This window comes from Hibiscus syriacus, unplaced genomic scaffold (genome assembly GCF_006381635.1).
Source record: "Hibiscus syriacus cultivar Baekdansim isolate YM2019G1 unplaced genomic scaffold, ASM638163v2 tig00110429_pilon, whole genome shotgun sequence".
NCBI lineage: Eukaryota > Viridiplantae > Streptophyta > Magnoliopsida > Malvales > Malvaceae > Hibiscus > Hibiscus syriacus.
This window is the reverse complement of record NW_024062733.1, coordinates 2,563,718-2,635,806: the sequence shown is the minus strand read 5'-3', so window position 1 is coordinate 2,635,806 and position 72,089 is coordinate 2,563,718. Positions and strand designations below refer to the sequence as shown.

Here is a 72,089-nt window from a genome sequence, read left to right as displayed (position 1 = left end):
AAATGGATGCCTAATTGGGAAGGGCCATACGTTGTAAAAAAAGCCTTTTCCGGAGGAGCGTTGATCTTGGAAGAAATGGATGGAAAAATTCTGAAAAATCCAATAAACTCGGATTCTATCAAGAAATATTATGCTTGAAGAAAAAAAATGAAAAAAAAGAAAAAAAAGAAGAAAGAAAAAAAAAGGGTTAAGATGAAAACTCAAAAAGGGCATCTTGTAACCAAAGGAAGGATTTGAGTTGAAAACCTGAATGGACAGCTCAAATGAATATTGATATTAGGCATCTGGCAATTGAACCCTCTTAAGATTTTGATAGTTTGGGAGAAACATCACATCTACAAGCATTTTGACAACGTTTGAGATCTTCCAGACAAAAGTTTACATCAGTACTCTAAATTGTGTCAATTTGATTAATTTAGAAATACTTATGCTAATAATTTGTTGAGTCACTTGAATTTTTATCATTCCTATGCTTGCCATAACTTTGAATACGATTCTATCTATTTATTAATAAATTCCAAGTTTATTTTCTTTAAATTCAATTTATTTGAGATTCAATTTATTTTCGAAAATTCAATTTATTCTTTTATTTTGTAAATGGATTAACATAATTTTGAAATAAGTTAAAGATTTCTGAATATCACTTTATGTTAATACTTTTAAAGGCATGGAATACAAAGTAAGCAAATTATCACCATCATAGAGTTATTTGGAAATGGAACAAGAAGAAATATGTTCTCAATTGGCAGATTATGAATACAGCCCCTTTTCAGTGTAGCAGCATGAAAATGCTTCGAATCTACAAATTCTGGCTCTACATCGAATAAGTATTGTGATATTCCAGTCCAAACATTAACTGGAGCAAGTACCACGTTATCATAGTAGAAATAAGAAGACTCAATAGCATCTTCTGGAAGTGTTCTTTGAGTTATCTGATCTGGTTTGGTATGAACCCCAAAAACCAATCATTGGATTTGAAAGATGAATTTGCTCATAGTAGAAATAAGAAGACCCAATAGCATCTTCTGGAAGTGTTCTTTGAGTTATCTGATCTGGTTTGGTATGAACCCCAAAAACCAATCATTGGATTTGAAAGATGAATTTGCTCATAGTAGAAATAAGAAGACCCAATAGCATCTTCTGGAAGTGTTCTTTGAGTTATCTGATCTGATTTGGTATGAACCCCAAAACCAATCATTGGATTTGAAAGATGAATTTGCTCATAGTAGAAATATGGAGACCCAATAGCATCTTCTGGAAATGTTCTTTGAGTTATCTGATCTGGTTCGGTAGGAACCACAGAACCAATCATTAGAATTGAAAGATGAACTGCATGATCGTCTTCATTAAGAAGCTTCTTTTCAAGCTTCCTCTGCTTCTTTTTTTAAGAAAATCATAGCCCAAGTTTCGCCTTTTCTTGTAATTGGGATCATTGTATAATGGCATCCTATCTTTTACCGGAAGAAGTGTATCAGCAGCCTTAGCAATTTGAGCAGCATATATAAAATTTGTCAACTCTGCAATTGATGAATCATGATTATATATCCATGGCTATTGAAGACATAGCATTTGAGTATCCCATTTTCGTCAAGTATAAACAGTTTACTCTCCTCATCAGAATCAGAATTCAAGATTTCCTCGGTATCAAAAGAACTATCAATATCTGTGAAATCATCTTGAAAGATCACTTCATAATCTAATGAGTTGTTATCAGAATCAACATGTTGCATGAGTGCGAGCTTTTCAAGAGCCTATACTATTGAGTTTTATTCTCAAGTGGCTTTTTGACATTATGCAAAAATTCAGGCATAACTACATCTACACTCTTCAAGGATGATAGATTTCTCCATTTGAAGAAGAAAGATTTATTGGATTTCTACACAACTGAAGAAATACTAAGTTTACCAATTTGAAATCAAATAAAAATAAACTTAACATTCATGCATCATATTTAGGCATTTGCAAAAATAAGTGCATTTTCATTCATTTTATCCATGTTGAATTTTGACAGGAATTTCAAAGATTTTAGCAAAGATTTAAATCCATCATTCAATGGATCATCAACATTTCCAGTTCGAGTTCATAATGAGAAGAACTCATCTGAAGAAAGAAGAATTTGTTCAACCTTTTGCTCAAATTCATCATTCAATGGATCAGCGTTGCCAGAAGGTTCATAATGAGAAGAACTTATCTGAAGAGAAAGAAGAAGTTCATAATGAGAAGAGCTTGTTCAAACTTTTTTTGCTTGACTCTATCACAGAAGAAGATAGATCAGCATTAACATTTCCAGTTCGAGTTCATAATGAGAAGAACTCATCTGAAGAAGGAAGAAAAAGTTCATAATGAGAAGAATTTGTTCAACCTTTTGTTTGAATTCATCATTTGATGGATCAACATTGCCAGGAAGAGTTCATAATGAGAAGAACTCGTCATCTGAAGAAGAAAGAAGAAATTCATAATGAGAAGAATTTGTGCAACCTTTTGCTAAATCCATCACTTGATGGATCAGCCTTTCCAGAGAAAGTTCATAATGAGAAGAACTCATCTGAAGAAGAAGAAGTTCATAATGAGAAGAGCTTGTTCAACCTTTTGCATAATTCTATCACATAAAGAAATATATTAGCATCAACCTTTCCAGAGAAAGTTCATAATGAGAAGAACTCATTTGAAGAAGAAAGAAGAAGTTCATAATGAGAAGAGCTTATTCAACCTTTTGAATGACTCTATCACAGAAGGAAATAGGTCAACATCATCCCCAGCGGAAAGTTCATAATGAGAAGAACTCATCTGAAGAAAGAGAAGAATTTATTCCACATCTCCATATTAATCAAGTAAATTCAAATGGATAAAAAATATTATTATCTTTTCGTCTTTGCTCTATTCTTGTTAACACGAGAATGAGCAAAGAGTGGCAGCTGAAGATACTATTTTTTTCTCCATTTTCTATTATTATTTATATTATTATTATTATTATTATTATTATTTTATTTTTATTAAAATTATTATTACAAACGAGCCAAGTCCGGCCCAACCCAGTAACCCAAATACAGTGGCCCAGACCTAAAGGCCCAAATGTGTAACCCTAAACTTATTTAGGGTTTATATCTAAGCCCCAGCCGACATCAGCTATCCACCGTTGGATCTGGCATGATCCAACGGTCCAAGGACCTCCAGATGCAAACCCTAGGGTATGATACCCTAGGGCCACGTCTCAGCCGTCACTTTTGTTGTCTCCACCACCACGTTCAACGCCGCTCAGCCGCTGCCACGAAGCCTCCAGAAGAATTGAAGAGAACCGTCCACGTTGAGGGCTACGTTGAGTCACCACCTACGGTTTGGTGACTCACCGAACTCCACCCTTAGGACCGGTCCGAGACAAGCGCCGGTGATGGCTATAAAGCCATCACCCAACCTGCAAAGAGAAAAAGGGCAACCAACAGAAAGAAAAAAAAACAACAAACAAGAAAAAAAACGAGCAAACCAACAACCACAAATACCAAAATAAGCAAAGAGAAGAGCGAGAGAAACTTACCGGGGAAGACAATGCCTTGATCGGAGTCACCACCGGCCTCCAAACGTCACCAAAAACCTTCGAAAACCGAACGTATTTTCCTAGATTTGCTCCGATCGGGAGCTATTTAAAAGAAATGAACACATGAACCGTCATTAGGACGGTCCGATTTACGTTGTGGAATAAAAATAATTTTTTCCGGCCACCGAATGCGGTGGCCGGTGGTGGGAATTACGGCGGTAGACGGCTGCCGTCCGGTAGCCGGCTTCCCTCTGATGAGGGAAGCTAGAGAGAGACGAGAGAGAGTTTTAACTCTCTCTGTTTAGAGAGAGGAGAGAAATTGAGAAATGAGAGCTGGCCCTTCGGGCCAGCCAATTATGGGACTTAAATAGCCCTTCCCAAACGACGTCGTTTTGGGGAGGGCTATTTGTGTAATTTTTAAATGTTAAACCCTGTCTGTAGTCCCTCTATTTTATATGTTTTACATTTTAGTCACTGAATCAAGTTTATGTTCCTTTTAATTTGGTCTATACATTTTATTTTTTTATATTTTAGCCCTTAACTGTAATTATAAATATTTTAGATAAAATACATATTTAGTCCATTAGTTTTAATAATTAATATTTTAATCCCGAAGTATATGTTTTTAAGTTATTTTAATTTGATATTCAAATTTTATATAATTTTATTTTAGTCACCAAATTAATAAATAAGGAAAATAGCATGTTTAATCCCTGTATTTTTAAATAATTAATTACAAATTAGGTATTTAATTTTATTAGATTATAATTTAGTCACTAATTTTAAATATTTTCATTTATTATAAAGTTTTACTGCTTTTAAATATATAGTTATAATTTTATTTTTATTATTGATTATATATGTTTTAATTTTACTTGTTTATATTTTTATAATTATATAGTCATATAAATATATATATAATAAATAATAATTTATATTTTTTACATAAATTATTTTTATCATATTTTAATATTTATTTATTTTTCAATATCGAAGAAAAGGGCAGTCTTAATACAACTGGATGTCCTATTCTGGTATTTTAAAATTAAATATTATAAAAAAATTATAATTTAATTTTATTTAAATTATTATATTGTTAATATTTATTAATATCGAAGGAAAGAGCTGTCTAAAGGTACTTAGAAGTCCTTTTCTGATATTTCTAAATAAATATTTTATTTATAAATATATATAAATTAATATTTTTTTTCTCATAATCATAATTTTGAAATAATAGGATTATAAATTAAATATATTTTGAATTTTTAAATTTCTAATAATAGAGACAATTTCTAATTAAAAAGTACCCAATTTGGGCATTGTATGGGTGCTAATCCTTCCCTAAACGTAACCGACCACGAATCCCTTTTTATTATCAAAAAGAACGGATTTTTGGTTAAAACACAGATCAGTTTATCTTTTAATCGATGTTTTCTTAAAAACTCTTTTAAAAGATGATTTTTAGGTATTCGACCTACCTAATCCAAAAGGCCGATGGCGACTCCTAAAATATTTTTTAAAAAAAAATCAAAATCATTAATTTATTCACATCACTTTTCCCGCCAAGTACAAATTCGTGCCCGGACGAAAACCGGTTACGACAGAGTGTTTATGGATGTTTATTGGTAGAATTGACTTGTCAAAGAGGTAAATGAAAGATTAGAAGCATTGGATAGGATTAATAACATACTATAAAAAGTGGTATAATTCTTAGAATTGAATGTTCTTGGAAGATTTTAGATGTTTTCAGAAACAAAATGAAAGAAAGTTAATATGGATAGGTAAATAAGAGCTTAATGGTTTTGTATGGTGTAAACATATCGAAATTTGACCCCATTTGGGTGATATTTGGGCTACAAACTGGAAATTATGGGCACGAGTATCGATATTATTCTATTAGTACCGATACTATAGTCTTAAAATCGATAGAATCTGTAGAGTAGTATCGATACCAAGAGGGGAGTATCGTTGCCATGATGATGATAGCGATACCATTTGATCACAGAATGCAAAAATGGTATCGATACCGTAATAGAGTATCGATACCGTAATAGAGTATCGATACCCTAGTATAGTAGTACCAATACCATGGTGGGGGTATCGATACTAGTGAGCCAAAATGTTAAAAATAGGCTGATATTGTATAGAAAGTTAATAATATGTACTCTTGAGTAATGTTTGAGTATACTTGTTAGAAAATATACTAACAATTGATATTGTATGTGTCTTTTTGGGATGCTTGAGTAGATCGAAATCAAGCTCCCGAGTCAAGCAAAACTAAAGGCAAAGGCAAAGTACCGGAGTAATAAACTTTACATTTTTGGGTATAATAACGAGACAATCCATGTGAGTAAAAGATAAATGGCCTAGCTGTGCATTTGGCAGAAAGGTGTTAGAAAGGTGTCAATTATGCCAGTTAGATGAACGATTAAAGACTGTTGAGTAAAAGATAAATGGTCTAGTTGTGTATTTGGAAGAAAGGTGTCAATTATGCCAGTTAGATGAACGGTTAAAGACCGTTGAGTAAAAGATAAATGGCCTAGTTGTGCATTTGGCAGAAAGGTGTCAATTATGCTAGTTAGATGAACGGCTAAAGACCGTTGAGTAAAAGATAAATGGCCTAGTTGTGCATTTGGAAAAAAGGTGTCAATTATGCCAGCTAGATGAACAGTTAAAGACCGTTGAGTAAAGGATAAATGGCCTAGCGATGCATTTGGCAGAAATGTGTCAATTATGCAGTTAGATGAACAGTTAAAGGGCGTTGAGTAAAAGATAAATGGCCTAGCTGTGCATTTGGTAGAAAGGTGTCAATTATGCCCGTTAGATGAACGATTAAAGACCGTTGAGTAAAAGATAAATGGCCTAGCTGTGCATTTGACAGAAATGTGTCAATTATTCCAGTTAGATGAACGATTAAAGACCGTTGAGTAAAAGATAAATGGCCTAGCTATGCATTTGGCAGAAATGTGCCAATTATGCCAGTTAGATGAACGGTTAAAGACCGTTGAGTAAAATATAAATGGCCTAGTTGTACATTTGGCAGAAAGGTGTCAATTATGCCAGTTAGATGAATGGTTAAAGACTGTTGAGTAAAAGATAAATGGCCTAGCTGTGCATTTGATAGAAATGTATCAATCATGCAAGTTAGATGAAAAGTAAACGCCTTTGGATAAAAGACTAAAGGAATTATAATGCATTTGGATATAAACGATGCATAAGTGGTATGAAAGGATGTCATATAGATATAAAATGTACAACAATGCATAATTGGTATGAATGGATGTCATAAAGGAAAAATGTAAACAATACATAATGGGTATGAAAGGATGCCCAAATGATAATACAAAATGGTGTATTAACAGTAGTTAAGGTGTTGTCCATAATGATTATAAAAGACACATGATTAATTGGCACTTGGGTGCAATACAAATATAGTATGTTCTAATTTAACGTACATCGTGCAAGTAAATAATAATTGTGGAAAAATATATAGAAAGATAAATAGGTTGGGCCTACTAAGAATAATTTAGATGACTTATTGAAAGAATTTTGGTGTAACTAAGAAGGGCTTATCGGGTCCTTAAGGATTTTCAATTTAAATTGTCATTCAGTATTCATAAGATATTTATATTTAAGTTTGATATTTTTGTGGTATGATGACTCACTAAGTAAATATTTAACGTGTGTTGATTTCACGCGTAGGTAAATGCAAATATTAATTGTGTAAGGAGTGTAGTGGTAGCATCATCGATCATCAATTAAGGTTGACCCGTCAATAACGTTAGGACAATCTTATTCCTTTTGAAAACTTAGTTGGCATTTAATGGAACTAAATTAAATATTTTGTAATGTATTTAAATTGATAGTTTTAGTATTTTACTTATATGAACATCTTACTTTGAAGTTGTTTAAAAATTGAAACAAAATTTTACGGTTTTTTAAATAACCAAATATTTTAAAAGTGATGTGACATCCGTATCTCGTGTACGGAAGGGTATACGGGAGATGAGTGTTACACAACACAGTTGACATAGCGACCGATATTGATTTATGAAATGTTGAATAAATTCATTGGTATATAAAAATGTATTTATTTAGCTGCTACACTAAATTCTGAAAAAAAAAAATTATACTAAACGATGTAAAAAATACCAATTTAAATTTTCAAAAACATTCTTTTATTTTCATCTCCAATTTTATGGTAAATAATAGGGGTAATGAATTAAGGAGTTTCCAAATTAATTTATCTTATTTTTAATTGCAAATATAACCATAGCTTGATAATTAATCCTCTTTAACTCAATTTCTTTTAATAGAAAATGTGTTTATTAAAAATGTAGTCAATAAATAGTATTTAAAGATAAATGAAATCAAATTGATTATGTACCGAAAAAATAAAATCAAATTGATAAGATTTTTTTTATACATTATTATCTCTTAAGTTCAAATATTTCCAACAACTCTTCATAATAAGAGGTTAAAAAGAGAAAAAAAAAATGTACTGAAAGGGAAAATGGTCGAAAGTTCCACTTTTTAAAGTAGCCTACATCCAATGTCATTTCTTTTTGATATGAAGATATATCAAAATATTATATCTTTATATCATCCATATAATTCCTTTGTTAATAATATTTCTATCTATAATATCATTTAAATGTTTGAAAATTTCCATGTAATCATATAAGCATTGCATTGGTGGTAGGTCACTTATATACAACCGAAAAAAGAATAAAAACATAGAAAATTAATATATATTGGGAAGAAAGGATTAACATTATGAAAATAAAGGAAATTTTGGTAACATGAAACTTATGTATATTTATAGTCTTTTTGTCTTATCTCTCTTATTCCATAATTTCCATTGTATGGTTTCAAAAATTAAAGGCCGAAAATATTATCTCTATATTGAAAGCTTTACAGTGACATAATGTATTTGTACTCTTCATGTTCTCTACATTTGTAATGGATTGTTGGTCATCTCGTTCGTGGATATAGGCATGATCGAACCACGTTAAATCTTGTTTCTTGTATGTATCTTATTTTATATTGATATCGTCTTGGTTATTTTTTCGCTAATAAATTCTCAACAAATTGGTATCAAAGCGTCTGGATTGTTTGACTTGATCACGACAATGACTTCTTCAGGTTATGAGAAGTCACTGTTGGATCACAACACCATATTCAAATTGTAGAAAGTAGAGGTACACAAATTTGCTAGAGCTATCTTATTTTGATGAAAGGGCAGAGGATGATTGTCAAGTTTTATATTCTGCATGGTTATTAAACATAAAAAATTAATTATTTTTTTCTTTCGTGGTAAAGGAGGATTTTGTGTTGAACAAAAAATAGTGAGCATAATGATTTTGGGAGCAAAAAAGTGTTTTATTCTGTGGCATAATGGATTTGAAAAAGAGAAAGAAAAAGAGAGTTCAATTCTATGGGCATAGCAAATTCGAGAATAAAATTTAGTTCTGTGAGTATAACGGAAAATATAGAATTGCCATTGATGATCGGGGTAGTGTTGTGCATGATATTATTTGTAGTGAACAAGTTATAAGCGAAGTTAGCATTTATGATTTCCTTATTGACCTGAAGACTAAATACAAGTTTTGATAAGCTTTAGGTTCAATTGGCAATTATTGTTGAAGAATATCCCTCTAAGGAGTTTCGTGAAAGAAGTGGAGAATATGTTCTCAAGTGGAGAATTTGTTCGTTAAAGTAAAGAATTGCTTTTGTTGAGTTGTAGCGCTCATCGAATTTGGGTGTTTTATCTCAAATCCTTTGCACTTTCAAAATTTGTGTCAAGTTAGAGATTTTTTAAAGTTTGGTTTGAATTTAAAGTGACACAATTTAACCAAGAAATTAATAAATCTAGTTTGATTAGAAGTAGAAAATTTTATTAAATTAGAAAACTTTATTAAAGTAATTTTTTGTAAAGTAGATTTTTATTTTATTTAGCTTTCTTTGTAATAAGATATATATCCCTATAAATTGATACTAAGGGTTAGGACTAGAGATCAGGTTATCAATGAGGACTCTTATTGAATTCTTCTTCTCTTGACATCAGTAAATTTTCTCCTCTTCTGTCCGTGACCTTTTCCAAAAGGATTTTCTACGTAAAATCTTCATGTCTATTTTATTGGATGATTATGCATGTCGTCATCTTATAATAAATTGGTATCAGAGTGTCCGAGTTGTTTGATTCTTTCATCAATATTTTTTTATAAAATAAAAAATTACTTTATTGAATCTTGTTTCTTGTACGTATCTATTTTATATTGTTATCATTTTGTTTATTTTCTACCCCAAAGTACCACACACTTGAGAGGGCTTTATTTTCCAGATACCTAATATCAAAATGCCTTTAAGCTGCCCTTTCAGGTTTTCAACTCAAATCCTTCCTTTGGTTTCAAGATGACCTTTGCGGATTCTCGTCTTGAACCCACATTTCAATTTTTCTCCTTTTCTTTCTTCTTTTCATTCTTTTCTTTTTTCTCTTTTATTTTCCTTTTTTCTCTTTTTTTCTCTTTTATTTTCTTTTTTTTCTTTTTCACTTTTCTTTTCTTTTCTTCAGGTGTAATTATTCTCCACCTGAATTTGAATTTATTGGATCACTTAATCAAAAATCCTCCAAAAATGACCTCTTTGATAATGTATGGTTGTTTCCCAATTAGGCATCCATTTGTCATAGAAATCTTTGTGAATTGACAAGATCTTTTCAATCATTAGCTCACCCTCTCAGATTTCTATAGCTCGTGTCATTTCCTTCAGACACATCTATCCATGGCATATAGCTTTTAACCTCTTTTTTAATGACACTCAACTGATCACATCGTGCCTCAGCTTTGTATCAGCTTGGTCTCATCTCTACCTTTTTCAAAACTTGAAGTAACGAAATCTTGAATACGATGAGTAAGACTATTTTATTCCAAATGAAGTTGCACCACATCATAGTATACTAAAGTTTGACGTGCGTACTCAACTAATGAGAATATCTTGTGATAATTCACTATCCTTGTAGTTGAAAGACTGCTGACGAGGAACTCCCATATGTTTTTCAACACTTAAATTTTGTTTTCATGACTTCTAAAATCCCTAAAGTGTGATCCTAACATTATGTCATATTGTTAGTGGAAAAGAACTCTAGTCAACTTGTGAAAAGATAACAGATGTTTTATGAAGAATCATCATAGCCCCAAATTATCATCCCAAAGCCTTGGATGCCTATTAAAGTTTCTAATATTTGTCACATGCTTTAATCTCTTCTTCGGTAGAGTCGCACATTAACTCCTCATATGGCCAAGGGCTCATAATCATCTGATGTCGGTCATGCTATTGAATTTACTATGGCACTACTTTTTATTATCTTTTGGCTCGTATATACAATGTTACATTCTGATAACATTTGCTATCGAGCCATTCTTCTAGTCAATATTGGTGACTGTATTAAGAAATCTAGTGGGTCCATTCTAAAAATAAATCTGGCAGTATAGTTTAACGTATTTTACCTGACCTTCGAGTAGCCCATACCAAAGCACATCATCCCTCATGGATTGACAAGTATTGGATCTTACAAACAATGAACTTCTTGCTAAGATAATAAATGGCTCTTTCATTCTTTCCAGACTCATCATGCAACTTCAACATATCTCAATGCATTTTTAAAGACTATCAAATAGGGATTAATGGTCTATCAGGAACTTGTGCATTATGACTTTTGTATTCCATTCTAGCATGTTTTGATAAGATCAAGAAAAAATGACTTTGAAATCTTGAAGCAACTCTATCAGGTTTTGTCTCATTTCATGTCACAAAGTAGTGTCAATATCTATCTTTCTTCATTCATTCAAAATCTCGATTTCTTCATGGTTAGATAAGATCTGTTCATCCTTTTTTTCACCATCCTCAATAATTTGTTAGAAACATCACATTCCACCTCATTGTTTTGCTCATAGATTTATACTAAACACATGCTGATCGTAATTTATCTCATGATTAAAGTTTAGAAACATTCATGTTATTAATGATTAGGGCACTTGTAAAGAAAATTTGGAACGAATATATACATTTGGAAGAGTAATAGACATTTGTATAGAGTGAATGAAATAATAAAAATGTCAAAAATGGAATAAAAGAATGATAAAGAATAATAAAGAATATGAAAATGTATAAAATGATTGCCACTTGAGAAATGAAGGAAAACATTTTCGATTACAAAAAAGTAGAATTAACATAGAAGCCCTTCACAAAAGATTCTTTAATGCTCGTGGGCAAAAGCATAAGAGTTAATTCCAAGTATTACTCTAAATTTCATCTAAAAACTACAAGGGGATCCTTTGTAGTTCACTTGTTTAGTTCTTCTTTAGTGAAACATGGTCAGATTTCAATGCGAATTTTCCAACCTCAGCATCTTCGGGTATCATGGTGATGTGCAACTCTTGATCCTTCAACTTTTCTTTTGCATCAATTGCTTCCACCAAATGTGATTCAACATTAACTTTTCCAAACTTGAAAGTGTTCTTCATATGCCCCAAAAGACTGACCTCTTTCTCTTCTTCTTGTTTGTTTAGCTATTTCTTCACTTCTTGGAAATTGGGCCCAAATTTTGATCCAAAATGATTTTCTTTGAGGATGTAGTCTTGGTTGGGTTTTGAGAAAAGGTTGTTGCAGTGATTCATGGAGTATTTGGCAGGATCTTTGAAATGTCTAATGCCCCACTTGTCATCATAAAATTTGATATAGGCACCTGAGATGATTTGAGTCTTGCATCTGACCAGATCAATCCCAATCCTATGGGCCAATCTCGGATTACATCCATTGAAACCTTCTTCCTTGGATTTCTCCTCTTTCTCGTGCTCCATGTAGTCTTTACAGAACTTGACTACATTAATCTCTGTTGAGAAAGAAATTTTTGGGCATTGAATTATGGCCTTTTACTTCTCTACCTTGGATCTCTTAATTTCTCGCTCCAGAGGATCTTGAAATTTTCCTTCAAGATGACTAGAAACCTTAGCTAAATGTTCTGGGGTTTCAATCTGATTTATCCAAGAAATCTCCTTATAAGACCATTTCTCGTTCAGAGGCCATTGTGGAAAAGTCAAACAATTCTTGGCTTTCTTGATCGGTATTTGGGCTTCCTCTATTCCTCTTTTCTTTGAGTGATGTCTATCCCTCATTATCAATTCAACGTAGCTTTCTGGGACCACATTTGATTTCTAAAGCTATCTTGAAATACCTTTATCCCTAATAGGTTCTTGATCATCAGTCAATGTTATTTTGACCCCACAACCATCATTCAAAATCTCAATCACAGTCTTTACAGCTGGATCCTCAAGTGGTTTCTCCCCATAAATCAAAACAGTCACCATGTGCATCAACTTAGATATTTGTTCTCTTAACTCGTCTTGGAATTTCCTTACTTGATCAATCATCTCTTGCTATGTCTTGATAAGTTGTTCTTGGAGTTTCTCGATTCTACCAACATGTGATAAAATCTCATTCATGGCTTTTATCGCTCTCTAAGAAGACCAAGTTGGCTCCAGTTTTTCTTATAATTTCTGTCATGGGATACTCCACAGATTTCTCCTAAATTTTCATGATCGAATACTTATAGAAAAATTTGAAACAAACAAAATGCAAATGCATAATGTAAGAATGAAACTACGAACATAACGATGCAAAGATGCGAATGCAAATGGAACGAAGGTGTTGATTCCAAAGTAATTGTCATAAAACAACTTTCAAGGAACACACTATGTCTCAATACACCGAGGTAGACAGAAACTACAAATCACATCACACTGCTCGACTTCTTCAATTTTAATCGAATATCTTCTTTTATCCTTGGCTTGATGAAATATTCCAACTCTTCGATTTCTTTTCCAGAAATGCATTTTCTGAGCGACCATATACGACTGACATCATCCACTGTCTCGTGTTGGTTATCGTTGTTGCTTGATGACTTCAAACATATTATTTCTTTCCGGCTAGTTGTATCAACATCGTCGTAGCACCCTTGAAAAGCTTGTTTTACTGCATCACTTGAGCTTCATGTATTTAGACTTGGTGTGCCTTCTTTAGCTACCTCTTAGAGCACCCTTTTGGACCAATGATGTACTTTTACAGTTCTACTCTACCTCTTCGAGTGACATTTCCGTATTGAAAGCCTTCTAATGCGACTATTAACTCGGGAATCAATACATTCTATGACATGATATGTATGAAACATGTGTTAATTCCTAGCTAATTATCATAGAACAACTTTTAAAGCACTTACAACGTCCCAATATGTCAAAGCAGATAAAAAATATCTACCCTTTTGTGTGGCGTTGTCCTTTTAAAAGCCTTCTAATTTGATAATTACCCTGGAAATAACACCAGGTTTATGTACAAAATAAAGCAACATGACAAGGAAAAAATGTTAGCAAAAAATAATAATCAAAGAGAGGAAATGTATGTTAGTGAAATATGAAAAGATTAAATTGAACTGGTAAATGAACCATAAAATAAGTGAATAAAACACATAGAGGAAATTAAAAAACTAATCGCATAATTTCTAGTTCACATGCATTTATTCAAAAATAATCTATTGAATAAATTAAAAGACGAATGTTATATTTCATTTATCCTTTGTGTACACTTATTTGGGTACCTATGCATAGAGTTTCGGCATGGTCTTAGAACGGGTGGGTTTCTACAGTTTGTAATGTAGAGTTTCAGTTCTAGGAGTAAAGGTACTCGAATTGTCCTTTTCAATGCCCCATTAGGTGAGATAGACCCTCAATCCTCACTCATTATAGGCTTAAGCATATCGAGTTCAATTCGAGAGGGAACATTTCCCTATGCCTTACACGGAGAATAAATCCTTACGAAGACATAGGGCATATGAACACTGGAAGATACTTGCTAGGTCAGACACGGAGAATAAATTCTCACGAAGACGTTGCTTTCACTCCCACTTAAAGGGGAAAGAGCTTGAGTATAAATCTTATGTTTATGCAATGCACGTGTTGTGTCTGAGGAGAAATTCTCAAACCTTTGACAAATAACTACACAAAAATCGAACTAAAGAGAATCCAAAATTTTAATATATAAAAGTCAATCAAATACAAACATTAGTATAGAATGATATAAAATAAAATAAAATAATAAAAGAATTGAAAGAAATCAAAAGAATCGTGAATTAAATAAAACTAAATTCTCAATTTCCAACTATAGGGATAATATATAAATGATTTAGGGCTTGACCCTCTAACATCTCCAGTGAAGTCGCCAAGTTGTTGTAACCAATTTTCAGAGTTGTGTGTGTGCTTATTCTCCCTTATGCGTAATCGACCCCCAAACCCTTTTTTTATTACAAAAGAAAGAATGAATTTATGGTTACACTTTGATTGGTGCATCTTTTAAAATGATGTTTTCTTAATAACTCTTTTAAAAGACAATTTTTAGGTATTCGACCTACCTAACCCAAGAGGTCAATGGTGACTCAAAAACATTTCTTTTACAAAAAATGAATTTTTCACAAATAAGTCGAGACACGTCGTATCACCAAAAATTGGTTACGATAGCTTGGCGACTTTGCTGGGAAATTTAACCCTGGAATAATGACTAAAATGCAAATAGGCGCCTAAATTATGAGGACCTAAACATAATTGGCCCTTAATTTTGGGTGACAAAAACATAAAGCATACTGGAATCAGGGGACCTGACACATGATTTACCCCTTTTTATTCCTTCCAGTAGCCCGTGAATACAAAAATCTCTCACCCCTTTCTTTCAATTTCTCTTCTTTCTTCATGGGCAAACTTCCCCCTACCTTCCAAACTCAGCCGAGGACCCTCAACACCTGTTGCCCGAACAAGGCTCCAACGAGGATAAACCCGACGACGACAAGGCAAGTTATCTCCCTCCTCTCCCTACTGTTCTTATTCGAAGAAAAAAACAAGAACGGAAAAAACAAGCTGCTGAAAAAAGAAATTGAAGGAAAGAAACTTGTATGCTTGTATTGCTTACTTTGCTATTTCGAAAAATGGGGGACGGATAATACAAAATACTCTCTTTTTCCCAGAGAGAAACGACAAATGGGGGAAGGTGAGGGAACCTTTTTCACTGCTATATTGGGGTTTTTATAACCCATTTACATCTCTCAAATAAAATTAAAAAAATGTTGTTGTGGATTTGGTGGGGCTGATTGGTGGTGACAGAGCATGGTGGTGTTGTAGTTGGTGGTGGCATGGTATGTCTAGGGATAAAAAAATTGGTGAGTACAAAAATAATTTCTTATTTTTTTCTAAAAAATAATAGGCATGCAATACATGTCGAAGAGTCGTGTTAACATGAACACAAACACGACGGTTGTCGCCGTCGAAGGCAGGCACGTACTAGGGCCTTATCACTTTACATTCAACATGAAAGGAAAAAAAATTCTTATAAACCCATCTAAAAACATTTTTTACCTAATATAGGATTACATACTGTTTACTCTTAAACACTACCAAGAAAGTCACCCACAAATTAATTAATTTATGTGGATTAGGTTAATGATTTTTTTTTTGAACCATTTCTATTTAGATAAAAAAAAAGAAAGGGAAATTTTATTCCTAATGAGTATTGAATTCATAATTTAAGAGAAATGAAAAGTACCAATTGAAAGCTTTTAGTAATCTACTCTGAAGATTATTGACGATAGTATGTAAACCATGACAAGACTCATACACACTCGGGCAGGGGGAGGGGGCAGGTATGGATCTTGTTTTTTAAAAAAATATATGTAAAATTACAAATTTCAGATCACATTATCCCCGGAATGCTTACCTTCCATTGACGTTGTAAATGTGAAAATTTTACCGAAGGTTTTGATCCACCGTTAACATGTTACTATATTTTTTTGGTAAATCTTCTCTCAAAGTAGGCTAATTATATTCGTTTTTGTTGTTCTATTTACAGCTCCCTTCATGACTCGAATATTCATAATCTGAATTAAAATTTTAGATTCATTAGAATGTTTTGTGTCAAGAAATGACACTTTAAAGTGGGCTTCCAAATTAAGTTTATGTAATAGGTCATTATTGACAATCCTGGATCAATAAAACACGTAAAAAAACACGTCGAATTTTTACGATTGAAAACACAATTTAGAATAATATAAAGACATCTACCTAGTCGAAATGAGAGTCGATTTACGTTCACTCACATTTATCATGTAATACCCAAAAAATTTAGATATTGACCAAAATGTAAATTTTGAAAGTTTGATGGTCAAAGTAGAAAATTGGGAAAATGTCTAAGGAATTAAGTGATGATTTTTCCCAAAAACAATTTTATTTCATAAATGGATTTATTTAATGACCAAATTATAAATTTGGTAAAGTTTGGTGATCAAAGTATAAACTTTCAAAATTTCAAGGACCAAAATGTAATTTTGGAAAAAAATGACAAATGTGTCACGAAAATAAGAAATAAAAATATTATTTTCACATTTTTAAAATGTTGGAAAATAATATTTAATGGTTTAATTTCATGTTTAATTTGAATTGTTTGATTAAAGTGACTGAATTGCAATTTTTGGAAATTGCAAGGGCAAAACGGTAAAATGGAAAACTAATTTGTTCATCTTTGACTATTGAAAGATGACAAGGATGATATTTATCTGATTTTGAAGATGATAAGGATATGTATCTTGGTATTATGGTAATTATGAAGTTTCATTAAGGGTATATTGGTATTTTCCCAAGTTAATGATAATTAAAGGATGATAAGCATGATATCAACCAAAAATATCATGCCAAAGTGTTATTCTCCAGCATCTTCACGTGAGAAAACTTCCAAGGTAAGAAAAATGTTTATTTTCCATATTTGAGCTAATTCCTTTGGAATTGGAGTTATGTCGTGAGATAATAAAGTGATCTAGGCAAAAAACACTATCATTTGGTACTAATATTGCTATCTAATCTTGTTGGATTTCAAAGATCCCAAATCTTAGGGTTTGTGTTCATATAAGGAATCATGAATGGTTTGAGTGAGAAAAATTATGGAAAAATTATATATGGGTTGGAAATGATGAAGGAAATATTCTACAAGCCTTAGAAAAATATGGGACAATTTCGTAAGTTTTGAAAAGTTGGGGATCAATTTGTAAATTATGTAAAATTAATGGGTTGTTGTGTAAGTGATATATAATTGATGTACTATGCAGGAAATTGTTATTTGGCATTTTAAATGAGTGTTATATGTGAAAAATGACTATTTTGGAAGTTTGAAAAGATTGATGATTTAAGTACAACACTTGCATAGTTGGGGTACTTAAATGTAATTATGCCTTTGTAAAGCATTTGAATGATAGTAATTTCAATGCTGGAATTTTTGATATTAAGAATCTAAGTGATAAAATTGTGAAGGACCATTTTGTGTAAATTGGAAAAATTGATTCCAATGTTAAAAGGAATTAATAAGTGTTAAAGTATTTGGTGGTGAATAGTTTCAAGTATATTATGGAGTTGTTATGGGATATGTTTATGTTAGTATAATACTAAAATATGTATCATTATGAAATTTGTGAATTATACAGATTATGATTGATTTGTAAGTGAAGCAAGTCAAGTGTAAAAAGGACTTATTGTGGACAATAGTGAGGCACATATATTTGGAAGATTATAAAGTGTCAAGGTGAGTGCAATACATGCATGAAATTATACATGGATGTTTTATACATCATCAGGAAGACTTGCGATAAGTCGACCTTATTTATATCGTCATGATTTTATATCATTTTTATAAATTGACATTGATATGTCAGAGTATGAAATTAAAATGCATTGATCATGAAAAATGTGATATTTTACCATGAATATTATTTCGGGTATGAGCTGTCCAATGTTAAATTATGATAATATACTTTGCCATGGATGGATCAAATAAAATAGACTGTATGCCCAAGTTAGTTATTGAGGGACATGGTATAGTTGGCATGCCATAGAGTCCAGCAGCAGGTTGCATACGAGATACACTAAAGGATACCTAGTGCATATGGTGGGTACAACCTTATGTGTCATATGGGACTGTACTTAAGGATACCTAGTACATATGAGGGTTGTATATTTGGCTATTGTCTATGGTATACGGTTATGGAATAATGGCAAGTGTATTGGTAAAATAAGCTTACGAGCTTATGGAACAAATGGTAAGTATATTGGTAAAATAAGCTTACGAGCTTATGGTATTAAATGGTAAGTATTTTGGTAAGTTAAGGTTACGAGCTTATGGAATAAATGGTAAGTATTTTGGTAAAATAAGCTTACGAGCTTATTGAATAAATGGTAAGTATTTTGGCAAAATAAGCTTACGAGCTTATGGGATAAATGGTAAAATATTTTATATTATTTTGATCATGCTAAAATATTGGATATGAAAAAAACATGATTTTATGGCATTTTGAAATTGACATTGAAATCCATGCATGAATTGTATTGCACTGTATATTGTTTTAATTGCCTCACTAAGTATATACTTAGCGTGTGATGATTTTCACGCGTAGGTAAAAAGCCAGTAATAGAATAAAGAGTTTGGAATGACATCAAGCATCATGAGGTATATTTCAATATCAGTAAGACATCCTATGATGGAATTTGATTTAAATAGTGGCATGTAATTTTATACATGTTTAATTTATTTTGTTGAGCAAATTTGGAAACAAAATGGAATTTTTATGAATTTATATGTATTTTCGAAAGTACTGCAGCAGTAACTGTAGCAGTGAACAGTAAATGTTTTAAGCAAAATTTTCCAGAATGCATTTGGGGTACTGATACCCCTACAGGGTACCGATTCCCCACGTACTGTTCATTGTTACTGTTCACTGTTTAAAAAAATCTTTTGAATTAAATTGGTTATAATGAAACATTATTTATATAATATGAAATTTTATTTATAATATCATTTACCATTTTAAGAATATAAATTTTAAATCACTTTTGAATCTCATAATGGTTTTAGAAATTCGGATAACATCTATAATCTGTATAGGCATAATTATACGGATTATGGGTGTTACATATCACCTTTCCCGTTATCATATCATCTAGTTCTCCCAAATATTTTCATAGTTTGGACCGACAATCTCAATGTGATAACAATTCCATCCTCTCCTTTATTATTCTTGGATGTTATAAAACAACTTGTTATCACAATCTTAGCTACCACCGTACAGTAGCTTACCCAAGCCCCTTTTCTAAGATTTTGGTCGCCTTGAACAAATTCACTACAAGAAAATGCACCTTTAGTGACAATACAAGTGGTCACTAAAAGCATTAAATTTAGACACTAAAAAGCATATTGATAAAAAATTTTAAGTCGTCACTTATCGTCATTAATAACCCGTCACTATTATATTAGTGACAATTATTCTAAAAATGTCACAATTGTTCATTTTTTGTAACTATCTATTCGACACAATTATCAATATAAATTGTGATGAATTTTTTTGACACTAAAAAATATATTTTGTGACCATCAATATTTTCACACTAAGTATTTTTTAGTGACAAAAAATTTGATACTATTATCAATAGAAATTGTGATAAATTTATTTGACACTGAAAGTATATTTTGTGACCACCAATGTTGTCACACTAAGTATTTTTAGAGACCAAATATTTTATCACAACTACATAACTAAATTAATTAAAAAATTTATTATGCAATCAATTATAGTAGATATTACATTTTTAGTTTATACCCATCTTCTTTAGGAACTTGCATTGCAATAATTGTCATCGGTTAGTTATTTTTCGTTAACGATAGATGATGTGACCTTCTGGTTGTTAGTTTAACATGTTATTTTTTGATAAATTAATGCAATACATGGCTTTTAAAATAATCGAATCAAGGAACTTGAGGGAAAGTGTGCAACGTCTAAACACAGTGCTGAGAAAGAAATATATGTTGTTGACAAAAAAATAATATTTATGTTAAACTATTATTGGAATTAATTTTATTTATTTTAATTTATATAATATTAATTATTATTATTATTTAATTAAATTTTCTATGATTTCTCATATGAAATACGTACATGGAAGATAAATATAAAAAAATATTAGGTTTATTTTAAAATATACTCATATAAATATTAAGATTTAAATCTAAATAATATCAAGTATTATTAAATTATATTTAAAAATAAAATAAAAATATTTGACAATGTATTAACCCCATGTAGTTTCCTAAATTAAAAATGAAAGTATTAATAATTAACTAGTGTTTGAAAAATTCACATATATATCAATAAAGATCATAAGTTATATATAAAAATTAATCAATTATTTTGAAGAAAAAATTAATTATAATTGAAGATTAAACGGCATTGTCAAAGCTTATAGTATCGTCGGTCATTTATTTCGATAATAAAAATAAAATTCATAATAATATAAAACAATATATTTAAAAGGTTAAGGTAATTTTATTAGTCATTTATTAGCCATATAGTCATTGTATAATTTGGATTGTTTTTAAAATTTAAAATGTATACAAACTAAAATTGATCAAATTAGAGCATAAGACTAACAATAAAATTTTACCGTTTGACAAACTAGTTTATCTTAACATCAATTTTAATTATTATTGATGTCAACGTTTATCACAACAAAAAAGTAAAATTTAAGTGACAAGTAAGTTTATTGTCACAATAATATCAAATAATAGTGACCACTTTATATATCATCGCCATCATATCATTTCTCGCCAAAAAAATAATTGTATGTATTCTAATAGTTTCAAACTTTTTGTGACAGTGAAATTTATATCACAATTATATACTTATAGTGAGAATTTAATTGTGAGAAAAATATAATTATCATAGTTATTACTATAACAATATCAAAATAAAAAAAACATCACAATTATTTTTGTCAATAGTGTCTTACAAAAATTTTGTCATCAAAAGTTTAATACTTGTGACAAAATTACTAATAATCACTATCAATTTGTAAGTAAAAAACATTTACTCTTGTAGTGATAATTGTGACATAATTTAAGACTGTGTAACAAGTATACCATTATAAAATGGTAAAATTACTAGTGAAAATGTTATTGCCACAATTATGAATAATAATAGTGATCACTTAATATGTTATAACTATTACATCGTTTCTTGTTTAAAAAAAGGTGATGTTAATTCAAGCATTTTATTAGTGACCAAATACAAATAGGGCATAGCTATTCACTTCAATAGTGATAAGAATTATTGTCGTCACAAATCACCAACTAAGACTACTGACAAAAACAATTATCATCACAAATCACCAACTAAGATTAGTGACAAAATGTTTTCATAACAATTATGAATAAAATAATGACTACGTAATATAGTGTCACTATTACCATTTTTCCGCGAAAAATAAGTTGGCACCAATTTGACCATTCTATTAGTGACCAATTAAAAATGACAACTTGCTTTGGTCACAATAAAACACTATTAGTGACAAATTACTTGTGATGAACTTCAAAGTTGTCACAATTATTATCTAAAGAGTGACAAAATAAAAAATAAGTCACAATTACTCATTTCAAAAGTGACAAATAATTTTCGTCATAAATAACATACTTTTTGTGACGAAAGTCTTTATTGTCATGATTAAATGATCACTAAAAGTCTTAATTCTTGTAGTAAAACCAAAAATTAGGTTCCTAATAAAATATTTATACTATAATTTGTACTTGTGTCTTCGATCGAATTGTGTTTATTGCTATTGTGAACATAACAGATGATATTGTGGTCACTGTAAGTAGCATGGTTATGGATTTTTAATAACATATTCTATTGTGGACATAACCGATTGTGGATATCGTAAATTTGGATGATGTCGTTACCACTGGATAACTGTCATTGTTGTGATTACATACCGTTTATTTAATTAATTTTTCATAATAATAAATGTTGAAAAAAAATAAATTTTAAGGGTACCTTCATAATAAAAAGTATTGAAAAAAAATGTGTCTCTAATAATAAATATTAAAAAAGTAAATTTTAAGAGTATGCTCATAATAATAAATATTAAAAAATTGGACCTCTAATAAAAAGTACTGAAAAATTAGACTCATAAACAAATAAATATTAGAAAAAATTGAATTTTAAAAGTATGCCCCTAATAACAAATATTGAAAAAAATTGGACCTCTGATAATAAGTAATGAAAAAATTGGCTCTTTAATAACAAATGTTAGAGAAAAATATTAAAAAACTAAATTATAAGAGTAGGCCCCTAATAATAAATATTAGAAAGAAAAAAAATTAAGCTCATAGTAATAAATATTAGAGAAAAATTAAAACCAGAATAACAAGTATTAAAACATTGAACCTATCATTAATATAAAATTATTTTTTAGAAGTATAGTTATAGTCGACATCTTTGAACCCGACACACGTCAAGTTTGAGACTAAATAAGTTCGAGTAAGGGTAAGTTATAGTCGACCGTTGATCACCATTAAATCTGGCAGTGATTTCATGTATTTTTTTGTTACAGCATTCCTTTTTTTCCACAAGCTCTATTAACTACCCTAATGGATTTTCACAAAGTTTCCCCACTTTTTCTACCGCCATAGGGTGTGCGACTGCATTCCCGTAATACCCTGAACGCAACTATGGATTACACTTGGAAAGCGTGTTTACGAGACGTGTAATGTGTTCTTCTTCATTGGATCAGCTTGAATCGCAATAGTCCGATAACGCCATAAGCATGCAGTCAATAGATTAAACATCGAACACTTGTAAAAGTGTTGTGACACATGTTTGCGAAGTGCTGAGACTTCTGTGGGGCCAAATAAAAAAGACCAACCGACCAATTCGCCGTCAGGGAGAATGATTCCCTCTACTTCATTATATTAGAGATGCTTACATGTGATTCTGGGTGGATCTCTAGCTGATAAGAGATGCCTTTACCATATAGGTGGGATTAATAGGATAACCTAACCGCTAGTCATTTTTCCTACGGCCGACATAAACTAGGTGACACCAATAGCATCAGCCATGGTGTGGTTGAGGTCAAGAACAAATATAAAACCACCACATCTCAACCGCGTTACCTGAATAAAAGCCAATGAGCAATTCAACACTCCCGGAGAATCCAGAACATCACAAATCAGTTCTTCAACATAAGGGAATGGTGGCTGAATTCAGTGATGGACTAAGGCGAGGGTGGGTGAGGGCAGTGACATCCTAAAAATTTAAGATTACAATATATTTTATATTTTATCTATGTATTTTCTGTTGAAAATTTGTTTTCGTCCCTAGAATTGTATAAGTTCAAGTTCGCCCCCTAAAATTTTATAAGTACAAGCTCACCCCCAACATAAAACAATGTGTTCGTCCCTGTGTAAGTATGTCCTCTAGGATCTGAATAACACGCTCTGATTGGTCATCTGTCTGAGGATGGAAGGTGGTACTAAAGTGTAGTTTGGTCGTAAGGATTCATAGAGTATTTTCCAAAACTAAGAAGTGAAACTTGGGTCTCTATTGTATATGATTAAAATAGGTACTTCTCACTATCTCACAGATGTACAACTGAGCTAATCTCTCTAAGGTATTGTCCATCTGAGCTGGAAGGAAATGAGCTGACTTGGTCATGCAGTCTACTATCACCCATAAGGCGTCATTCCTCTACCTAGTCATCGGTACCCTAGTCATGAAGTCCATGGTTACCCTATCTCATTTTCACTGAGGTATCTAAATAGGCTAGAGTATCCCTGAAGGAACCTAATGTTTCGCTTTAATATGTTGACATACTAAGCACTTAGAGACAAATTTAGGCACATTCCTCTTCATGCCCGACCACCAATACAACTGTTGAAGCTATTGGTACATCTTATTGTTACTTAGGTAAACTGAGAGGAGACTGCAATGTGTCTCATGGAGAATTTTATTACGTAATTATGCATCTACGGGTACACACAATTGACCCCTAAATATAACATGTCCCCATCGTGCAACTCAAAACCCAGTGTTTCGCCTTGACGAACTTGCTCCACCTAAGCCTTTAATCTGTCATTTGAACTCTATAATCTTTTGGTCTTCCTCACTAATTTGGGTTCAAGTCACGACTCAGTTAATAACTAACCCTCACTAGTCAGACTCAAATGTGCTAGTAAGGCTCGTAAATCTATCATTGACTTCCTACTTAAGGCATCAGTAACCATGTTGTCCTTCACTGGATGATAGTCGATCATGCAATCGTAGTCTTTAACAATTTAATCCACCTTTGTTGTCATAGGTTCAACTCCTTTTGACTGAATAGGTACTTAAAGCTCTTGTGATCAGCGAAGATGTGGCATTTCTCTCTAAAGAGGTAGTGTCACCAAATCTTCAAGGAAAACACTATAATTACATCTCAAGTTTATGGGTAGGATAATTACGCTCGTGCGGTTTAAACTGACGGGATGCATAAGTTACAACCTTTCCTTTCTGCATCAAGACATATCATGGATCATACAACGAAGCATCACTGAACACTATGAAGTCTTTTCCCAACTCTAGTTGAGTCTAAACATGGGCTTGAGTTTGATGATCTTCAACTATTCAAAGCTTTTCTATCGCTTTTTGTCCTACACAAAAAGAACTCCTTTTTTGAGCAGTTTGGTCATAGAGCCATCATTGAGAAACTCTTAATAAATCAATAATAGTACCCCTAAAGGCCCAAGAAACTACGCACTTCAGACATATTCTTAGGTTGCTCCTGATCAATTAGTGCTTGAATCTTTTGAGGGTCAACTTATATGTCCTTTGTTGATTCGACATGACCTAAAAAATAAACTTCTGACAACTAAAACTAATACTTTCCAAACTTTGCATACAACTATCATTCTTCAAGTGTTTGTAGAATGATACGGAGATGTTAGTTGTGCTCCTCTTTTGATCGTGAGTACACAAAGATGTCATGTATTAAAACCACTATGAACTACTCTAGGTATGGGTGAATGACTTGATTCATCAATCTATAAATACTTCCAGGGCATTGTTAAGTCCAAACGTTGTTACCAAGAATTCACATTAACCATACCTTGTCCTAAAGGTTATTTTCGCTAAATTGACATCCATGACTTTTAACTGATAGTATTTTGACCTCATATCAATCTTGAAGAACATGCATGCTCCGTTAAAATGGTCAAAGAGATCTTCTATCCTAGGGAGGGGGTAATGATTCTTGATGGTTAGCTTGTCCAACTGTCCGTAGTTAATGCACAAACTTATCGACCCATCATTCTTCTTGAAGAACAATACCAGTGTTCTCCACAGAGATATGCTTGGTCAGATGAAACCTTTCCCTAACAACTCTTGGATTTGGGTCTTTAACTTATTTACCTCTGTCCGTGCCATACAGTACGGAGAAATGGACACCAGACCTAAACCATACAATACCTCAATTCAAAACTTTAACCCTTAGTCGGGTGATAGCATTGACAATTCTTCTGAAAACATGTCAAGGAAATCTCGTACGATACGAAAATACTTAAGTGTCAAAACTAAAATTTTGGTATAAACCATATAAGTTAAGAAGGCTTCACAACCCCGATCGATCATTCATTGTGACTTTATAGCTAAAATAATTTTTGAATAACTCTCCGACCTATCACTGATCACTACTAACTTGGTATCATTATCCATCTTGAGTTTGAGTTACCTAGCCCTACACTTCAAACTTGCATCATGCTCCGATAACTAGTCTATACCCAAGATCATATCGAATTCCCAAAACGGTAACTCTATTAATTCTGCTAAGAGGATCTGAATCTGAATTTTTACTGGACAATGTTAGTGAATTTTATCTACCAGAACGTCTAGATCTAAAGGACTTGATATTCTAATTCTATCTCTAAGTCATCTACTATGATATTTGTCTCTCAAACTAGGTCATGATAGATGTGGAAGTGGGTGGAACCCGGATCTATTAATAATGTAACTAGAATAAAAAAAATATTGTAAATGTACCTGATATTACGTTTGCAGCATCACACTCCTCACGGGCTCTCACAACGTACTATTTAGAGGCCCCCGTCGGCTCAACACCGAATACTAATCTAGTTGTCCCTCTGCTATACTACCTAGACGTAGTGCCACATTTTTAAAAGGCCCCCAACCTCAATACATAGATGGTACAGATCTCTGAGTCGAAGCAGGAGTTGTACTTTAGTTCTCTGAGCAATCTCTAATGAAGTGGTCCAATAAGCCACAATTAAAAGAACCCCTCATCCCATGTTGGCACGTCCTCGGATGTCTCATCTCACAATGAGCATAAAGTGAATGGGTGAAGACCCTCACTGAACCGTTAACACTAGCCCTAGAAGCAGACGTTAGATGTCTCCTATGGGGCTCAAACCTACCTCTACGATTTGAACTCTACCCTGGCCTCTTAGACTGTCCTATTAGAGACCTCCAAGATCTCTGAGAGTTTTAGTTCCTCTTGGTCGATATCTTCAGAGCTTTTTCCACCTATGAAGCTTTTCGGGCCTAACCTACTACACTACTTGCTTATCTGGCATCAAATTTTGGACCCTCTCAATTACCTTCGCCTAGTGGGTCAACTCATTAAAGATCCAAGGAGGATCGAATACTAGGTGGGAAAGAATGTCAAGGTGCAGACCTTATTCAAAACACCAGCAACGGTGATCCTTGGTTGATACTAGCTTTGGTGCATATCTACTCAATTGGAGGAACTCACATTCATACTCATATATCGTTTGATCCCCCTAAACCAATTGCAATAATTGATTCCTTGAGTCGCCCGTGTGAGCCTCCCTAATATATTTTTTATAGAACTCTGACATAAAGTCTCTCATGATAACCTCTCTAGCTCTAGTTCCAACTCTACTATCTCATACTAATCTTTAGCGTCACCCTTTAGTAAGGCAGTGACACACTCCAACTTACCCTACATGGTAAGATTCAACTTATGGAGAGTGCAAAATGGTTTCTCTAAGCCACTGGTGGACTTCTATGGATTCGTCATCCCTTTAACTGTAGAAGTCATTGGTCCACCACTAAGTCTTTCTACTAGGGACTCCTAGAATACTAAGATATGATGGGCTGGTGGGGTAGATGGCACAACTGATGCCCTTAGAATGTTCCTAACAATATGTTTAAGGGATGCAGTCAAGTCTCTGAAGAAAGCCGCCTCATCTACACCCATGTCCTCTAGGATCCCAAAGTGTTTAGAATCTGAGATAAACTCGTGATCGATATTATATGATAAGGAGGCATGATTCTCGTCAGCCATGTATCTTTATTTAAATTAAGAGAGGAATAGAATTTATTATCAACATTCTAGATAATAAAGTACTCTTGACACTCTAGAAGTATGTACACACATAGACACTTACTAACTCTAACATGTGGGTCTTAGGAATGATTGAGCCTGACACTCTGATACCACTAAATGTGACACTCTAATCTGAGTCGACACGAAGATCGACGGACTAGAGTCTTACACGGGACCACCAAAGTGGACAACCCAAAATTTTTCTTTTTTTTTTATAAAAAAACCTTAAATCTTTCATTTGAAAATATCATCCATGAAAATCATATATAAAACGATAAATAGCTAAGTTGTAAAAGCGGGGAGCTCTCATAATACATCCCAATAATATAAATACAATACTTCAAAATAGAGTTATGACTTAGTACAAATGGGGTCTATGAATGATACATGCCCTCTACAAGGTTGAAGCCGTAATCTGGTGCCTTGGTAAATCTGGAATGCTAATTAATGATAAGCTCCTCAAGGAATCTCCTAAGAACCTACACACGAAAACATATTCTTAACGCTGAGCTCACAAGCTCAATGCCACACTAATAATTATACTATACTATATGCATTCACTATATTAGCATGTTAGTAGGCAAAGATATGAACATACAAGAACACTAACATGTAAATCATATGTAGGCATCATGGTATAATCAGAGGGTTTTGTACCTCATGACGCACACCCCTCTAGCCTACCTATGATACCCTTGAGTGTCTGGGTGAGATCCATAACTACATCAGAAACGTACATTCGGTCGACTCACTCCTTAGAGACTTGAGGTATTTGCTCCCAGCCTGCAACTGAACTGACTTGGCACTAACTAAGATATATCAAGATATTCTAACATGCAAGACGATTGTTATATTGCTAAAGTAACTCAGGTTTTTTATTTATTTCTCGAGTATCACATAATGGCTAGTTTTATGTCTTAGTTCATATCGTTTCTAGTTGTAGTTATATTCATTAAATATTCTCACTTATAGTTTTATTTAGTAAAGTTTTGGCACCATTAGACCCTTTTTTCCAACCCCTTGATCAAATTAGGTTTCTTACCCAAATTGGGTTTCTAACCCCTTTAGTATCGATATTAACCCTTGAGTATAGATACTCACCCTAGGTATCGATACCAAAATTGGTGTTAGAATCTGAGAAAATTGGAAAGTATCGATACCCTTAAATAGAGTATCAATACTTCTGAACTAGGGTCTCAATACCAAAATTTGATTCGATGTTTTGAAAGTTAGCTTATGATATCCCTTGTTTTAGGCTATCTGAAGAACAATAGCAGTACTATTCATCCAGTGCCAATACCCAAGCCCATAAATGTTCTTTTTTTAGCACGAAAATGCTATCCAACTTTCCTCAAAAGCCCTACTAAGGTACTCAACTGTTATTTATTTATTATGTATGTTAAGAAGGGTCAGTATAGTCCAATATTCATGTTTGAAAACACCATAAGTTGAAATCTACCATGGATGTACTTGCTTTATAAACTCATGCAAACCAACTAACATATCTAGTGATCTACATGTAGTCAAGATGAGTTAGAAATATGTTACCTTGATTCTTGAGCTGCTAGAACACTCTTCACTAATATCAACAAGGAAAAATGAGTTCCTAACACATTTAGAAGCTTAGAAAGAGGTGAAGAACACTTCCTAAGGCTTAAATATACTAAAAATGAGTTGATTTAGTAAGGATTCCTAAACTCCCACATATGGCCACTATGGCTAAAGCTTGAGTTTGAGAGCTTGAATGGAAGCTTGGGATGAGATGATTACAACGCTTACCTTGGTGTTTTCGGATTAAGCTTACAATGTCACAAAGTTAAAACCTTTGTTAAACCCTTGGAGAGGAAGAAGAAGATGGAGAAGGGAGGAAATAAACAAAGAAGTGTATGAAAAGATGAGGGAGTTAACTAGCCTATTTTGGTGTCTCTCCCTCTGTCGATTGCATCACCCAAATTAATGGGGTTTTAGCCTTTAAAAATTAAATGGAGTAATTACTCCCTTGGTCCCTCAAACTCTAGTATCCACTCAAAAATCCCCCTTTTACCACCAATTGAGCTTAAACCAATCCCATTCCGATTCCCACTTGAACCAATCTTTCCTACAAGGTTAATGGATCAAAAATGCTCTTGATTTAACCTGAACCTACTAACCCAGGATTTGGGACATTACAGTTGTAACTTAATACAATATCTATAATAATAACCTTGGTGTGCAACATGGGTTAAATGCTCATTTTTTATGTGCTACATAATTTTCAATTTTCCTCAAAAAAAATATCAGATTTTTCAAAAATTATAAAAATCTAAAAATTATAATTTAGTTAATTTAAAAATAAGATTTCAAAAAAGTTAAAAGGAGAAATAAATTTAAAAAAAAGAAGATGAAAATGCTTTATTAAAAAATATAAAAACTTTCTGAAAATTATAACAATGTAATTTTATTAACCTAGAGTGATTACAAGTAGTAGTATTTGTTCTAAAGACTTTCATTCATTTCATAATGAACACTCAAATATCTTGGCAATCGTTGGTGCTCGAATTTGATACCTCTATGAATAACAATCATCCCTTTATCCATTGAGGTTGCTTGGTTCGTATATTGAAGAGACATAAATGTGATTACAAAGTTTTGATAATTTGATAATTTCTTAAATTATTTTATAGTAACATTCTAATTTATTTTTTTAAATATTTATATTAATTTCAAAATATTTTAAATTGAATTGTATTTTTATTTTATTTTTAATAAATTTTTATCTTTCAATTATGTAATTTAATTTTTTAAACTTTATGTGTGGATTACATATCATAGATCTTTAAATTTTAAATTTTAGATTTTTTATAATAATTTTTCTAAAAAATAATATAATTTAGAAAAGAAAAAAAAATATATGAATTGGGTACCTATGAAACGAAGATACGAGTACTCAAGTTTTACGGGAACTCCAATTACAAGAACCCGAACTTAATAGGCCGGAACGCTGGTCAATATTCTAATACTGGTATTTCAGATAATCGGTTTTGAACACCCCTAGCTATAGAGCGGATTGGTTCAAGAGAATGTAGTTTGGAAGGGAAGATGAAGAAGTTAGGAGTAGTAGAAACTAGTACGAAATGTGGAGGCAAGGTTCAAGTAGAAGAGAATCAAATAGTGGTCATCGTGGTGAGGGACCCATTACACCTCAAAAAACGTGAATGTTGAAATGTAGGGGGGGGGGAAATTAAAGCATGCCATGTAAAAACAAATAGATTTTAGTATTTTGAAGTAATGAAACATAATGAGAAGTGAGAGTTGGATGATGCATGTTCTTTTGTGTTGGGAAAAGAATGTATTTTGGACAAGTTGTTTGATTTCAACGATTGTAAGAAAGCCAAGGAAGATGTAGAGGCACAAATTTTCACCTTGGTTCTATTGTACTCTCTCATGTCTACTTCTATACCTCTAAATTTTCCCTGTTAGAATTTGCTTTGTTCTTATATTTAATTTAAGGTTTAAATATAAAATAAGTGCCTAAATTATATCACTTTTCACGAATTGGTGTCTAAACTATTTTTTTGAATCATTCAAGTGTTTAACGTTACAAACGTTATTACTCTATGTGTATCGGTTCTAAAGGGCATTAAAAAAGTATGGTAGGTGAAACTGTCACAATTTGATAATTTTGGAAATTTAGCTTTTTTAAAAAAACATAAAAATACTTTATTTTCGAAAAACTCTATTTTTTCTAAAATTAAAAAAAAAAACCTAAACTCTCTAAATATTTTATTCTAGCCCCCTTTACTTTAACTGTCAGTCATCTCCGACGATCTATCCGTCGGAGAACGACCACCCATACATCGCCGACCACACACTGACTGGTCATAACCCTTGTTATCTTCTCAAAACCCAAAATTCTCAAATCCTACACTTCAATCCTTAATCCCTAAAATCCCAAAGACCCAATCCTTTAAATCCCTTTGGTCAGATGTGGTAATCGACCATTTATTCAACTATGGCAGCTATCCTTTTGGCCATTTGGTCGATTGTTTAGTCAGCCGTCGGACATTTGGCCATTTGGCCATGGAAAGTTTGGAACAACGGGAAGAGGAAGGGAGGGAGAAGGGGTTGGACGCATGTTTTTTAAGAAAAAATAAAAATTTCAAAAATTTAAGATTGTGGCACGTGTCATTTAACGGGTTTTTTAATGTTCGTTACGGTGGGGACACCAACCTTTGTAACGTTAGACACATTGATGATTCCAAAAATAGTTTAGGCATTAATTTGTGAAAAGCGGTATAGTTTAGATATTTATTTTAATATTTAAGCTTTAATTTAATTAAATATTGAATATCAAGTCTTATATTATTTAATTTAATACTATGTTATATTAACCACGATAATAATTATAAATTGTTTTTTAGATATATCTACATAATTAATAAAAAACCTTAAAAACCTAGTTTTCTCTCATTATTGTGCCGCTCATCTCTTTTTTTTCGTCTTTATTGATCAGCAACGACACCAATTTTAATGTTGTTTGCCGACCACTGATATTCATTATTTTCTTTTTCTTTTCTATATTGTATATTTATTTTCTTTTTCTTTTTTTTCAATAAGTTTGTCTGTATTGCACGTTTTCATCTGCCTGTATGGCACGTTTTCTTATGCTTTTGGCATTTTTTTGGTTCTTTGACCTTTTTTTATTTATCTTATTTCTAAGGGTTGATTTGGTATCGCCACGACTGATCAAGATGGAGCTTATCTAATATCTTGTGATCTTCCTTGCTTTGCACGTCGCTCGAGTCTGATTTGTGGTTTTTCGGTGGTCTTTCAATAGTTTGATCCCCTTTTGTGGTTCGTTTGCCTATGCGATCAGATCTATTTGTATCTATCTTCGTTTGCGTTTCTTGGTTAGATTTAATCTTTCGTTGTATGGTTCTTATATGATCTTAAGTTATTAGTTTTGTTTCAATGATTATAGGAAATTTTCCTAATTATGTGCTTAATTTACGATTGTGATTGTAAATCTTTATTGTAATTTGGGATATTTTCTATTTTGAATAAAATTAGTTGTTTCTATAAAAAAAACCACGATAGTAATTAATTTGATTGGTCTCCAATCGAAAAGTTTGTCATTAATTAATTCATAGTTGAAAGAATGAATAAAGAAGGAGTCCTTAAAGGAAAATTAGCCCAAAAAATTAAAAGATTAGCGGAAGATAACGAAATAAAAAGACTTATAAGCAAACAATACCAAAATCATTTGATTGAATAGTGATTTTAATCTCTATTTTTCAGTATTTTACCATTTATCATTTTATTTTAAGGTAAAAAAAATCCTTCTTTGATATATCCACTGGTGGTTTAAAGCATTTAATTGAATTAAGTCTGAAGTTCAAAGGGCTATATTGAATGAAAAAAGAAGACACATTTGGAAGCTCGATTAAATGAGTTTTTTAAATAAGGACCATAATATTTAGGGACTTTATAGTAATTCCCTAATTTTGAATGCTTCCTAATAGGGATGGACATGGACCCAAACCCCACGGGTTCTGACTCGATCGGGTAAGATGTTTAAAAAAATGAGTTTGGGTTGGGTTTCTTAAGGTTATGTTAGGGTTGGGTCGGGATCGGGTTTATACCTGACTCAAAAAATTGTAATTTTACCTTATATATTTAGAGATAATTACAATAATACCCTTCTATATATTATTTTCTTTCAATTAAATCATTATATTTATTGAATAAAAATAATATTTTTGAATAAATATATTATTCTAGGCCGGATATGATCAGATCGGGTTCGAATTTTATCTCAAAAAACTAGATCAAGTGGAAGGTGTATATTTTTCGAGTCGGGTGACATATTTATAATTTTCAAATCGGACAAGGTAAACTGAAAAACTGACCCAACCTGAACCATGTTCATCCATGTTTGTAACAACCACTCTAATTCTAGTAGGTATTAAGCATGCACTTGAGGCTATTCGTGTAGGCCTACATCTACCAGGACTCCTGACCCAGCTTCCACTACGATCCAATTATTCGTTCAGCCCATTTGTCTGATGAGAACCAACAACCCACGACCCAACTTTACTTATTGTACCCACCTGAAATTTTATTTATGTCCATCATATATAAAAATTTTGTATTGCTAATAATGTGTTTACTTTCAAAAATATTTCTGGATTATCGGAACCAATTTTAAAAAATGAAAAAGAAAGGAGTCTTATACTGATGGAGTTAGTTCAAGTGGTAAGCAGCTTGATATCACTTAAGTAAAGTCTTAGGTTAAAGAAGAGAAAGGAGCTGTAAACGTCAAACACTAAGGAGGTAATTGGAAACCTTAAAACTGGAAGGAAAAAAAAGAGAAAGGAGCCTTATAAGATGAAGGGTTAGATTATTTTGTGATGAAATACCAAATCTAGTTTGGGGACAACGATGGATAAAAAGAAGGTAATTGGAAAGAAGAGCAGCATATTAGGGTTGGTGGGATTACAGGTCAGAAATTGAGGGGCAAAAATTTATCCATCCCTTCTGGAGAGCTCAATGGGAGCAAGTGGGTTAGATTCTCATCAATTTGTGGCTGGATATCCATTCAAAACTCTGTCACCTTCCAGGATTCCTTTCCTTTCAAGGATTCTTATATATATATACACTTTGTTACTTGAATGATTGTGAGACTTACACACGTGTATGTTAACAAGTATTTTTTCTTTAATTATCGATATTTGATCTATTCGATATTTGATCTATTCGATATCTGATTATTGATAAACTATTTTAATTTTATTATGGGATAATTTTATTAATTTAGTTTGCTTAAAAGATCAAGTGTTTTGTCCTATTAAATCAACTAAATTTCATAATAAATTTTGAAAAGTGGATTTAATTAACCCAAAGTTTTTTATTTAAATTACACTTAGATAAATGGTTTTTCAAAATTTCTCAATCTTATTTTGTTTAGTATTATTCGTGGTCCATCATAAAATGAAAGCGTCAAAATACAGGGTTGGTTTGATTTTTTAAAATATAGATTATTTTTATATTCATTTTATTAGAAAGTAAAAACGTTAAAAAAAACATTTTTGATTGTAAAATTGAAAAATGATTTCTGAAAATGAAAACAAAAATAAGTAAAAATATAGAAGCATAAAAAAATATCTTTTCAATATTTCCACTAAAACTATTTTGAAAATTTAAAAAAAAAATAAGGAAATGTGAAATCTAAATTTTTAACTTAACTTATATGGACTCAAATTCTTCTAAGAATTTTTTTATTTTATTTTATGATATATGAAACCCTCAAACTTTTTCAAAAAAAATTCAATATGGCCCTTGAACTTTTTTTACGCTCAATATAATCCTCAAATTAAATTTTTTTAATAACTTAATTTTGTAGTATTTTTATATTTAATGTATTGAGTATCTTAATAATTGTTTATATTTATATTTATCTTTTTAATTTAAATAATTTTTAATTTTTAAAGTAAATAAGTCCTCAATGTTTCAAAAAAATCAATTATACCATCAAACTTAGCTAAAAAATCAATTAAGCCCATCTATCACATCACCGTCTGTCGTGTACTGCCACAATAGTATCGTAAACTATCACATTAACATTGTATATTGCCATGTAAGTTTGTGAGTTGTCATATAATTGTCGTGACAAATAACGTTTGATTTCGTTCTTCAAAGGGTTAGAGTATTTTTTAGTGCAAAAAAGTTCAGGGGCTACACAAATTATTTTTCCCAAAACTTTGAGGGTCTTGGTTACAATTAAACATATTTTTTGTTTTAATAAAATTTGTGTGTGCTCTTTCTTATAACAATATTTTTGTGCATTTTTAAAATTTAATTGATGTCCAATACGCAATAATATTATCGGGGACGGAGCTAGGATTTCAACTTGAGGGGGCAAAGTATAACTTTTCTAAAATTGGGGGGATAATTATAATATTATCCCCATAAATATTTAAATTTTATATATAAATTAAAGGTAAAAAAATTGGTTGGGTGGGGGCCGCAGCCCCTCCCAAACCCTTAGTGGCTCCGTCCCTAAACATTATATTCTTATTATAAACTAAAATAAATTTTGCGTTATGAAATTTCTTATCAACTTTATTTTTTTTATATTTGTACAACTCACATGTTAAATTAATGTAATGATTTTTTTAATAATTATAGTTTAATTTAATTTTTAATAACTATTTTAGTTTTGGATTCAACTTTTCATCTATATTAACCAAACATATTTTGTAATTTTCAAAAAACTAAATTTAAAATCATTTTCTAAACACACACATATATAGGATACAGTTACACAATGTAAAATTGTTTAGTTTTATGCAAATTTATGACCACTGGATGGGTAAAAATAAATAGTTAAGATTGACATATAGGGATAGAATCCAACTACATAGTGTAAAACTTTTTTAGTTTTACACCTTTTTAGGACCATTAGATGAGGGTAAATCAAAGGTTGAGATTAATTGTAGAAAATAAGAAGATATCCACTTGAAAAAAAAAACAAAGAGTTAATCCATCTTTTAATTTTTCCTCATCCAACGATCCTAAAAATGTGTAAAACTAAAAGTTACACACACACACATGGTTCACAACCCACTGTAAAACTAAGAGTTTTGCATCTTTTTAGGACCATTGAATAAGAGAAATCAAAGGCTGAGATTAACAGTATGAAATGAGAAGATATTCACTAGAAAAAGGTCAATGAGTTCATTTCAGCCTTTGATTTCCCCCCTAATCCAATGATACTAAAAAGGGGTGTGCGCGTGTGTGTGTATATATAGTATACACTTAAACTGTGTAAAACTGTTTTTGTTTTACACCTTTTTAGAACCATTGGATTGAAGGAAATCATGGATTGAAGGAAATCAAAGATTGAGATTAACTCCTTGTTTTATTTCCTTAGTGTAATCGGATCCTATACATACATACATACGTACATAAAAATATTTATTCTTTAATATGATTATTTTATTTTATAATTACTTTTTCATCTGATAAATTTTCAATTAGGTTATTTATTATAAGAAATTACTTATCCAAACAAAATAATAAAAAATACCAACATTTTAGAAAGATACATTTTAAAATTTATATCTAAACATATCTTAGAAATTGATTATCTTGTAGTTAATTTAAATCAATAATTTTATTTTTACTTTTTAATTAGAGTAGTTTTACCTTCAAATTAATAGTTGATTTTTTTTTGGTAGAGTTTAATAACATAATTGATTTTAATTAAAAGTTTGAGGATTTATTTAATTTTAAGGAAATAATTAAATAATTTAAGAAATTATGAAAATATTAAAAATATTAAAATATTCATGAAATTATTAAAAATAAAAACATTATAAAAAATTAAAAAAGTTAAGTGAATTATATAAAAAGTTATTAAATGGTAAATTATAAATTAAAAATTAAAATACTTATAAAATGTTAAAAAATGAACACTTCAATTGAGAAAAATCTTCAATTGTCTAAACTTACTACTAAAAAATGGCAAGCTCTCAAATTTGTTATCAACTTATTTAACTTTAAGAACGAACCAAGCTACCTCAATCGTTAAAGGGATGCAGTGACAGAACTAAACATTTTATTTTAGAGGGGTCAATTATTAAAAATAATTTTAATTGATATATTAAATCTTGTATATTTATAAGTGATTTCATTAAATAAATGCAGAATTATTAGGTTTTTTTTGATAAATTATGCATTAAGATTTTCTTAGAAGGAAAATGAAATGAAAATTGTAAAACTTTTAAAATATTGACAAAATTAATATAAAGTTATCTTTATTTATAGAATAAAGTAAGAGTCTAAAAGAGTTTAAAATATTATACGAGACTGTTGAATTTTTTAAATTTTCATCCATTCAAATTTTTGAAGAAAAATCAATTTTTGATCTCCTCTAATGTAATTTATTTTATTGTATTTAAAATATAATAAAAAAAACAATGATTTGAGAAATAAAAAATAATATTGAAATAAATATTCAAAAGTAATTAAATTTATGTGTATATAGTTATATATTATCAATATATTTTTAGTTTTAAGCTATTAGAAATAAATAATATTATTTTAATAAATAATTTTAATTTTATATATGATTTTTATTTATGACAATTCAAATTGCATATAAAAATTTTATTTTTTGAGAATATCAATTTAATTTCAATTATAAACATACAAGTATGTATGTATATTAATATGAAGTTTTAACAATTTAAAGAGAACAAAATATTTTTTTTTCAAATATCTTATGAGAATATATATTTAATTTCATTTATAAACATATAAGTATGTATGTATATTAATATGAAATTTCAACAATTTTAAGATGACAAAACAACTTTTTCCAAATATATTATGTGAGATAAATATATAAAAATTTAAAAAAAATTGAAAGTTCTTATAATAATTTCCCCAAATATTGAGGGGTCATGGCCCCCTCTATCCTCATGTTGTTTCGCTTCAGAAGGAATGGTTGTTGTCTTTAAAAGTCTTATGTTCGAGCATCAGTGTCTATAAATAAAGGTATTTGAGCACGTTTATAGTCAAATAATTTAGAATATTTAGAACAAATACTACCTTGTAATCACTTCCGTTTAATAAAAAAACTTTAAATTTTCAAATCTCATTTTTTTTGTTTCCCAATGGAAGACATAAAATGACAAGATCTCAAAGCTTAAATATTTTCATGGATTCTTCAACCCATGGATGAATAAAAGGGGTGGGGACATTTGCTCCCCTAAAAATTTAAAATTATCATATATTTTAGATTTTTCCTATATATTTTCTATTGAAAATCTATTTTCACTCCTCTAAAATTTTATAAGTGTATCCCTTTTTAAAATTTAAAAAAATTCACTGATAACATAAAATCGTATAGTCGTCCATACTTCAACCCAACTTGTTAATTTCATCAACTATCGTACTACTAAAACTCAATGTGAGTATTGTTTCCCTCCTATTAGGCTTAGGGAGTTTTAGCAAGGCCTTTGATAGTTTCCACTCTTTACCCACAAAAAAAACTGTGTATTTAATTATTCAACTTTTTAATAAGAATATTAATTTATCCAATGCATTTATTGACTTTAATAATTGTATTTTTTTTACTTACGGTTTAGGTGACCTAGAACAATTGACCAAGTACCAAGCTAACCCACATATAGATTAATTCATATTTATGTATACTTTTCTGTAACCATTTTTTTGTTTTGTCTGTAATGGTATTTGTATAAGTACCATAGTACATTGTAAGAAAAATTGTATAAGGTACAAACATTAAGTAACTGTGTACCTTCTACCATTTTCTTCTTCATGCATGCATGGTGTCAAGTAATGGAATTGATTTTATATTTTGATAATTATTTCCTTTTTATCTATTTTTTAAAATAACCGGTATTCGATTTATTAATCGAATAATCTGGATCGGATACTGTAGATTCAAAGGCGACCTTCCCAATCTAATTTACTCCATTCGCAAACACCATGATTTGAATCTCTAGCATCGCTTAGGAGATTTAGTGTCTCGTCTCACCAAACTAACCGGTTATTGGGTTTTTAATCTACTTTTTAGTTTTCCATCTCAATTACTAGTAAATGTTACACTAACCAAGCCAGCTAATGAGAAACACAAATAATTTCCATTGAAATCACAGCATACACTAACCAAATCACCTACAATAAGCAACAAAAAAAAAAGGAAAATTAATATTGAAATTAACCATTTCCATTGCCACCTAAGTAAATTCACCAATTACTAAATTACAGCTTACTCTAAACTTACACCTTTTCTTTCCATTTCCTCAACTATACTAACCATACTATGTACAACAGAACCATCAAGCAAAACACCTAACTGATTCGTTCAAACCTTCTTTCTCTCTCTATGATTTTGATTTTTTTTAATTAACCAACTATCACACCTCACAGGGACAAAAACAAGATTTTACGTTCGGATGAACTTACAAATATTTTGAAGAGAGTAAATTTATAAAATTTTAGGGGACGAAACAAATTATTAATAGAAAACAAAAAATATAAAATATAAGAGAACTTGAAAATTTTATAGGAAAATATCGGTTCATCTATGACAGCTCGTGAACATAGATTTAGGGGTCGTTTGGTTCACGACATTCTTGATTACCAGGGGAATAGAATCCTTATTCCACCGTTTGGTTGGCCAATAATCTTTTATTACCAACAGTGGATTTTTTGGGGTATATTACCGGAAATATGATTACCCCTTCCTTTAAGTATTGTTGGATTACCGGCGTTTTAGACAAAAATGCCCTTAATTTTTTTTTTAAATTATCCTTCTTCTGTCGTTGAATAATAAAAATTCTATGAAGGTTAAATTATAAATTTATCCTTAAACTATTTTAGATTTACAAAAAAAGTCCATAATTAGAATTTTATATGAAGTTCAGGGGTTAAAATAAAATTTTATCCTTTCATTAAACCTATTTACCTTTTAAATTTTCTAAAAAACTATATAATTTTTTAAAGAAAATATATAAATTAATTATAGTAATATTATAATAGAATTCAACTTGTTAAAAAACAAATATATAATAAGGACAATTTGGTAAAATATACATTCCAATAATTTTTTATTCATTTAACCAAACACGGTAATCTTACATTCCTACTAAACCAACCAAACACAAAATACAACATTCTCAGTAATCCTATTCTAAGGTAATCTTTTATTCTCACTGGTAATCTTATATTTCGTGAACCAAACGCACTCTTTAAAACGATGCATATGATTCAACAGGGGCATATCTAGGGATGAGCTTACCTAGGCCATGGCCCAGTCCATATCCCAAATAAATAAAATAAAAAAAGAATATAATTTAAATATATATAAATTGTGTTAAAAATTATATTGACTTAGTTGATGTATTTTTCTATATTCAATCTAAATATGTATAGATGTTATTATTTTTAAAATAAAATATATGTATGAATTATTTTAGATAAATTTTTATTTTATTTATATTAGCTTCGTAATATAACTATTTTGTATTCGCCAATGTGATTCACGTGCCCAAAAGGCAAAAAAAAAAAAAAAAAATCTCCTTTCATCATGTGGTTAGTTCAAGTAATGTGTGAGACAATTGTAATTTCACAAAATCATGTTGGGATTGCAATGGATTCTTTCATTATTGTTGAAGATGATGAAACAGAAAAAAGAAGTTCAATATTTATTTTTAGGGTTTTATTTGATTTTATACTAAATCAATACAAGATTAGAGATGTTTTTATTTTTTATTACATGAAAATGTAAAAAACTTGGAATCAATGTATTGTGGAAAATTATATATGGTCATACGATATCAGTTGTTAAAGGCAACTAGCGGTTTACAATGAAAGTTATTTCAAATTTAAGTGATTAAAATACAAATTGTAGAAGTTTACTAACCAAAGTAAAGATACTATAAATGTTTAAGGACCGCCAGATTAATTTATCCTTAGATTTATTCAAAGATAAACATTACAATTTTTATGTTTTTAGTTGGGAATATCATCTTCGTCCCAGATGGAAGGGAAGGTCTTACCGTGACTCCTAAAAACATTTAAAAGGGAAAACGGCAACAGAAAATGTGGACAATGAAGTATGAGTTGTAAGCCTTAAAAACCACTTGTTGGAAGACACATCATAAAGGGTAAATGGTGGGGGCCCTTCAATTTGTGTTTGTACTAGGAATGGTACTGCCAAGTAGGGAGTAGGTGGAAAATTGGGGCTGCTTCCATTCAACAACAACCTCCCTTTTTAGGATAAAAAGTAAGAATCTTTAGCTAAAATTAGGGTTTAGGGTAAGGTAGGTTAGCCTTGGGGATAGTTAATTTATATATATATATATATTGTTTATGTGTAAACATTAAAAAGTTCACTACCCATTATTTTTCCTTTATATATATATATATATATATATATATATATAAACTCATCTTCTTTGTTCACCTTTCTTTTTTTGGTTGCCTTCCTGGTTTCAAGACTTCGCCTTGACTAATTCGTATCGACCCGCGTCACACATGATTTTAGTTGGTGAGTTTCCCCGCATAGATTTTTCACGTTAATTTAAAGTAACATATGAGAGATTAGATCAAATTGAATTAAATTAAATTGAATTAATGATTTTATTGTTTTGATGGCTAGTTTAAGCCAACGATTTAAGTTAAACTACCTCAAATTTATTTACAAATTTGAGAGTTGTGATAGATTATCTAATCTATTAATTCAAGTTGAATCGATCCGAACTCATTAAATGACTTCAGTGATAAACGATAATATTATTCGCTCTTGTAGTCTTGGTTCAAGTAATTGTATCTCCATGGTTTGTGTCTTTATGGTCAATTGGCTAATAAAATTTTGATCACATTGTACTAATAAAAAAAGGGTGAACTACACAAATGGTCCTCTGATTATAGGACATTATTTTGTTAAGTCTACCAACTATTAAAAGTTACAAAATCATAACATGACTATTTATATGTTCCAACTCGTCCTTTTTCATTAAAAATTCGTGGCTGTCTGATTTAGATGTTAACTTATTGATTGAGATATGATAAAATTTTATACTCGAATTGTTTAAGTTGTATTTTGTGGATCGTCTCTCTATTTAGATTATGTCATTGAGTCATTGATTGAAATATTATGCCGTCGAGACATTGCTTGAAAACAACATCGATTCTAGTAAAAATCATTAAAATGTGATTTTATCATATCCTAGTCAACATGTTAAAGTCCAACTCATATGGTTGTCAATTTTTTTAATGAGAAATGACGAGTTTGGAACATATAAATAGTCGAGTGATCGATTTGTAACTTTTAATTGTTGAGGGACTCAGCAAAACAATGCTCTATAATCAGATGATCATTTTGTAACTTTTAATAGTCGGTAGACTTAACAAAACAACACATTATAATCTGGGGACTATTTATGCACTATACCCTAAAAATAATTTAAGTTTAAGTGAATATTCCTACCACAAGTCTAGTTGCAAAGTGGGGCGTAAGGAGGAGGTATTGAGATTCAAAATCCAATTCATTTACATACCTCATGAAAGAACAAGAGCAATAATGCATAAATTCCTCAGCCTACCCTTTTCCATCACTATAAATACAGACCCCAAGAGTGCTTTCATAGCTTGTGGGATTTGAGAGTAATGAGATAGAAAGAGCCTCATCACTTGATAACTACTTTCTTTTTGAAGAAAGATTGAGAGGGATTTCACAAACATATACATACAAATATGGCTCTTCATCTCTCTTGGGTCTTCGTTTTTGGCATTCTCGGTATGCCCAACATACATATATGTGTGTGCATATTCTTTAATCACCATTTCTTTCTCAATATCTGATATTTCATGTTTGTTTCTTTTTAGGCAACGTTGTTTCGTTTCTGGTTTCCCTTGCTCCACTGTAAGTCACAGTTATCATCTTTTCATTTCACTGTAATTTCAGTGACTTTGTCTTATATATCAATGGTTGCTGATATATATATGATTTTGCAGGCCAACATTTTACCAAATATACAAGAAGAAAACATCGGAAGGCTTCCAATCAATCCCTTACGTGATTTCGCTCTTCAGTGCCATGCTTTGGATTTACTATGCACTCCTTAAGAAGGATGCTATGCTTCTCATCACCATCAACACTTTCTGCGTTTTCATTCAGACTTTTTATCTCGTTGCTTACTTTTACTACAGTCCTAAGAAGGAAAAGGTACTGTTTTACATTCCCTTTCAACCTTGGATTTAATCTTTTTTTCTGATATTTTCGGATAAATTACTCACAAATGAGTAAATTTTCAGGCGGAGGCAGTGAAACTTACCCTCTTATTCAATGTTTTCGGGTTCGGAGTAATCTTTTTCTCAACATTCTTCCTGCCAAACTCTTTGACCCGTCTTCAAATTCTGGGATACATTTGCATGACATTCTCTTTGTGTGTGTTCGTTGCACCCCTTGGCATTGTGGTAAGCATAATACCCCATGTCAGAATTTAAATTGCGGTTGTATTGCGTTTATGGTGATTGCGACAATAGCACTTATCGCGGTCATAAAAAAACAGTTTCGGATGACATTTTTAACAGCCGTTATTTCAATTGTGGAACGCTATTTAAATTCATGCCCAGATTTAACCTAGTTGGTTCATTGTGTACTTTTGCATACACCCTTTAATACTTTTGGTTAAAAACTAGCTGAATATATGTGTGTGTGTTTTTGCAGAGAAAAGTGATAAAAACCAAGAGTGTGGAGTATATGCCATTTACTTTATCAGTTTTCCTCACCTTGGGAGCAGTGATGTGGTTCTTCTATGGGCTTTTATTGAAGGACATGAACATTGCCGTACGTTTTTAATCTTATAATTCATGCAAATTCTTTCATCTTTTTCAGTTTATTCACATTGAATCTCAACAGGTTCCGAATGTACTTGGGTTTATATTTGGAATTCTTCAAATGATTCTTTACGCTCTTTACAAGAACCACCCCAAGAAAATTGTTGAAGATCCGAAGCTTCAATTATCGACTCAGCACATCGTTGTCGACATCGTAAAACTCGGATCCACCGTGTGCTTGGAAGTGAACGCGAACGTAACAAATATTAACAATGACAATGACAACAACGATGACGGGATCGATGAAGCTCAAAATACTAAGACCAACACCATAGATGCTTCAAACAAAGTTTGACAGTAAAATAATCTAACAAGCTGATATTTTTGCATGGAAAATTCCTGGTTGAAACCCATGCAAAAATAATCAGACTGCTTAATTAAAATTAAATTAATATGTTGTGTTTCTTAATGCTTCAAGTTTATGTCCTTTCTCTGTCAACAGTTTGTACTAATTTTTAATTTTCTCATAATCTGTAATTATGTAATATGGGTTGATCATGTTTCTATCATTAATGAAATGTTTATAGTTTTATAATTATTATGATGTTTTCTCTCTCTTCTCTCTCTCTTAATTTACGTTAATAACGTTCGAATACCTTCAGAAAATTTATAGAATCCAAGTGCTTAAAATAAATTAATAAATCTTACTTGTAAGCCTTTTGCCCATTATAATGCTTTAAGTGCTCATGGTATATATCCTATATAGGATTAAATGAGAAAGCTACTTCATTAATATGTTAGTTGATCTCAAACGATTTTGTTTTTTTAAAGGGAAATAGATAAATATTTTTCAAACTGTAACGATAAATGTATTTTACATCAATAAATGCATCTTAACTTAATTATTTAACTATTTAATAGGGTTTGCACTATTTTTCTCTCCTTTTTCTTAGCCATCGTTAGTCTCTTTTTTCTTTATCTTTATGGTTAGTGATGGTATCATCCCTGTGCTAATTGGCGAATGTCGGTATTCATTATTTTTACTTTACTTTATTATAACGTATCTTTACTTTTTTTCTTTCTTTCTTTTTAATAATTTTGACTTAATGACATGTCTTCTTCTGCCATTATGACATGTTTCAGTCTGTCCTTATGGAACTATTTTGGTAGTTTGGCCGTTTTTTTCGTTTTCAATGTTGTATTTGACATCGCCGTGACTGATCAATATCGCACTTTATTTGTTATCATGTTGATCTCGTTGCTTTGGATCCTTAGATTAGATTTAGATACGCGATTTGCGTTCGTGTATAATATTTTCATGTCGCTCAGTTCTGATTTGTGATTTACCGATGGTCTTTCAATAGCTTTATTCTCTTTTGTAGTTTGTTTGCCTATGCAGTCAGATATGTTTGTATCTATCTTTTATCCGAGTTTATTTGGTTAGGTTTTTTAACCTTTTTCTTGTATGATCCTTGTAATCTTAAGTGGCTAGTTTTTTCGTATTTAGGAAACTATTTTATTATGTGTTTAGTTTTTCGATTGTGGGTGTAAACATTTATTGTAATTTGTATATTTTTTATTTTTAATAAAATTGGCGGCTTCTATAAATAAAAAAACTTAATTATTGAACTAAGAAAAAAAATAAGAATATGGATGTACAAAAGGGTGGATAGGAGTGGCCGTCATATTCCAAAAGAGTTAAATTAGTATATATTTTATATATATAATTTTATGTATTTTCAATTGATAATCTATTTTCGCTCCTCTAAAATTTTATAAATTTGTCCCCTTTCAAAATTTTAAAATTTTAAAATTTCATCTCCCTACCTTTAGATCCTGCCTTAGTTCCTACATAACAATAAAATCAATTAAATGGAACACATTTTCTACAAAGGCAAACAAGGAGGCTTTCCTTTTAATAGAAAATAATAAGAATTGGAGTTTAGCTTATACAGTTATCATAGTGGCTTTTCTAGGTATAATGTCTTAATTATCTTGATATCTTTTTATTGATAAATTGAAAAATATTATGTGTTTAAACACATTCTAATTTGTATTTTTATGTATGTTATAATAGTAATCATGGACGGATGTAGGATTTTATGTTAGGAGTCAAACCTCTAAAATTTTAGTAAATCGCAAATAAAATTTTAATGGAGGAAAATATATTTTCAATAGAAGATACATATAAAAATATAAAATATAAGATAATTTTGAATTTTTAAGGGGGCAACTGTAACCATCCGTCCCCTCGGTTCATCCCTGAGAGTAACGATATTAATCGAATTAAGAGATCCAACAATCCCGTCTTGTAGTTAAAACAACAATCTCTTTAATGTAAAAATAAATAAAGACGGTGTCCTTCTTTCATATCTTAACTCTAAGAAAGTAACAATTCCTTGGGTTCACCTAATTATGAATGCCAAAAGTGAGCAATACATTCAAAATGAACCACAAAAAAGTTTCAAATGGTAAATAGAATCTTTGCAACATAAAATTCATATATAATAATTTTGATCTGATTTTTGAGGGAGAAAATGCAAATTTCATGAGCAAAAGCCTTGCTTTCACAAGTGCTATTAGATTTTTTAATAAACAATAACAAATTATGGGGATTAAAATAGGATAAGTCAAGAACATGAATAAAAAAGTTGCATGACATTTTCCCTTTGTAGGCCAATCCATTCTTCATAAACCCTTCTTCTTTATTTCCCACTTTTAGTATTGGCTCCTACCCATTGTGAATGAATAATAAACAACTTTTCTTTTTCTTTTTTATCATTACTCATGCAAAATCATAGAGAGGCCATATTCACCACACCAACTTCTGAATTTAACTCTTTGACGTGTGGAAGAGGTATGTGCTAAATTCTTAAGTAAAAATCACAATATAATTTTGAATATAAGGTAGCAAGAAGTTCCATAACTTGTTTTTGGCATGGGGTTTCATTTTACATTCTTAACTTTTGAAAATAATATAAACTCTAATTCTATTCAACATTATTTTTTAAAAGGTAATGGCTTAAAAGTCGTTCAATAAAACATTAATTTGAGGGTAAATTTTTAGGGAGTCTAAATTACGAACCATTGATATAAGGTTAAGAAAATGCTACAAACGGTTGTAATAAAAAAAATTATCAAGTGCATAATATTTTAGAGTAAATCAGATAACAATTTAGGTTGAAATTGAAAATATTACTATTCTCCATAATAAATCTCGTGAATTGTATAACTATTGTGATTACAACCTAAAATATTATTGTATAAAAACTAATATAACATTCTCAGTTGTAATCAAAATTACTTTCAATTGTGTAACTTTTTAGAGTAAACATGATAACATTATAGGTTAAAATCCGTTGTAATGTAACATTCTCAGTTACAACCGAAAGCATTATCGATCGTATTACTTTTTCAAAGAGACAATAATATTTTAGATTAAAACTCGGCCCCATCACACAGTAGAACTCCCGTAAACTTTCTTGTGCCAATCCGACTCACTAAACCCCATATTGCCAAAATGAAGTTAGTACCTCGTGAAGATTCCATCATTCCTCAAGGAATTCTTTTTTACCATTGTAAAGAAGTATCATAAAACCCAAAACTTTAGTGTGTTGTTAAGATGAAACAAGGAATGGTTCCAAAATCAAAATAGTGGACAATCTCAGATTCTGTCATCTTTAGTGTCAAATGACTGGAAAGTAGAGAATCAAGTCAGTCTAACTGGCCCACCATGTAGGCAGGCATGGGTTCAAAAGATAAAGGTTTTGGGGGCAGGCGGAAGGGAACTATGACATTTAGGCATGGGTGAAGAAGACAAAAGGTTTAGGGGTAGAGGGAAGGGAACTCCGGCATTTATAGAATACCCAAGGAAATACATCACTTACTATAGAGTCGGAGCTATGATATCAATTTAAGAAGGATAAAATATAATTAATAATAAAAAATTAAGGAGATAAAATTAAAATAAATTAAACTTTAAAGGTTTAAATAGGTATTTATCTTATGTAGAGATGAGCATAGCTTCGTCCATGTATACAGTTAGAACTTAGAGGTGATCCAAATGATTTTTTGCTATACCATAAGCCAAAGAAGTAACATACGTGGTCGACGCAATCTTGGTCATTTATAACTCATTGAGGTTATGAGTTACTTTAGTAGTAAAAAAGAGTATTGTTATTTTTAGACGATTTAAGATTTATATAATTGCGTTTAGAAGCTGTATGCACATTGTCAATACACTAAAAAAATATTAAATTTATATTATATTATATTATATTATAATCATTTCATATTATTCAAATAAAAAAGTTTGTCATTTATATGACATATTTGATGAAGAAACAATTTCTTCTATTAACTATTTTTTAAAAAAATAAAAAAATCTTATTGAAGTCATTTCTTGTTACTCAAATTTTATTTGTAATTAAATAATTGATCCTACAAATAGAAATTGACATTAGACGTTTAATACATGTAATTTGAGAGAGAGAAAATAAAACAATTTAAGATATATTACAAAGGCTCTTGTTATTTTCGACATTTAATGAATTTTCTCTTCTACTAATAATTTTTCTCTTTTTAAGTTATTTCGTATAAACTTATCTAATGAATAATTCAAAGAAACGCGTCTGGTTATCTACACGAATTTGACACTTTTTTTCTATGACCCCAAGCTTAAAGCCGAGGTTCAATGGTGTCCCTCAACACCTTAAAGCTGACTCCAGGATAGGGGAATGCACATAAATTAATCTAATGTAGTTAAAATAAAGATTTTATTTTGTTTATAATCATACATATTTATATAACCACAATCCCATTACCTAAATAAATCAATTTGGATGATTGTGTAAAGAATAAATACTCAACATCTTTAATCGGTAAATTCAATAAGTCTTTCTCAATAGGATCACTCAACTCTTGGGATTAAATTCATTAAGAGTTTAAGGAAAAACCATCCTCTCTAGTGGTAAATCCATTTAGTCCTTTGCAATAGGACTACCCACTTAACACTGGGTTATGAACTTATTAAAAGTAGATATTCAACCAAAATCGGTAAATTCATCAAGTCTTTCTCACTAAGACCACTCAAAGCTTGGGTTATGAATTTATTAAGAACAATAAAGCTCATATTGTGCATTTACATTATTCATTAGAGGGATAGATAGGTAGAAATGTACACTATGAGTATTTTCATGACTTCGTTTAACCACATTGAATTTAGATACCTAAGTTGGGTACCATCATGAATTCCTCAACCAATGGGCTTTAAACCATTTTTGACTTTAACATTTTGTAAGCGGATAAACTAGGTTCCTCTACAATTTTAATCATCATTTAAGACACCCACACATTTCTAACATTTATAGGATAGAAATAAATTAATAAGCATCTTGGGCAACGTCTAAATAAATTTTCTTACACATATACTCAATCATACTAGAGTAAAGTGTGTTATGAGTTTTAATAAAAAAAATAACTTTTAAGAAATTCAAATCTTGTTTACACATGATTATATTCTCAAAATTTTGAGAACTTACTAATAATTATGATTATCATTCATAATCTCGAACGATTATGTAATTCCTTATATCTAATCAATAGTCATTCATGACTTTTTTTTTCATTCAAAAGGAATTTCAATTGTCCTAATTCTTCATAAGATGTATTTAGGAGTATAATTTATGAGGAGTTTCAACCTTTTCTAACAATGGAAAAATTATCTCGAGTTCAAAATAAAAGATTTCAACACAACTTCTAAGATAAACCATACCTTTTCTTTCCTCTACTTAAGAAAATTACTCAAAGAGATTTTATAGCTACAATCAAACTTTTAGTAGTAGTAATGTCTTTCATATTATCATTCATATTATTCAACATGTTAACCCTAAAGAGATCATCACATATTCATTTACTATGACTAATTTGATAATCAACTCAACCAAAATAATCACTACACTTTTAACTTTTACAATAAGTTTAAAAAGAACTTAAATCGTCATAGTATTTTTATAAAAGTGAGGCATTAAAGAACAATGCACCAAGTAAGTTTACCATGAAAAGAGAGATGGTGCACCAGGCACGCTTAAATAAAAGGTCTTTCACAGAACCAATCTTAGACACACATTTTCATAATGCTTTCTCATAAGTCATTTATGAATTTTCTTTTTCTTTATTTATGGTTTCTTAAAGAATTATGCTTGATTCTTTTACTCACAACACTATCTTATTAAGCGTACACATTTTGATCTCACTATTGCCTTAGCCTTAGTCTTAGTCCTTTTACTAGTGGTTTATCTCATTTCATAATATTTCTACTAAGATTTCAAGACTAATTTAAAGGAGCATTTATTCTAATTCATATAACATTTTAAGCATGAATTAATAAGCAACAAGTTTAAATAGTATAACCTCGTGGGTAGAATCGTAATATTCAAATAGACTTGCTTAATTTCACCATACATGCGATTTTCATTCTTCCCATCATATTGAACCAGAATGACCCTAAAGTTTATTGTTGTAGACATTTTATTTGAACCAACATCTCTTTTGAACCTTCTAAATTCAAATGAAGATTTTACATGGTTAGTCATGAAAATAAATTTACTAGGAGCAATAAAAATTAATATAATTTACTGATAGTAACAAGATCCCTATCTTTAGGATTTTGGTTTCTTAACTTCAACAAATTGTGGAAATCAAACTCCAATTTGACAATAGTTTCATTTGGAAAAGTTTTCATTTCAATGTCATCACCTTCATACTTCTTCAAAATTTCACGTCTTGTTTCCTTTAAAGTGGGTTTGAAATTTTCGTAAGTGAGATCGATTAAATTCAAGTAACAATATTGAATCACTTCTAAATTGTTGGAAACATTAACTGTTGCAAATAAGGTATTAGAACTGACTGAATACAAAATAAAATAACCAAGTAGTACGATAATTGTGTCGTGGTATGAAATCACTGCCTTAGAAGTGAATTCGCCCAATGTGTTTAACTGCTACAATGGACGAATGACCCGCTGAGGTTATATAACACCTTAAACCCGAATGGGCCTAAAGTGCCACTATGTGTTTATTTTTTTCAAACATATTGAATGGTATCATAAAAAACATAAATAACAATTACAAAAACATTTCATAAAAATTGGAGCTCCGTTACACATAATTTAAAATCAAAAATAATACAAAATTAGAGTTTAACAAACCGAATACATGAGTAAGGTTCTATGAATACACATGACCACTAAAGCTATAGTACATTACTTTGAAGAAGATGCTAAAAGTCCTACTGTGATGGTGCTCCATGAACCCAAGATAAAAATATACGAAAAGAAACATCCGAACGATGAGCTTACAAATCACAGTACTATAATCATTAATCTAGAGTAGCATTATGAGTTTCATAAGCACAAGCATGCTAAAGAGATTGTACTAAGCAATAGGTATATGCATGATCTAGATCAAGTGCTACCTACTTAAGGTTCGACTATTCTATAGCTACAGTATGAGTCTCACACTTCCCTTAATCCTCTGCTAAGGGTCTCACCATGGGTACACCTCTAAAGGACCTCTAACCACACTGATTGTATATATTGTGCATTATCTATTTGTGATACTAATACTCATGTACTTTATCTGAATATAACACTAACTCTATTATGCATTGTCTAAATGCAACCCTGACTCTACTATACATATATGAATATAACCTTGACTAGTATCTGGTCTCAAGTAGCCATTATACACTAGTTAAATGAGGGAACACAATGTCACATGGCATCGGTAAAATTCCCACTAAGGTGTTGAATGATCTCATGGTCTCATATAACCATCAAGTAGATCATGGAGGGAGAACCCGATGTCACATTACATCAATACAGTTCTCTCTCAACTGAAGCATTGGCTCGATCTTATATAGCCTTCAAGCCAAACTTTAAGATATATGTTATTCTGGACTGATGTAACTATACATGCATAATTAAGGGCCCAAAGGCTACACAACACTAACATCGCTAACCCACTCCTCGTGAGTGATTAGGCCTCGCACCTTAGTTAGCCACTAAAGTGCCTAGTGCACTAACCATGACCCACCAAGGAAACTAAGGTAAACTGGCTATACCTTAACATAGCCAGACACACTAAAGTGAGATCATCCTCTCACTAGCTGTTATATCGCTTGTTATCATCCAGAACATTATGCAAGGTTTTATTAGTATGTTACTGTTGTTAGTTATTAAGCTACTCTATTCTGATCGTTCATTACTTAAGGGCATTTTAGTCATTCTTTACCTCTAGAGAAGTCTCTACGCGTGTGGTGATTCTACGATGATTACTATGCTTGAAGTTCACTAGTTGTATTAGTTACTAGCCCAATACCTGACTCGAGTTCTTTACTTGGTAGCGATACTCCCCTCGAATTGGATGGACAAATGTATGCCCTCAGTACATTACTTCTCTATTTTGTAATCTGATTAATTCGTCACACCGCTTATTGTTATATCCTCCATAATGATTCATCATTCTTAGATGAGGCCTATAAGGGTAATTTGGTAATTTTAGCCTTCAAGATAGATGGCCAATCTTATTTGATATTAAGCTCCTCACTCTTGAGTCTATTTGACATCTTGAAGTTACTCAACCACTTTACGTATTGATACAAAGCCTTTACTATGGACACTCGATCTTGGGTATGGATACCAATTTATTTGGTTCGGAGACTGAAGGTATCGATACTGAGAATCTAGTATCAATACCGAGCATACACTATCGATATTGCAACCTTTAGTATCGATAACAAGGGATCAACATTGATACTCCTCCCCTCATTATAGATATTCTTTGATGTAAAACCCTAAATTTTATTCCAATTCATCCAGTATCAATATTGTTTATCCAGTATTGGTACTCGAACCTAAAAATGACTTGTTTAGGCTAGAAAATACCTAAAATTGAACCCACATGTCTTAGTATGGTTCCTAATCATGTGTTAAATCTTTAAGAGGTTACTTAGGGTTTTAAAGTGGTATAAAAACACCATATTTACATCTAAAATGTCATTTAACCATGAAATCAATTATAAACCCTAAAATGCTAAAATACACAAATCTTAGCAATTATTCACCTCGAGACCGTTCATACTGACTGATTCTTATTTTCCTCGGTTTATATACACACTACTCACCTAATACTGCATCTAAGGTACTCACAACTATAAATCAATATTTATCTAGTGAAACTAAAAACATCTGGCTCTCCTGGAGAGCATGCCTCAACAAGAAAAGATCTCTTGCACCTCATACTGACTTGAAGGTTAAATGATTCTATGTCTTGCATTCACTATCACTTACCACCACTTAACTATTCAATGAAAGCTAATGCTAGTCAAATGACACTTAACGTACTTGGTTCCCTTTAGTCATTGGCACTAAAATCTACAGTACCAAACAACATTGCATATTGCTATGTGTTGTATATATCTCACACTAGTATACCAACAGGAAGACATTATTGACGAAGGTTAGCTCACTTAACTAAATCAGTTACTATTCATGAATGAATACAACAAGGGAAAATCAGAGGGTTCTTCGTACCTCGAGACTCGCAACTGTCGAACCATTTTTCATCCGGACAGAGAAAGACCAGCACTGACTTGGGGGTTTTTTTCTTTGAAAAGGTTCTGAAATGTGAGGAGTCACCTCCAATCATTTTAGGTGCTATTGGGACACCATAAAAACCAGGTGATTTTAATAAAACATTTTATTTTTAACAAAACATTAAGTTTTAGGGTCTGCAAAAATCCAAAATCAGGTTCAGGAGTCGGTTACGTGAGGGGAAGGATTATCACTCCCATAAGAGCCCAAAAATTGGTACCTAGTTGATTACCCTATATTTAGAATAAAAAACTTTGATTTCAAACTTTATCTAATTTAAAAATTCATTATAGATGCAAAGTTAAAAATGTATTCGTTTATTAATATCAATAGCATTCACCCCTAGTTGTGCCTAATAACTGGACATTGCTTTAATTTTAGAAATCATGATGCGATCTTGAAAAGGATGTCGACCTATTTTAGGAATCACCAGTAGTCACCCCCTGAGCATACTTGTAAGAGATATATTATTAAATCCCTAATAAGTGAACATTGCCTTAAATTTTAATATTAAATGTAATCAAATAAATTTTTATTAATCATAATTAAACTAAGGATATATTAAGGCTTTCTTTAGCTTACAGTGTCAAATTATGAAAATTAAAGAACCTAAAGGCATAAACCTAAAAATGTAGGCTCTAATATTATTCATATTTGATTCTACTCAATTATTGAATCGAATAATTGAGATGGTACCTTGAGCATTTAGGCGAGAGCCAACTCAAATTATTCCCTAAATTAAAAGAACTAGATGGAAATTTAACTAAAGTGGAGGCTCTAATATTAATTTAAATTAATTTTACGATTCAAATAATTAAATTAGATCCTCGAGCAAAAGCGATGACCAAATTAAGAATTCTTTTAATTTAATGACTAAATATGAATCGAATAATTAAAAGATTGTGGACTAAATCTAAAAAAAATGTGATCCATCAAGTACTAAATTAAAGGATATATGTATTAAAGGTAATTAAAATATATAAAAGGATTAAATTAAAGTAAAAAAAGATAATAAAAAAAAGAAAATAGTAAATGAAAGTAATGAAATTAAATAAATAAAAAGTAAATGGCATAAATTTAAATGTGCATAAAATTAAATAACAAAAATAAAAGAACAATAAAAATAAAATGTTAGCATTAATTTTTAATATTTAACCCGACCCGTAAAGAAAGCGAGTCGTACCCTGGGGTGAGTCGTCGCAAGGTCGTACGATATTTAGAATATAAAATAAATAAATTAGTAAAAAAATAAATAAAAATTAGTGGTTAGTGGTTCCCGTTAGAAGTTAGAAAAGTTAGTTGTTGATAGAGTCTGAACCGTAATAATGCGAGTCGTACCTCGGATCTGGTCACCGCAAGGTCGTATTAATTAAAAAGGTTAGGAGTTAATAGAGTGAACCATAATAATGCGGATCATACCCCGGATCGAGTCACTACAAGGTCATATAATAATTCAAACAAATTAATAAAAAAGTTAGAGTTAGAAATTAGCAAAGTTTATACCGTAATAATGCAGGTCATACGATGGATCGGGTCACCAAAAGATCGTATAATAATTAGGAGCGATAAAATAAAAGTTAATGGTTAATAAATAAAATAAAATAAAATAAAGTAGAACCAAATAAACATAAAATTGAAAAATTGCGCATAAAATCGGGAATAATTAAATACCAGTGGGCATCGTAATCGAATACAAATGCAAGTAAATAAAACAACCAGCAGATGACCAAAATGCAATTAACACAAAATGATGCGCCAAATTTAAAATAAATAAAAAGGAAGATGGTGATTAGAATGTAAAAACAAGCTTAACATGGGGGGATATTACGTAAAAAGACCAAAAAAATTAGTGATCAAAATGAGAAAATACAACAAACATATGGGGACCTTGATCATGATTTACCCCAAATGAATGGTGACCACAATGGAAATATGCAGTTAAAATTCAAGGACTTATGCATGATTAACCCTAAAACCAAATATATATAACCCATTTCTTCTTCATTCTATTAAAATCTTAAATCTGAACCTAAAAACAAAACCCATTTCACGCTTAACTCTCCCAGACTCTCATTACGGATGTTTTCCACTCTATCTCCCCTCCACTCTTTTCTTCTCACCAGTCAAGGGCTCCAAAGGTCCCTACCAATGTCTTCAGTCACCGTAAATCGGTGGTGCTCTCTCCTCATTTCGATATTGGACACGGACCAGGGGATCCTAAACAATGCTCAAACGAAACCTTAGTGACCCAAGGCTAAAACTCCTTCCCGGTGATGCTCAACGCCACCAATGATGACCAATAATGACCCAAATTAAATATGCTAGCCTTTTCTCATCAATTCATTCCCTAGCATTTGAAACCGGGGTTAAAATCTAATAAAGCAACCTTCTAAATAGCCTAAAGGCGCCGACATTTCCTGCTTCACTCGTCGATGGTGCCACTCCGACGAGGACGAACCACAGAGGTAATAAAACTCACCCTTTTTCCCTCTTTTTTTTTTGTTTCAAACGATCTGGATTTACCTCATTGTATGATTTTTTGGTTTATTTTTAGAAATATTCTATATTTCTATGTATTGATTCAAAAATGAGGATGTCCCCTTTCTGTTGCCATATTTTTCAGAGAAAAAAATCTTTCTTGTATTCCTTTTGAATGGAGGGGTCCATTTTATACTGATCTATTGGGGTTTTTATAACACATTTACATTTCTCAAATAAAAAAAGTTGATGTGTATTTGGAGTGGTTGATTGATGGTGGTAGGGCATGGTGACGTGGAGTATTGGAGCTTCTTTGCTGTAGTAGTAGGTGATGGCAGGGGTAGGGGAGAGTTGGTGCACGACAGTGGTGTCTTGTGTATCTGATAAAAATTGGTGTTTATAGCCGCCCCTCTTTGCTCATTGCTATAAAATAGGAATAGAGCAAAGACATAAAACACCAATTTTTATCCGGCCTGTATTGCTACAATACTGATGCTGCAAGTTCTTCTCAATGGGCGAGTTCTTCTCATTATGAATCTTTGCTAGAGATGTCAATCCACTTCTGTCTGTGATGGAATCACCAAGTTTGAACAAGTTCTTCTCATTATGAACTTTTTCTCCCTCGTCGGATGAGTTTTTCTCATTATGAACTCTCACATTGGAAATGTTGATCCACCTCCTTCTATGATGAAATCGAACAAAGTGATGATACTGATCCAACTCCATATGCGATGGATGAGCCAAGTATTGGTGTTGTTTCAAGTCCTTATGTTATGAAATGAGTTAAGGTTGAACAATTTATTCTCATTATGAACTTCTTTTCCCTCGTCATATAAGTTCTTCTCATTATGAACTCTCTAATGGAAATATTGATCCCTCGACTGAGGTGTTGTTTATTCAACTCCATATGTGATGAATCAAGCTAAGGTTGAACAAGTTCTTATCTTTATGAACTTCTTCTCCCTCTTCGGATGAGTTATTCTTATTATGAACTCTCCACTGGAAACATTGATACCTCGAGTAAGGTGTTTCTGATTTAACTCCATATGTCATGAATCAAGCTAAGGTTAAACAAGTTCTTTTCATTATAAACTTATTCTCCCTCGTCGGGTGAGTTCTTCTCATTATGAACTATCCACTGAAAATGTTGATCCCTCGAGTGAGGTGTGCTAATTCAACTCCATATGTGATGAATCGAGCTAAGGTTGAACAAGTTCTTCTCCTTATGAACTTCTTCTCCTTCTTCGGATGAGTTATTCTCATTATGAACTCTCTACTAGAAATGTTGATCCCTCGAGCGAGGTGTTTCTGATTCAACTCCATATGTCATGAATCGAGCTAAAGTTAAACAAGTTTTTCTCATTATAAACTTCTTCTCCCTCTTTGGGTGAGTTCCTCTCATTATGAACTTTCCACTGGAAATGTTGATCCCTCGAGTGAGGTGTTATTGATTCAACTCCATATATGATGAATCAAGCTAAGATTGAACAAGTTCTTCTCATTATGAACTTCTTCTCCCTCATCGGATGAGTTATTCTCATTATAAACTCTCAACTGGAAATGTTGATCACTCGAGTGAGGTGTTGTTGATCCAACTCCATATGTGATGAATCTAGCTAAGGTTGGACAAGTTCTTCTCATTATGAACTTCTTCCCCCTCATCGGATAAGTTCTTCTCATTATGAACTCTCCACTAGAAATGTTGACTGGTTTATCCTCTTTTGAAAACTTTGAAACCTGCAAAAGATGATCATATGTCAGTGATTTGTATTTAAAGCACCTGAAGGTAATGACCCGATGGTCCTCAATTTTACCGAGATCCATTTTTCAACGGTGAAAAATATGAACTGAATCTTTGCTGAAATGTTTTTCAACAGGGAAGTGTGAAATATATGTAAACTTTGGAATTCTTATCAAGTCTTCGACATCTTGATGAAAATGAATAATAAATTTTGTTTCAAAAGAAATTATATGAGAAGAGATAAATTGTCTTCAAGTAAAATAATTCCAAAATATGTGTTCCAAGGGAAATTATCTCAAGCAAAATTTGATTTTAAGAGAAACATCTCAATTGGTAAATTTTTGTTTCGAGTGAAAAAATTTCAAATTCTTTGTTCTAAGGGGAACTATTTCAAGAAAAATTGATTTTAAGAAAAACCATCTCAAGTGATAAATTTTTGTTTCAAGTGAAACAAATTCAAAATTTGTGTTTCAAGGGAAACTACCTTAAAAAGATGAAATTGATTTTAAGAGAAACAATCTCAAATGAGATAATTTTTTGTTTCGAGTAAAATAATTTCAAAATTTATTCCAAAGTAAATTGTTTTAAAAAAGACGAAATTGATTTTAAGAGTAACCATCTCATGTGAGATTAATTTTTGTTTAGAGTGAAATAATTTCAAAATTTATTTCAAGCAAAAATTGTCTCAAGCGTGATAAAACTTGTTTTAAGAAAAAAATCTCAAGTGAGATAAATTTTGATCTTTGCTTGAAGATGTTAAATCTGAAGATAATTGCTCCTTGACGCTGAAGACGTCTAGTTGTCTTTAATTTTTTCTTTCCTGAAAGATTTGCAAAGAAGGTGTATCTGAATGTAACTATGAATTTTTGAATTTGTCCTCAAAAGAGGGAAAAATGTCCTTAAGAAGGACATGATTTTAAGAGAAATTTTAATGCATCCTCATAAGAGGGGAAATCAAAGTTTTTATTGCATAAAATGATGGATATTTGATGTAATGATACAAAATCATGTATGTGTATGCAAATGTGTTTTTTTATTAATTACAGTGAAGAGGTGCCTAAGAAATCTTGATTCTCTTATTGATCTATTCGTCTTTATTCTTTTCCCACACCAAAGTGTACCATCGTATTTCTTTGTGAAAATCTGCTCTTCTTACTCCCTAACATTCCAATCCTTTACCCCAAAGAAATTGTCCTGTTTGAAAATATTTTTTTCTTTTTTTAAAAAAAAGTATGAAAAGTTTGTTGAAGAGACCAAAATCGTGCCCTTCTTTTAGGCTCACAATCGAATCAAATCATAGGACATGACTTCACTAAATATCAAAAGAATCAACAACTCTGTTAATATTTTCAAAGTTATAGCCCTTTGACATGTGTAAAAATTGATGGGTTGGTTTCAGGTTAGCTCTTTAAAGTTCCTAAGGTTTCAGTCATCAAATATGTCATTTCTTTCTCGGTCCTTATGATCATTATAACATGCCCATTTTTCTTGGCTTGGTATTTGAATCGGATGCGGAAAAAATGATGCAACTAGCATAATCAATTACTAGACTTTCTAGAATACTTCTATTTCAGTTCTCTGAAATCTTCCATTTGTTCAAGCTTTATAGACTCCCTTAGCAGAGGTAGTGTAGAGACATCAGTCTAAATATAAAATTCACGAGTGCTTGTGTGAGGTCGAATATAACAGGAATTCCTCAACTCCCTTTAACTCATTATTAGCTTGACCATAGGCATTAAAGCCTTTATTTATTGGAATTTATCTATTTTGCCTTTGTTCAGGCATAGATGAAGGGTTCATCTCATCACAAAGTCTTCAAATTGACAATCACAGTGGAGCAAACAACGAATTACCAAGTACCTGATCAATGTCATGGTTAGAATACAATCTATTTATAAAGCCAGAGCCTTTGAGTTACCTCTATAACCAATTATTTTAGCGGAATAGCTCAGCCTTATTGTATAATATATAAGAATAGTAATAATAATGATTTATCCTTTTGAGTATTTAGATTTAGAATTTCTTAGGGTCATCGAGAAGAACCAGTTATAGTCTAGGTGTCTTTGGTGGTCAGGAAATCCCATATTTAGAGTTCAGTTCCAAACAACTGACCTAAACTAAATTCGTCTACTCTATCATTCCATTTGTAAAGATTAGGATCATCAATGAACATCTTCATCAGAAGTGTAGTCTAGGTAGTTTTGCAATGTCATACACAAAAGAAGCTACATGTTGTTCACTCTTATTAATTTCTGAATGCAAAACCTCTTGATCATTTCCTTATGAGAGGAGAAGACTATATTGGTACTTGCAAAAAAAGAGTATGGTGTTCGAGTGTATTCTGGGATAATGTAACATCCGTAATACCGGGTTAGTGACTAAATTGAAAAGTTTCAGAATTTAGTGACTAAAGTAGAAGAATGAAATAATTCAATGATTATTGGAAATATATGATGAAGGTTATTTAGTAATTATTAAAGGAAATTAAGGGTATTATGGTCTTTTTCCTTTAAAAGATATTTTTTCCTTTTATAAGAGTGGAAAAAACGTGGGAAGAGAGTTATCTGGAAGCTTTCTTCTTGCTTGCTTTCTCTTCTTCACGTGGGGCTTAGCTACAATAGGTAAGTTGGGTTTTTATAGTTAATTACTGTAAATATTATGTGGATTTTGATTCTTTGGGTATTAAATAAGCTTAAGGAAAGCTTATATGGGATTTAAACAATAAGATAAAGGAATTAAGAAGGAATTTGTAATATGAGTTTTAAGATGGAATTTTGATATGGTATGGTTGTTGAAGTTTTATGGATGAATTTGACTTGTCATCAATCTAATTAAGAAGTATGAAGTGTTAGAATTGGAATTAGAACACATTGAAAATTTAGTGTGATTCTTGAATGCCATGTAAATGATGGAATTTTGGGTTTAAAGAAGTGATTATGGAATATAAATGAGTTTAAATATGTGTATGGAAGTTAGGAATATTAAAGGAAGTAAAATATGAAGGTTTAAGCTGAAATGAAGTGAATTTCGAGCTCAAAATAGGATTTATGAGCTAGGGGAATCGATACCCATTCAAGGGGAATCGATACCCTCTCAAACGACAGAATTCCAGAATGTCATGAGGGTATCGATACCCCCAGTAGGGAATCGATACCCCCTAAAGGAAAATTATAAATATTGGTTTAATAAGTTCGTTTAAGTTGCTAGTATCAAATTACAAGGTGTAGGTATCTAATAATTGACTTAAAATGTATAATTATGTAGATTCAGAGCCTAAACGAGTTTCGGAATCATTGACAAGTAAGATCGATAAAAAGGGAAGATAAGAGATTGGAATGGACTAGTGAGGCCAGGTGAGTGCATATTAGTATTATATGATGTTAAATGGAAATAAGACTTGCGACAAGTCTATTTCCATAATAAAATGCATGAATTCATAAATAGAAGTATATATGTGTATGATTTATACGTGTTGACATGTTATTGTATATATGTATTATATGGTTGATGTGAATATGTGATATGTTATGATGATATAAACCATATGATATGATAATAAATTATATGAATATAAAAGATAAGTTATGTGATAAGATCTTTGATGTATATATATATATAAATGAAATATTACTACGTGAATACATGTTATGAGATAATTTAAGTAATAATACGAGAATATGGTAAAAGTGAGTTTATGAGAAAGGATATGAACTAAGTAAGCAAAGGTTACATAAATAATATATTAACTAGGAGACTTGAACTTCAGTGATACTATGAGCATATAAGATAAGATAGAGGAGAAAGATTCATATGCTTAAATAAAATTATGATACATTAGTTGTATAATAGAAGCTATGAAGTGATATGAAATGATTATAGGAGTTGTACGGAATTGAATTAAGTAAATAGATTAAATTGTATATAAAAGAAATAATAGAAGTAATATATTCAGGTTTATAAGTATAATGTAGGTTAGGTAATGTAAGTGTATACTAAGAAATACAGAAGAAGGTAGATGATATGATGTAAATTATATTATGAATTAGTGATGTAGGAATGAGATATAAATATGCAATAAAACTTATGTGTTATATGATAAATATGAACATATGAGAATAAGAGATTAGATAAGTGACTTGGTGATAAAAGCTATATGACCATGGATTAAGTAAATATGAATAATTTAAGTGATATGTAACTATGAGTATTTGAGTATGTATCCATGTGAGTTGTTTCATGAGGTTATATGAAATATTATATACTATATGACTATGTGAGTATATGAAAAAGAATATAGGTACATGCAAGTTATATCGAAAGGAGTTGTGTAACCATGCTTGATATGTATTACATGTATGGGAATATAAGAGAATAAAGCATAAATTATATGAAAAGATATGATTCATGTGATGTGAACCATGTGAACATATGAGAAAGTGTATAAGTTATATGTATTACATGATATATGTGATTTTACAAGAAATGACATGAGCTATGCGATTACATGATTATAAGAGATCAGACATGTGATAAAAGATAATTAATATGCATGTGTGAATATGAAATGATATAAATGACAATGCCCATGTTATGTGTCATGAGAGCTAGGGGTATAGTTGGCATGCCAAGAGTCGAGGGTCTATGTGGTCCTTCAGGACATATATGTATTCTTTGGAACATGTGTGAAGTTTGGTGAGACACATACTTAATCCCTAGTATATGTATATGATTCTTAAGGAATGATATGTGGTCCTTCGGGACATATATGTATTCTTTGAAACATGTGTGAAGTCTGGTAAGACACATACTTGATCCCTAGTATATGTATATGATTCTTAAGGAATGATTTGTGGTCCTTATGGACATTATTATATGGCACTACGGTGCAATTCTACGTGGCACTACGATGCAATTATATGTGGCACTTCGGTGCATTTATATGAGCTGTGGTGACAGCATTAGTGCACAACCTCCATAAACTCACATAACTATAGTTCTCACATATGTACATGGGCTAATCAAGAGATATAAACAAATATATGTTAATGATATGATAAATGTTATAGAAATGATATGATGTTTTGTATGTATAGTGTTTGATTGAAAAGGTTAAGCATAAAAGTATGTGATTACATGATAAACTGTTAATGATGAGTTATGTGTATGTATGTATTTACTGTAATTAATCTGATATGATTTTATATGATACGAGAAAATCATGTAATTTGGTATAACATGATAGAACATAATATGCATGTATTGATATATGTTATAAAGTGCATTATAAGTTTTTATGCCTCACTAAGTCTTCGACATAGCGTGTGATTGTTTCACACGTAGGGTACAGAAGCAAGAAGAGAAGAGAAGAAGAGTAATACATGTCAGCATCTCCCTTACAATATTTCAGATCAGAAAATAGATGAGTTAAATGATTTTTGTTATTTTGAATATAGTTGGCATGTACTAATTGATTGAGTTAAATATGCTATGATCGATTTTGGTTATTGTGGTCAAATTACGTAACTAAACTGCTTTTACTCTAAGGAAAGTTTTAAATTTTCTTTGAATTTTGTCAAGAGTCAAAGTTTGAAAAGTCAATGTGACACCTCGGACTCGTATCCGGGTCGGGTACGGGTTGGGGGTGTTACATTTAATGGTATCAGAGCTAAGGTTTAGCCGATTCTCGGCATAAACCGAAGTCTAAAGTGTCATAAAATGTGTACATGCCAACATAGAGTGAAAAATTTATGATCTGATAGTGTAAGGAGTATGTTGCCTTGCTAATAGAATAAGAATAGTTTAATACAGTAGAAATCTGATCGTGATAATTTTGAAGTAAGTGAAAGGTGATATTCCTGACTGTGATAGCTATTCACCTTCCCTGGCCAGGCAGGATGAAGAGCGGACACCTCATGAAATTCCTAGTAAGATCAAAAGTTGATTTCAGAAAGCTGAAATCATATCTGAATAATGATAGAAATTTTTCATTGTTTTGAATCGGAAACACGATATGGAATAGTTTTGTTATTTTGTGGATATGATAGAATATGGTGAAAAAGTGTCACTATAAGATTGTTAAAAAGATCTAAGGATCTAGATACAATTGTATATTTGGATCATATTATTGTGGTATAGTAAAGGGAATAAGGATTTGTATATTTGAGTAAAACTGAGGATTGATAAGAAGAGTTTAGGAATGGGTATATCGATGATCAGTTTATAAGACAAAGTAAGTCAGAATGTTCAGTTGAACAACGGAAATTATAGGATGTATGAGAATGGAGGTGAAATTGACAAGTTAAGTAAACAAATTTTGAGATAATTTCGATTGGAAAGGATGTATGTGATTGGTTGATTAGGGTTGTGTTCTAGATTGGACAAATGTTATTGATTAACTGTCAGAGTAAAAGTGATAGAGTTATAAGATTGGAATAAAAGGTAAAGTTGAGTTAATCAATTATGATGTGAATCTGAATATAGTTGGGTATTCTGATCAGATAGCTATGATGCAGAAAAGGAGATAAGTATTTGTATGGAATTTTAAGAAATGAAAATACAAGTATAAGAAATAATAAAGAACAAAGTTTTGTATAAGAAATATGTTATCAAAGTTATGAGGATGCAATGAAGATTGGTATATAGCGATGGATATAGGTGATAAGACAAGAGTATGTGAATATGAAAGGAAAGATATGATTTGTGTAAGGGAATAAATAAAGGAAGAATGGAATAAAGAAATGAAATGGGATTGAGTTAAAGGATCAGACACGATAAAGGTTATATGAAAGTGTAGGTGATAATTTTGGATATACAAGTGAGAAAATAGGGATTGGTGAGGTGAAAAGATTTTATAAAGTGTATGTTGAATCATATTTAAAGAAGATTTAAGGTCATGTTCTTGGTTAAATGATGATGGAAAACGAATTTGGTTATTATTATAAGGTAGTTAAAGATGGATTTATGATGTTGATTGATGAAAGTGGATTGAAGTTACTGGTTGTTGTTTAAGTGATAAGTGACATATATGAATGTAGAAAGGAAAAAGGTAATTGAAAAGTTAAAGGATTGAAAAGTACGTTTCCTGATGATGACAAGAAAGAGTAAGTAAATGAAGCAACATGAGAACATTAGAAGATATGTTTTATCAAAATGTTCAGTGAAAATTCGAGGGCGAATTTTCTTAAAAAGGAGGGGAGATTTGTAACATCCGCAATACCGGGTTAGTGACTAAATTGAAAAGTTTCAGAATTTGGTGACTAAAGTAGAAGAATGAAATAATTCAATGATTATTGAAAATATATGATGAAGGTTATTTAGTAATTATTAAAGGAAATTAAGGGTATTATGGTCTTTTTCCTTTAAAAGATATTTTTTTTCCTTTTATAAGAGTGAAAAAACGTGGGAAGAGAGCTATCTGGAAGATTTCTTCTTCTTGCTTTCTCTTCTTCACGTGGGGCTTAGCTACAATAGGTAAGTTGGGTTTTTATAGTTAATTACTGTAAATATTAAGTGGATTTTGATTCTTTGGGTATTAAATAAGCTTAAGGAAAGCTTATATGGGATTTAAACAATAAGATAAAGGAATTAAGAAGGAATTTGTAATATGAGTTTTAAGATGGAATTTTGATATGGTATGGTTGTTGAAGTTTTATGGATGAATTTGACTTGTCATCAATCTAATTAAGAAGTATGAAGTGTTAGAATTGGAATTAGAACACATTGAAAATTTAGTGTGATTCTTGAATGCCATGTAAATGATGGAATTTTGGGTTTAAAGAAGTGATTATAGAATAGAAATGAGTTTAAATATGTGTATGGAAGTTAGGAATATTAAAGGAAGTAAAATATGAAGGTTTAAGCTGAAATGAAGTGAATTTCGAGCTCAAAATAGGATTTCTGGGCTAGGGGAATCGATACCCATTCAAGGGGAATCGATACCCTCTCAAACGACAGAATTCCAGAATGTCATGAGGGTATCGATACCCCTAGTAGGGAATCGATACCCCTAAAGGAAAATTATAAATATTGGTTTAATAAGTTCGTTTAAGTTGCTAGTATCAAATTACAAGGTGTAGGTATCTAATAATTGTCTTAAAATGTATAATTATGTAGATTCAGAGCCTAAACGAGTTCCGGAATCATTGACAAGTAAGCTCGATAAAAAGGGAATATAAGAGATTGGAATGGACTAGTGAGGCCAGGTGAGTGCATATTAGTATTATATGATGTTAAATGGAAATAAGACTTGCGACAAGTCTATTTCCATAATAAAATGCGTGAATTCATAAATAGAAGTATATATGTGTATGATTTATACGTGTTGACATGTTATTGTATATATGTATTATATGGTTGATGTGAATATGTGATATGTTATGATGACATAAACCATATGATATGATAATAAATTATATGAATATAAAAGATAAGTTATGTGATAAGATCTTTGATATATATATATATAAATGAAATATTACTACGTGAATACATGTTATGAGATAATTTAAGTAATAATATGAGAATATGGTAAAAGTGAGTTTATGAGAAAGGATATGAACTAAGTAAGCAAAGGTTACATAAATAATATATTAACTAGGAGACTTGAACTTCAGTGATACTATGAGCATATAAGATAAGATAGAGGAGAAAGATTCATATGCTTAAATAAAATTATGATACATTAGTTGTATAATAGAAGCTATGGAGTGATATGAAATGATTATAGGAGTTGTACGGAATTGAATTAAGTAAATAGATTAAATTGTACATAAAAGAAATAATAGAAGTAATATATTCAGGTTTATAAGTATAATGTAGGTTAGGGAATGTAAGTGTATACTAAGAAATACAGAATAAGGTAGATGATATGATGTAAATTATATTATGAATTAGTGATGTAGGAATGTGATATAAATATGCAATATAACTTATGTGTTATATGATAAATATGAACATATGAGAATAAGAGATTAGATAAGTGACTTGGTGATAAAAGCTATATGACCATGGATTAGGTAAATATGAATAATTTAAGTGATATGTAACTATGAGTATTTGAGTATGTATCCATGTGAGTTGTTTCATGAGGTTATATGAAATATTATACTCTATGTCTATGTGAGTATATGAAAAAGAATATAGGTACATGCAAGTTATATCGAAAGGAGTTGTGTAACCATGCTTGATATGTATTACATGTATGGGAATATAAGAGAATAAAGCATAAATTATATGAAAAGATATGATTCATGTGATGTGAACCATGTGAACATATGAGAAAGTGTATAAGTTATATGTATTACATGATATATGTGATTTTACAAGAAATGACATGAGCTATGCGATTACATGATTATAAGAGATCAGACATGTGATAAAAGATAATTAATATGCACGTGTGAATATGAAATGATATAAATGACAATGCCCATGTTATGTGTCATGAGAGCTAGGGGTATAGTTGGAATGCCAAGAGTCGAGGGTCTATGTGGTCCTTCGGGACATATATGTATTCTTTGGAACATGTGTGAAGTCTGGTGAGACACATACTTGATCCCTAGTATATGTATATGATTCTTAAGGAATGATATGTGGTCCTTCGGGACATATATGTATTCTTTGGAACATGTGTGAAGTCTGGTGAGACACATACTTGATCCCTAGTATATGTATATGATTCTTAAGGAATGATATGTGGTCCTTATGGTCATTATTATATGGCACTACGGTGCAATTCTACGCGGCACTACGGTGTAATTATATGTGGCACTTCGGTGCATTTATATGAGCTGTGGTGACATCATTAGTGCATAACCTCCATAAACTCACATATCTATAGTTCTCACATATGTACATGGGCTAATCAAGAGATATAAACAAATATATGTTAGTGATATGATAAATGTTATAGAAATGATATGATATTGTGTATGTATAGTGTTTGATTGAAAAGGTTAAGCATAAAAGTATGTGATTACATGATAAACTGTTAATGATGAGTTATGTGTATGTATGTATTTACTGTAATTAATCTGATATGATTTTATATGATACGAGGAAATCATGTAATTTGGTATAACATGATAGAACATAATATGCATGTATTGATATATTTTATAAAGTGCATTATAAGTTTTTATGCCTCACTAAGTCTTCGACATAGCGTGTGATTGTTTCACGCGTAGGGTACAGAAGCAAGAAGAGAAGAGAAGAAGAGTAATACATGTCAGCATCTCCCTTACAAGATTTCAGATCAGAAAATAGATGAGTTAAATGATTTTTGTTATTTTGAATATAGTTGGCATGTACTAATTGATTGAGTTAAATATGCTCTGATCGATTTTGGTTATTGTGGTCAAATTACGTAACTAAACTGCTTTTACTCTAAGGAAAGTTTTAAATTTTCTTTGAATTTTGTCAAGAGTCAAAGTTTGAAAAGTCAATGTGACACCTCGAACTCGTATCTGGGTCGGGTACCGGTTGGGGGTGTTACATTTAATGGTATCAGAGCTAAGGTTTAGCCGATTCTCGGTATAAACCGAAGTCCAAAGTGTCATAAAATGTGTACATGCCAACATAGAGTGAAAAATTTATGATCTGATAGTGTAAGGAGTATGTTGCCTTGCTAATAGAATAAGAATAGTTTAATACAGTAGAAATCTGATCGTGATAATTTTGAAGTAAGTGAAAGGTGATATTCCTGACTGTGATAGCTATTCACCTTCCCTGGCCAGGCAGGATGAAGAGCGGACACCTCATGAAATGCCTAGTAAGATCAAAAGTTGATTTCAGAAAGCTGAAATCATATCTGAATAATGATAGAAAGTTTTCATTGTTTTGAATCGGAAACACGATATGGAATAGTTTTGTTATTTTGTGGATATGATAGAATATGGTGAAAAAGTGTCACTATAAGATTGTTAAAAAGATCTAAGGATGTGGTTAGAATTTGTGGAAAGTTTGAGAATAAGTGCATCAGTGACAAGAATATAAGATATATACAGTCAGAGTTGATGAGTTTGAAATAAAGGAATAGTACTGTGTATTAATAAGAATGTGGATAGAATAAGGGTTTGTATTTTGGATGGAAAGAGTTAGCGTTGACTAACCAGATTATGTGATGGAAAAGGTATATAATTTAATATTTTTAGATGTTGTCATGATAAGACAACCAAATATGAAATGGATCTGGATACAATTGTATATTTGGATCATAGTATTGTGGTATAGTAAAGGGAATAAGGATTTGTATATTTGAGTAAAGCTGAGGATTGATAAGAAGAGTTTAGGAATGGGTATATCGATGATCAGTTTATAAGACAAAGTAAGTCAGAATGTTCAGTTGAACAACGAAAATTATAGGATGTATGAGAATGGAGGTGAAATTAACAAGTTAAGTAAACAAATTTTGAGATAATTTCGATTGGAAAGGATGTTTGTGATTGGTTGATTAGGGTTGTGTTCTAGATTGGACATATGTTATTGATTAACTGTCAGAGTAAAAGTGATAGAGTTATAAGATTGGAATAAAAGGTAAAGTTGAGTTAATCAATTATGATGTGAATCTGAATATAGTTGGGTATTCTGATCAGATAGCTATGATGCAGAAAAGGAGATAAGTATTTGTATGGAATTTTAAGAAATGAAAATACAAGTATAAGAAATAATAAAGAACAAAGTTCTGTATAAGAAATAGGTTATCAAAGTTATGAGGATGCAATGAAGATTGGTATATAGCGATGAATATAGGTGATAAGACAAGAGTATGTGAACATGAAAGGAAAGATATGATTTGTGTATAAGGAATAAATAAAGGAAGAATGGAATAAAGAAATGAAATGGGATTGAGTTAAAGGATCAGACACGATAAAGGTTATATGGAAGTGTAGGTGATAATTTTGGATATACAAGTGAGAAAAGAGGGATTGGTGAGGTGAAAAGATTTTATAAAGTGTATGTTGAATCATATTTAAAGAAGATTTAAGGTCGTGTTCTTGGTTAAATGATGATGGAAAATGAATTTGGTTATTATTATAAGGTAGTTAAAGATGGATTTATGATGTTGATTGATGAAAGTGGATTGAAGTTACTGGTTGTTGTTTAAGTGATAAGTGACATAATATGAATGTAGAAAGGAAAAAGGTAATTGAAAAGTTAAGGGATTGAAAAGTATGTTTCCTGATGATGACAAGAAAGAGTAAGTAAATGAAGCAACATGAGAACATTAGAAGATATGTTTTATCAAAATGTTCAGTGAAAATTCGAGGGCGAATTTTCTTAAAAAGGAGGGGAGATTTGTAACATCCGCAATACCGGGTTAGTGACTAAATTGAAAAGTTTCAGAATTTGGTGACTAAAGAAGAAGAATGAAATAATTCAATGATTATTGGAAATATATGATGAAGGTTATTTAGTAATTATTAAAGGAAATTAAGGGTATTATGGTCTTTTTCCTTTAAAAGATATTTTTTTCCCTTTTATAAGAGTGAAAAAAACGTGGGAAGAGAGCTATCTGGAAGATTTCTTCTTCTTGCTTTCTCTTCTTCACGTGGGGCTTAGCTACAATAGGTAAGTTGGGTTTTTATAGTTAATTACTGTAAATATTAAGTGGATTTTGATTCTTTGGGTATTAAATAAGCTTAAGGAAAGCTTATATGGGATTTAAACAATAAGATAAAGGAATTAAGAAGGAATTTGTAATATGAGTTTTAAGATGGAATTTTGATATGGTATGGTTGTTGAAGTTTTATGGATGAATTTGACTTGTCATCAATCTAATTAAGAAGTATGAAGTGTTAGAATTGGAATTAGAACACATTGAAAATTTAGTGTGATTCTTGAATGCCATGTAAATGATGGAATTTTGGGTTTAAAGAAGTGATTATGGAATAGAAATGAGTTTAAATATGTGTATGGAAGTTAGGAATATTAAAGGAAGTAAAATATGAAGGTTTAAGCTGAAATGAAGTGAATTTCGAGCTCAAAATAGGATTTCTGGGCTAGGGGAATCGATACCCATTCAAGGGGAATCGATACCCTCTCAAACGACAGAATTCCAGAATGTCATGAGGGTATCGATACCCCCAGTAGGGAATCGATACCCCCTAAAGGAAAATTATAAATATTGGTTTAATAAGTTCGTTTAAGTTGCTAGTATTAAATTACAAGGTGTAGGTATCTAATAATTATCTTAAAATGTATAATTATGTAGATTCAGAGCCTAAACGAGTTCCGGAATCATTGACAAGTAAGATCGATAAAAAGGGAAGATAAGATATTGGAATGGACTAGTGAGGTCAGATGAGTGCATATTAGTATTATATGATGTTAAATGGAAATAAGACTTGCGACAAGTCTATTTCCATAGTAAAATGCGTGAATTCATAAATAAAAGTATATATGTGTATGATTTATATGTGTTGACATGTTATTGTATATATGTATTATATGATTGATGTGAATATGTGATATGTTATGATGATATAAACCATATGATATGATAATAAATTATATGAATATAAAAGATAAGTTATGTGATAAGATCTTTGATATATATATATATATATAAATGAAATATTACTACGTGAATAAATGTTATGAGATAATTTAAGTAATAATATGAGAATATGGTAAAAGTGAGTTTATGAGAAATGATATGAACTAAGTAAGCAAAGGTTACATAAATAATATATTAACTAGGAGACTTGAACTTCAGTGATACTATGAGCATATAAGATAAGATAGAGGAGAAAGATTCATATGCTTAAATAAAATTATGATACATTAGTTATATAATAGAAGCTATGGAGTGATATGTAACTATGTGTATTTGAGTATTATCCATGTGAGTTGTTCATGAGGTAATATGAAATATTATACTATATGACTATGTGAGTATATGAAAAAGAATATAGGTACATGCAAGTTATATCGAAAGGAGTTGTGTAACCATGCTTGATATGTATTACATGTATGGGAACATAAGAGAATAAAGCATAAACTATATGAAAAGATATGATTCACGTGATG

General features: G+C 31.1%; 1 protein-coding gene and 1 pseudogene across 1 annotated transcript; one reads left to right on the top strand and one right to left on the bottom strand.

Annotated features, from left to right (window-relative positions):
- Positions 1–22,900: 22,900 nt before the first annotated feature.
- LOC120124769 lies at positions 22,901–27,792 on the bottom strand (annotated as a pseudogene).
- Positions 27,793–43,084: 15,292 nt separating this feature from the next.
- LOC120124793 (bidirectional sugar transporter SWEET10-like) lies at positions 43,085–44,560 on the top strand. The gene is made up of 6 exons (XM_039143369.1): positions 43,085–43,147; positions 43,237–43,273; positions 43,366–43,576; positions 43,666–43,827; positions 44,081–44,200; positions 44,273–44,560. The coding sequence occupies exons 1-6, from the start codon at positions 43,105–43,107 to the stop codon at positions 44,543–44,545; spliced, it is 846 nt and encodes a 281-aa protein (XP_038999300.1). The 5' UTR covers positions 43,085–43,104; the 3' UTR covers positions 44,546–44,560.
- The last annotated feature ends 27,529 nt before the right edge of the window (positions 44,561–72,089 follow it).

What these genes read in the sequence shown, in the direction of transcription:
- LOC120124793 (XM_039143369.1), top strand. Translation starts at nt 43,105, where the DNA reads ATGGCTCTTCATCTCTCTTGGGTCTTCGTTTTTGGCATTCTCG. An exon ending in CTGGTTTCCCTTGCTCCACT is followed by an intron (nt 43,274 to 43,365) that starts GTAAGTCACAGT and finishes ATGATTTTGCAG; the next exon opens with GCCAACATTTTACCAAATAT. An exon ending in TGAAGGACATGAACATTGCC is followed by an intron (nt 44,201 to 44,272) that starts GTACGTTTTTAA and finishes GAATCTCAACAG; the next exon opens with GTTCCGAATGTACTTGGGTT.